This window comes from Acanthochromis polyacanthus, chromosome 1 (genome assembly GCF_021347895.1).
Source record: "Acanthochromis polyacanthus isolate Apoly-LR-REF ecotype Palm Island chromosome 1, KAUST_Apoly_ChrSc, whole genome shotgun sequence".
Classification (NCBI taxonomy): Eukaryota; Metazoa; Chordata; class Actinopteri; family Pomacentridae; genus Acanthochromis; species Acanthochromis polyacanthus.
The window spans coordinates 53,924,437-53,981,756 of NC_067113.1; the positions used below are offsets into that span (position 1 = coordinate 53,924,437).

The 57,320-nt window shown below is 39.2% G+C and overlaps 2 protein-coding genes and 1 long non-coding RNA gene across 3 annotated transcripts in view; 2 read left to right on the forward strand and 1 right to left on the reverse strand.

The window, feature by feature from the left end:
- Positions 1-30,619: 30,619 nt before the first annotated feature.
- LOC110948565 (uncharacterized) lies at positions 30,620-38,252 on the forward strand. The gene is made up of 2 exons (XR_002595542.2): positions 30,620-31,150; positions 36,535-38,252. It is a non-coding gene; the product is annotated as an uncharacterized LOC110948565 (long non-coding RNA).
- Positions 38,253-42,565: 4,313 nt separating this feature from the next.
- On the forward strand, positions 42,566-47,115 carry lepb (leptin b). Its single transcript, XM_022190120.2, has 2 exons — positions 42,566-45,852; positions 45,942-47,115. The coding sequence occupies exons 1-2, from the start codon at positions 45,565-45,567 to the stop codon at positions 46,263-46,265; spliced, it is 612 nt and encodes a 203-aa protein (XP_022045812.1). The 5' UTR covers positions 42,566-45,564; the 3' UTR covers positions 46,266-47,115.
- An 8,013-nt stretch (positions 47,116-55,128) lies between these two features.
- LOC110948564 (uncharacterized) overlaps positions 55,129-57,320 on the reverse strand; it is a 4,543-nt gene continuing 2,351 nt past the window's right edge. The window contains exon 3 of the mRNA XM_022190153.2: positions 55,129-56,229. Within this exon, the coding sequence (XP_022045845.1) occupies positions 55,874-56,229 (356 nt within the window). The 3' untranslated portion in view covers positions 55,129-55,873. The remainder of the gene's footprint in view (positions 56,230-57,320) is intronic.

A 57,320-nucleotide genomic window follows, 5' to 3' on the forward strand; every position in this document is an offset into this window, starting at 1 on the left:
AAAACTGTTCAGTATTTCACACTTAATCTCTAACAAAACATGAAAGCCAAATTTTTAAGCCTATAATGAACACTCTACATGCTGGATAGCCCTCAGTGCTTTACACATATGAGCTAGCACTTCATCAGTGTTGGATTTACACATATATTCTGACAGAACTACGCGTTCTCTTCACATATTGCTTCCTCCAGTCGATCACTCTCAGTACTGTCGGTGTATTCTTCCTGTTCTTCGATTAAATGGCATGTTTGAAAAGCGGGGCAAAATGTACCCTTTTCAAGTGCCGCACAGCAAACTGCAAACCTGTGAGAAGTGATAAAGTTCACAGAGTCTAACCCACGCTGTACTCTCTAGTGTGCTTTCAGCAGGAAGGGACAACACAGTCTGTTCTGTCAGTCTTCACACAACTGGCTTTACCACAGCCGGTGTGTATTGACTCCGTGGCCTTCATGTTCATTGTGCACACACTTTACTGACTCATCTCACCCACAGATGCATTCAAAGACATTGATTATTTCCACTCCAGCCCGCCCATTTTTCTCTTTCACTCTGTCATGTTCTCGCCTTTACCCTTTCTATCAAAATGTTTTAGCTGTTTACGTTCTTAGTCAAACTCGGCAGAAAGGTTGAAGGGAAGGGCAGCTATCCCTTCTGTAAGCTTATCTATTAACTCCTGCTCAGGTGGCCAATCCCCGAGGCCTGATTCCACCTGGGAGTGTGGATTCAGAGGCTGAGCAGGTTTCTGAATTTGTCTGAGGGGCAGGAAGGCTTTAGAGGGGTGAAGGATGGGGTTGGAGTGGATGGGGGGACTGGCTGCTCTGTTATATGAGTCCAAACACACTCTGTTCCTTTGCTTGCAGCTCATATTCCCCAGTGGAGCTCCCCTCACTGACAGTATCTTAAATTAACAGTCTGGAGCTGCAGACAGTGGCAGTGAAAAACAGATTCACTGCCCAAAGCCACTGAAAATTACACACAATCACACACTGAAGTCTAACTATACTTGTAGGGACACTTGCGCTGAAAAGCAAGCCCGATGAGATGCTTTTTCACACAGCTGCATGTGCAACTGACTAAACAGGTGTAAGAACTCATGAAGAAAACTAACACAAGCCTCCTAGAGTGTGATGATTCACTCTGCTACAAAGGGTACCACTATTATAAATGCTGGGCATGAAGCAGTCCTACTTCGTACTTTCTCAGGACAAAACTCTGCAGCGCACCTACATGGACACTCCTTTGAGGACAGTAATGTTCACATTCCGGACAGAAAAGACGGATAGTTTGAGAGAGCAGTGAAGCAAACCACCAGAGAAGGGGATCTCCAACATCACCTATCAAGTACTTACAATACAGTCTTGAGATTTTTCCCAGAAAACTTTCACCATCATTAAACACCCTGACTCACCCCTGACTTTGCAGTTTTACAACCATTCACACCTCAATTCATGCGAGTCTTGGGTCGTGAAGGGGCCATTAGCTATGTGATTTGGGGGTGACAGTATACAACTGGGACTCCACATTAGTCAGAACTGAACAAGCCTCTTAGGTGAGAAGGTGAAACATCTTCAAGAAGCAAAAAGAGAAATTCAGTTGTCCTCTACTGAAGCACTTAGCAGTACTTTTATAGACTTCATACATTAGTTGATTCCTAATGCCATATCTGCATTACTGGGCATGTACCAATCAAGTTTGTTTGAGGACCAAACAGGATCAGAGTCCTTTAATTGCAGGTAACCCTGATACCAAGTGTGACACTTACACTTACCTAAATAATGATTAAACATGCACCTGACATGTCGAAATGACAACAGCCCATTTTGGATACGATTGGACGAGCGTCTCCGCCGTGCATCATAACATACATTTGAGCCAGTAGGGCCCTCTCTTACTCCCAAGTAGATTTAATAATGTTGTTCCCTCATCAACACATTTTTGACGATTCAGCCATGATTTTGCACTTTCAATGAGAAACAGAAGTCTGGAGATTAGGAGACTGAAGAGGCTGGCATACATCGGCAAACATTCAGCCAGGAGACTTTTACTCCAACAGTTACAAGTCCCGCTTTGACTTTATCTATTTTAATTTCATTTTCAGTCACTGTTTGTTTGGTTAGGTTTCGGCACCAAAACAACTTGGTTAGGCTTAGAAAAGGACTTTATTTTGGGCTAAAATATACCCCTGTCACAATATTTACCACATGCTACAAAGTTCTATTTTGTACATTTGCAGTTTGACCACTCCAAAGATTTTACATACACTTATTCACACACCCATAAGAGGCTGCCTATGTTATTGGGATTGCTGCCGGTTTATAAATAACCTTAATTAATGATAACATGCCTTCTGGCCTACTAGAAGATGAAGAAAACCCATATGTATGACAATAATCTCTTATAAGACATTTAATGGGCTGTTTAGATCCAAATCATCTGACAACTTTTTCACAAAAGATCTGATCACATTACAAAGCTCCTGGATTCAAAACTACCTGCAAAGTCAGCGAATGTGGGTGTGGGTGTAGTTAAAGATGCTGCATTTCCACAACTTTCATCCTGCTTGTTAAACAAGTGTTCATTGCTCATACCACCTCCCATAATAGCAGATTTTGTTGCACTTACCATAACAAGCATTGCCTTCTTCCGCTTCAGTAAGACATAACCATAACTCTGTTCCTTTTCTCTGCTTTAAAGTCACACTCACCCACCCTCATGCAAACACTGTGATGCAGAGAGCAAAAAGGAGAGAAAAGAAGAGGCATAACACGCCACCCACAACCAGCTTTCAAGTGGCTTCCTTAGTTCACAGCATGCTCTCTATTATCAGATGTAATTGCTTTCTGAAATTCATTATCACAACAAAGGCAATTATTTCATTTTCCACCGATATGTTGTCGTGCATCTCTACTAAAAACTGATTCACAGACTTCAGGTTTTAATATTTTATCATGACGTGACTTGAAAAAAGACTCAAGTTAAAACAGGCTGTCAAGAGGCCAACAACAAAAGAAATCACACTCAGCGGACAGTACGGACATGTGCTTATCAAACAACAAACACACACCCATCTGCCGCCCGCATGTTCTCCGGTTCTATGTGGCATGGCAGAGAGGATCAATGTGTGAACACAACAAAGCCGGGGCAGCGGCCTTTTCGCGGCATGACAAGGTGGATGATATTGAGTGCCTGGCCCCTGATCCCAGTGGTGGAGACAGAACCTCTGGGGAGGGGGGGGAACGAAAGAAAGGAGATGGATAGATGTGAAAAAACTGATGGCAAAAAGTATAAAGCCGGAGAGTAATGATGGGAAAAGAATAAGACAAGGGAGACAAAGGTCTAAGAGGAAGAGGAGGGGAGGAGGGAGAGACAGCCGTGAGGAGAGGAAAGGTAGATACACAGCACTGTAAGACTGTGTGTGTGTGATAAAGCTGAAAGAATGAGAAACACACATTAGATGCATGTGCACGGTTCAAGCACGGCATTCCTAACCTTTATCCTGATTATTTATGTTCATGTGGGTGTAACGGTTGAGCGACGAGACGAATGCATCATTCCATCGCTGGTTAGTTTTTTTTAGGATGCTTTTTGGTGATTTTCATCATCATATTTTGCTAATTTAAAAGGCCTGCCTCTTGGATAATTCACCTTCTAAATAATTCATCTGTAAAGCGCAATCCAAAGTATACTCTAATAGAAACAGGCATTTGGAATTGCATGTATGTGAGAAGTAAGTTAGCACTGCTGTGAATGTCAACAGAGGGGATCAAGCGACTGTCATTGGTCATTAAATGTGTAAATAGGTCCAAATGACAGAACTTTTATTATCTGTTCATGAGCCTTGCAATGTTGCGACTGTGTCTCTCTGCTACCACAGTTAGAAGTGTAGATAACTTTACAAAAGAGTTTAGTCTCTTAGACTGACAGTGTTTTGTTAAGAAAAGACAGACAGGTTTGTGAACTTGGGATTGATTGTGTTCTAGGGGTAAAAGCCGACAATAATCGTTCCTGCTCCAGACTGCATAGACAGGAAGGGTTGTTCACAGCCAGCTTCGATGTCAATAGGCGGCTTTCCAGTGCAGAAACTCAGAGCTGGTACAAGGTGCTGTCATAAGGGGCTTTTACAACATTTTCATTTCCATTACAGTGTAGAATCCAACAGCTTTGAGCACTACGTGAACTCCAAGTGCTACAAAACAACAAGAAATTGCAGGTACTGGACATAAATTCAGTTCTATGAGCACGGAGGAAAGAGAACAATGGAGAGCTTGTTATGTAAGCCAATATGGTGAATTTCTACGTTGTTGGTGGCCACGTTAGAGAGGAGAAGAATGCCACTCAACAAGTACGATGAGAGCTTTTCTCGTCTCCAAGTTAAACCAATCAGCAGGAGACCCACACATCAGGTTATTTGGGCTGCTCAGAAGCACCTGAAAAGGGCTCTATGGGGGTCGATTCTTGAGGTTGGAACACACACAAAGATTAAGGCCATCTTAAAAAAGTCAGCAAGTTCCTGCAGCAGAAACAAAGCAGGCTGATGTGTTTGAGAGACACACAGACAGACAGAAGGAGTCAGCAAAGCACAAGTCTTCAGTGAAATATGATGTTCCATCCATCCATTCTCACTGCTTTATCCTCACTAGGGTCGCAGGGGGTGCTGGAGCCTATCTCAGCTGACTCGGGCGAAGGCAGGGGACACCCTGGACAGGTCACCAGTCTGTCGCAGGGCTACATATACAGACAAACAATCACACTAACATTCACACCTACGGACAATTTAGAGTAACCAATTAACCTCAGCATATTTTTGGACTGTGGGAGGAAGCCGGAGTGCCTGGAGAAAACCCACGCATGCACAGAAAGAACATGCAAACTCCATGCAGAAAGATCCCAGGCTGGAATTTGAACCGGGGATCTTCTTGCTGCAAGGCAAAAGTGGTAACCACAACTCCACTGTGCAGCCCGAAATATGATGTTACCCTTTCAAAACAGATATATATGTTGTTTTCATTTTTGTAAGTCATAATATGACATTCAATGTTGATATTGTTGCAGCCCCTCAAAAACCCACCAGTGTATGGGAAATATCTGTGGCCAATAGTCTCTTTTTTCAATTGGTGCCAGACACATTTTTCAGTTGTTGAGTGTGTGTGTCTATGCTCCAATTGATCCTTCAGGTGTCAACTGTACTTCATCATAAATCAGTATGTCACTATCATAATGACAAGACTTAATAAAAATGTTGCCAAAACCTATATATAGTTCTTGTGAAGCGAAACAAAGGAAAGGTTGGTATAGTCACACAGTTAAGCCCAAAATCATTACCACTCTAGCATTTCAGTACACATTAAATAAATGCATACAAACAGTGCTTTTACTTCTTTATACAATACTGCAGTCAGTCATCAGTCATGTCTGTGGCGTTTTTCCTTACTTTGCTGTTGCACATTATTCTCGGATTTAATAACTGAATGAGCACCAAAAGGAGTTGGCTGATATATAGTTTAAGAAACCATGATCAAGAACGTGTGTTTTTTTCTTTACTTTGATTGTGTGTGTGCAAGCGGCAAACTTTGATTAATGTACTGATAAGGTACTGAGGAGTGCTTATTAATACAATATGTAAAACAGTATGCACAACTATATATTATGCATACTGCTGAGCGAGAATCTAACAGTCTTTGTTTTTTAATCATGAATGGGAGTGTCTGTAATCACATTCTGAGTGGCTCACTCTCCTGTGCATGTGGCTTGTATCTCTGAGATACAAGTGCATTGCAGCTGCAGCAGGAATGCATAAACGCGTTATATATGAATATCTATACGAGCGTGCATCTGAGGGCTATGGGGGCTGACTCCCCACTACAATGCTGCATTGCGGAGGATTCCCCTGGAATCCCTCTACTCTGTACCAAGCACAGAGACATAAAAGATGTAACTGTTCTCTGTCAACACCCCTCTGCCTCTGCTTTTTCACATACACTCCCCCTTCTGCCTGGCTGCACAGACACACAAGACATTCAAGTGTTCACACAGAGCATCCTGTATGTCTCAATGAATCTTTCCATCGTTCTATATAACCTTGCACATCTGGAAATGTGTTTTTTTTTTAGCTGAAGAATAAGACTTAGCAATTGCAGTGAACATAAATAGAGATGGCATCCGCACAGATACAACAAAAAAAAACTACTTGTACTGAAAGCATGTATGACGGTGTGTAACTGCCTCCACAGATTGGATGTCAGTGTGTGTATATCTGCCCCGCAAATGTACATTAATGTTTGTTTGTGTGCATTGTTCTATGTTTAGATCTGAGCATGTATCAGTGTGTGCAGTACGAGCCACAGTTTTGTTGTACAATTTGGTTTTGTGTACGGTAATATGGTGCATTGTGTCAGCATACACTATTTGCATGTTTGCTCTGCAGAAAATAAATATGTTTGTGTGCCCACGTGCCAGTGTGTGTTTACTGAATGCGGCTGGCTTCAGATCCTGATGGCGCATCTCTGGGAAAAGACAGAGACAGAGTCAGGGAGGCAAGGATAAAAATGAGCGGGTCCAATCCTCTGAAGCTGATGACTGTGTGTTTGTCAGGGTGAATTTATTTATCACAGATGCCAGGGAAATTAGCATTGAAATGATTCTGGTGACACGCTCGCCCCGGATATCTCCGATGGCAGACACCCAAAATGTTTATGTTTACAGAACTCGAGGGGAGAGTAGAAAAGGGGACGGTCGGCGGTGTGAGAAAAAGCGAGGGAGAAAGAGAAGGAGGGGAGTGAGACTATGCGGTATGGGGAGATAATAAAAGAGGTAAGATTAGGTAGAATAAAAAGCCAGGGCAAGAAAATTGGAGGAAATGCCGAAAAGAGATAAAAAATGCAAGAAGACAGAGAAAAAGAGCAAGACTCTAGAGGACGCGCTCTACTGTAGAAATAGTTGAATTGTGAGTCACACTTGATAAGGACTTCAGCTGAAAAAGAGTGTGCTCCTCCTACACAGAGGGAGTGAGAAAAGAAGAGCATACAAAAAGAATAACAGAGAAAGATACTTCTCTTTGTATGGGGGAGATACTGCCCATAGACAAATGATGCTGAAGAAGAGGGGAAAAAAATGGGGGAGATAAAAAAAAGAAGAAAAAAGTTTGGAGAAGAGTAGCGAGGAGGCAGGGTCAATGCAGCGGAAGACATCAAGATGAAAGCGTCTATGGGGAAGTGGCAGAACAGAGAGAAAGGGAGAGAAAAGGGCACAAAGGAGGGGGTGAATTAGGTAGAAAAGGTGATTAAAAGAGGCAGCAGTGCAGTTGAAGGCAGAGGCATGTATATAAAATATACGCACCTTCTTCTTTTATGTGCATAATAATTTAATCCCAAGTATCAGCCTTTTTTATTATTAACCAGCGTATCAGCCTACCTCCTGAGCTACTGCTGCACCGCTGGCTACAGAAGAGGACTGAGAGACAGAGGAGAGAAATGCAAAGGAATAACAGTGTCACGGGAAGAAATGGATGAAGAGACGGGAGGGGAAAATAGAGAGGACATTTGCAAATCACTTCTGAAGAGCGCGGAGAGAAACAGTGTGTTGCCATGGTAATAGATACACTCGTGGTTAAGTGTGAAAGTGTGCATGTAAATTGAGGCGAATATCTGACATTCATTACAAATAAATATTATTATCAATTGAATTTTCTCATTTATTGCACCTAAGCTTTTAATGCCAGGGTCTGTCATCATAATCTCCACCTTTCAACTGCATTTCATGAAGCTTATTATGTGTGCAGGCGTCCCAGCCGGCATCAAGGAAATCTAATTGCTAAATGGAATGTGTGCTTTTATAGAAAATGAATCAAGTCAAAGTTTCTCTTCAGATTCATAAAGCTTAACAGAATCTTTGGGTGGGATTCATTAATAAGAGATGGAACATCACTCCGACGAAAACACTCGCATCGAACTGAATTGCTCTGATGTCTGACTGTGACTAAACAGGGAAAGATTGCAAAACATTATTTATTATAGAGCTCGACTGTAAGCAAATCCATAGGGGATCTATGAAAACCTTATTAAATCGTGCAATAAAGCTTCAAATTAACCACTTAGCCTCTTCATTTGTGTTGATTATTCAAGAAATCAAAAGCTTCCGCTAATGCTGTTTTGGGCCAGACAATCAGGCAAGTAATTGTTTGCTGTATACTGGCCAATAATATCATCCAAATTCATACTAATAACATAATCAGTGCACACTCTAATTCAGAATTACCCCAAACACAGACTATAAAGTGAAGCGAAGCCAACAAATTTAAATGCCCGCACAATACCGCATTAAGTATGACTTTACAAATCAAACTTAAGGTTGTGTTTGAACGAGATAAAGCTTAAGTAGCGAAGTAAACAATCCTGGCATATGATCTTCTGATGCTGAGATGCGACAACGTAAATCGCTCTCAGGCTCAGACTTACAATTTATCCCTCTGTTTACCTCTGATTTTGTAATTAAGCAGCATATTTAAAAGAAAAAAAATCCTCTTGCATTGTTTTTATATGAAAACGCTGGCATAAATAAAATACTACAATGGATAAACAACTCAAGGGGATAAACTCCACACGTGTCTAGACTGCACAGTCGACTAGTTTTTTTCTGGCTCACATGGTGTGTAATTTTGGGGATGCTGGAGCGGAGGCAAGAAGTTGCATAAGCACAGTGTAACTGTGTTGTTTGGCCACTTTTTCTGTTTGTTATCTGTTTCACTATGGTAATTAACCACTATCTTATGAGGCTGAGGCTGAACGTGTAGTGACTCTCTCCCTCTCACTGCAGTGATTGCAGCAATGCTGGGGTGCTGGGAAGAGGAGAGGATGTTTCTGGGTCACCAGCTGCCTACGTTTTCTGCAAACACAGCACTGCTAGACCTCACCAGCTGTTTTCTCTCACCATCTCTACCCCTTCGAACTTCCTCTCATTCTTTCTCTCTGTTTTTTTCCTCACTACATGTTTCTCTGTGCTGGTTCCAGATGCTTGCCTGCGGCTAGAGGAAAATTAACTGTCTCCTCACTTACTACGGCCCCACTACTGTGTGCAATTTTGTTTGCATATTAATAGAGAAGAGATAAGAAGAGACTTACGCAAGTCGGAGACATTAGGACATATTGATCATTAGTGAGCTGGAGGGAGAGATAGAGGAGGACACGCAGAGGAGATCGAAGCAGAGGACATTTTTTCCTTTGATTGTGACTGTGGTGTCATAGGGAAGGTATGCTGATCACACAGCTCCGAGAAACATGTGATTGAGTCTCTATCCTCCAATTCATTTAATTACCACTCCATAACCTTGCAAATGAGGTGGAGATGGGAAGAGGGACGGAGAAAAAAAAGAAAAATATAGAGAGGATAAAAGGAGGACAGAGAGAGCGGGAGAGAGCCAGAATGCAAATGGAAGTGGGAAAAGAGTAATTGGACAAGTGTGATAATTCTAATCCTACAGTAGTTAAATATGCATAAATGGGATTTAATCCATGGGGCGCTCAATGCGTGGAGCCACAGTGGTAATAATTGTGTGTTTAAATGTATGTCCCATATTATGCATGCACCATTTAGACGGCATGCTGCTGTTTGAAATGTTATCGCACATAGTGTGTGTGTTTGCGGAGGGGGTGTGTCATTCATTTTGTGTGTTTGTTTCATCGCCCTCTAACACCTGTTCATTTTTTGTCTCTACAAAGAACAGCCAAAGCATTACGAGTGCAACTCTGTCTTATGAATATGGATAACAGTGTGTAAACGTAGGACAGGAGGGAGCAGAGTTGAGTGGTGGAATAGGGGTTGACATTGTTGAGTAATTACAATTTAAATGCCTCCCTCACAACTGATGAATGGGCTTTGCCAGTTCTTGCAGGCCTGCACTCCAAATATAATCTTGATCAATATGTTCTGGGCTCTCAGCTAATCTCTTCATAGTCCACACGTACACCAGTATTCAATCTATGTGTTTTGGAGATAAAAGATCAAACACAGTCAAGTATGGGGATTTATTTAGAGGTCGCAGGCACCCCCCACACACACACATGCACCCAAGATGAGCCCACAGTGTTAAAGTTAGGCCTCAAACTAAAACTCTCACATTCAAGTAAAGGCTCATAAAAAAAGTCCAGCACACCCTGAGATTAATGGCTTCATTGACACATGCACAAATACACTAGATAAAGCCACACAAACCACACAAGTGAAGAATGCGCAAACTTTGCACTGTACACATACACAGATGTACATTTTTGAAAGAGCAAATAGAAGCACTAAAAGGCAACACTGGGGGCCAATTTGAATTTAAAAACAAGCGATCAATCACTTCAAGCAAAGATTATCATTTCACTCACACGCTTTGATGCGAGGCTGGCAGAAAATGTTAAGCACTCTGACAGCAGCCAGTATGCCCTTGAACACACTTCACACTATGTCACAGTTCAGTAAATCTACTGGGAACAGTTACAGCACGCTACAGCAGCAGCACCACGCCATCACATGCCTCCGCTCTTCAGTAAAGAAATGAAGAACTTTGGTCTTTAATAACTCGGTATCTCCTGAACTTCAACCACGTTAAACCTCTTTGATCTTGTGTGACCCTGAATAGATATTTTCTTATCACACTTTATACTTTCAGCTGAGCTAGCAAAGGCTTTGCACTATGGCTATACAATCATGTATTATTCAAACTTTCTTTCTTGCTTTTAGCCAAATCTCAGCCACAGATGACATTTATTGAACTCTGCATGTCTTAGAATTTCCACTTCTTTGCAATTCTATAGGGCTAAATTGAGCAAGTTACATGTACAGCAAAATTACCTTCTGACACCTGTTCATTAACCCTAAAACCTGCCGGTGACTTTGAAGGTCATGTAATCTTAAAATACAGAAAAATACATAATTTTTCATACCCAAAAACTGTAAAAAAACAAAAAACAAAAACAAAACAAAAACAAAAACAAAACAAAGCAAAACTCCACTTTACACCAGTCTTTGGACTAACCATGGGTGACTTCTGGTTCTGTCAGAAAAATGTATCACATTTAAGCTTAGAATCATGATAATTCATTAAATCCACTTTATTCTACATACAAATTTAAGTAGCAAAATATATATAATATGTACAGTCACCATTCTTCCTTTTTTTTAAAATGCAGAATCAAGGAAATTCAACTTCCATTTTTTTTCTTTTGTTATAATTCATGTCATTATCACCATGTCATCCTGCCCAGAAATCATTTTTCAGTTCTCTCTACTTCCAGGTGTTGTTCTGCTGTTTCTACAGAGGTGTAGGACTGTACATTGCAGTAAGAACTGAGCCCACAGTGAGAAGAAATTCTCACATTTTTTTTCCTCAGCATCAACTTTCTGTTAATGCCTCTCTTGACTTCATACTCCAAAGAAGAGTATCTCTAGTGGAAGCCAACCCCCCAAAAAGTGACAAGACAGAGCCTCCATCTGTCACCAATATCAATCATTCATGCTATAAACCAACGAACTGTGGACTTCTGTGAATATGCGCTCACTTCTTCTGTGCAAGCGTTGCATATTTAAAGTTGGGTTTATGTTTCACAAGTCTCTCCACCTGCCCATACTGTTTATGAGCCATATTTCTCTCTCTCTCTGACGCTGTCAGTGGTTTACACTCATTACAACAGGTGTTAAGTCACAAAAGTTGTGAGTCAGCTAGGCAAAAAAAAGGAGATTTGTAGGGCACATTCAGCCTGTTGCAGCTTGTTGTTTTCTCTTTTTTTCCCTAATTTTTAGCTTTCTATTTTTGTCATACTTGCTTAAATTATTATGTAGCTAGCAACTTTTGAGAGAGTTCTGGTCTGTTTTTTTTAATTGTGTGATGATTTTTTTTTTCATTCAATTGTGCCACTGTCATGCAGTAAGTTCACATTTGTTTATGCAGTGTAAGCAGATGAACAACAGACAGCCTTGCCGAAATGAAATAAGTTCAATGCTATTTTTTTCTTTTTTGTATGAGTTATTGCATTATTTTGTCTCATAGTGCAGAGATAATAATTTTGAGCTGTCTCTACTTCTAGCCATGGTTGTACTTTTTCCAAAAAGGTGCAGGACTGCATAATGCAGAGAAAAACAAACACACACTAAGTAAAGATCGGATAGGGGTAAAAATGCCCAGAAACTGCTTCGATTTTAGAGGGTCACAACAAGGATCTTCAGTGTAGACTCAGTCTGGTCTAACTCTCAACAACACCCACACCAGTTGTCCATAAGTCCATTCTGTTAGCTTGCCAGTGCTGAAAAAGATAAAAGAACCTTCAGGTACATTGTACTCTGTATTGTAGTGAACACAGAAAGTACTGCATGTCTCTGAATGTCATTGTCATGGTGCAGAGAAGCACATGGGGTACTGTAGCAAATCTATAATAACAGCGGCAATAATAATGAGAATTCAGCAAAGGAATGAAACCGTCACAGGAGTAAACCAGGACTTTGTGTAACAGTTATTGTAATGTTAACAGAAAAGACAGCAAAATGGATAGCACAAATCAGTGGATGAGATAACAGCGAGAGGACAGGCAGAAACGACACAGGAACAGAAATGAAGAATAGGAAATAACATGAAAGGCGTCTGGCATAACAGGGAAGATGAGGAAAGGTTGGAATTAGGGAGCGGCGTGGAGGATGAAATGTCAAAACCACATAAGCTCTGTCACCATGACATCCACACTTTCACCAGCTCACTTTACCGCTTAATCAAAGTCTAGCCTGAGTGATTACATGGCCCTTTTTTCATGAAAGTGCCACTATTTAAAAAAAGCCCCTAATACTGCGCTCTAGGAATCATTTCTAATTTATTCTCACCAGTCCTGATCTGCCAACCAAAGCTATTATAGGAAAGTCAGGATGATGTGCTGTCAGAAGCCAGAGAAATAGATGTCATCCACAGCAATAAGCCTGTAATAACTACCGTCAAATTATTTTCAGGGACTAAGTAACTTTTCCCTCATCTCCCCATTTGGCCCCTGGCGCCTCTTTTGCAGCTTCCAAAATGCTTATTATCATAATTGCATAACTACTCATATAGCATTTGAGATGTAGAATTGAGGCAATATGTGCCTCTTTTCATCATTAACATACAAGGAGATTACTGAACTCCACTCATGCACAAAAACGATCCTCTCAAGTGGGCATATTTTCAGTAACAGTTATGACTAATACATCTGTATATACGTGGCACTGCAGAGTTCGCATACAAAACACACATCCTGCATGTCCTGTAAAGCAAGCAGCTAATTACGGAACATGTTTGCCTGACATTTACCCTCTTTTCCTTGAGAGGATGATTCAGGTGTGCTCGTGAATGAGAAAGAGAAAGTGAGTGATAGAGGATGAGAGAGGGAGGAGACGACGACAGAAAGAGCACTTGCTTGTGTTTAGGGTGGCTCACTGTAGTTAAAGTGACATTTTGTTGAGATGTGCACTTTCCAAAAGCCCCGTGGGGGTGCAAGGGGCATGCCCAGCCATGCCAGCCTACTCTGTGCAGTCGCACTGTATCCTGACACTAAGCACAGCAGGCAGGCCGGGCCACGCGCCCAAACACATTATACTCTTCCCGATCTAGCACTCAAACAAAAACACGTTAATTTTATCATACCTGACACAAATACTGATTATCTAACATGAAAACGTGCACACAGACATATACCTTCATCCGCAGCACAAATATGGGCCTTTATGCCCTCTGGTTGTCCATCTGGATAGCTAGAATTTGAGCATATAGGATCCACATAATGAAGGCTTTCTGCTTTAGGCACAGCTAGTGTACTTCATATGACCCACAAGGTCTTGGACCTCGGTCTGGCACATGGATTTAGGTAGAAGCGAGGCTGGATGACAGAGCATGAATGGCTACAATGTGATGTGATTGAACAGAACAGTGGTTGTGCAAAGGGTTTGAGTCAGAATATTGTACGTTTTGAACCTTTGACACTCTTTTATAGAATCATCTTGGGTGGATTTAGAGGGTCTGAAAGGCTACAAGGTGTTTTCATTCCCCATGATACACAGCAGGCTGCAGTGCCGACTGAAAAACAACATCGCTTGGTGCAGAGAATTCACAAAACGCACATACCAATCAGACAGTCGGCTGTCCCGGGGTGCTGTGGGAGGGGGCAGTACAAGTTGATTCTTTCACACTCTGACAGAAGCACTAATGCTAAAATGTCAGCACACAGTCGGGGGAGCGACCAAAAAGAAGCTGGAAGGAGAGACACACAAAGAGAAAGAGGGGGGGTTAACATGACAAATAAAAGTCACAGCTCCTGTAAGCACAGATTGGGGTTAATTTTACACCTGCGCTTCGGTGCCCTGCCAACATTAGTAATAACCAAACAAGCTGCTGACCTTAAAATACCAGAAATGAATACTGAGAGGAAAAAAAATCTTTCACTACTCAACATATCCCACAGCGAATATTATATTTACTCCACTTCAACTCCGTTTACTTCGTGAACTGAGTAACTGCCTCGACTATTTAGCGCTACAAGATCTGTCTTAAAGTATGAAGCATGTTTAAGCTACTGTATGTCAGTGTCCAAAGCTAATCTAACCAATTAGCTATGGTGACATTAATGTTAGAAACTGTGGCATTAGCGTCAGTCAGCGGGTGCCAGTCAAAGCACATTAGCATTTCTGCTTCTCAAGCTGCACTTTTCAACGACGACGCTGAACTGGGACATACAATGAAGGCATCAGGTGATGTGTACGGCGTGAGAAGAAACAACAAGGCAGGTTCATCCATCACAGCAAAAATAACAGAAGCCACGGGACCTGGTCTGGAGCCAGATGGATGTGCTATGCTGTCAACAACGGCTTTTACCATCAACCGATGAGAAATAAAGCTAAGCTTATTGGAAGATGGATAATGTGCACGGTGATTTGATCTCAATGTGATAAATGGCAATAGCATGAAAACAAGCTATACATTAATGGAAAAATAAGGCTTTTTTTATGCTTGTGTAGTGAGGTAACTCGTCTCAGCAGGGCTCTACAGTGGAAGCACTTGCATATGCGAGTAAAAATTGATAGAGAAATGCTGACAAATATTTGTGCACATGAGTGCAATTAACTGAGTGATCTTGGAGTAATTGCTGAAATCCTGCTTCTCCGCTCAATCATTTTCTTCTCTGCTTTCTCTGTCAATGTAAGTCTGCAGGTTGAGAAGACAGATGCGGTTTTGAGCAGCCTTTGGGCAGAGTTTTAGTCATTTATAACTCAAAAACTTTGAAAAATGGAAAGGTAGAGATAAATAGGTTTACTAAGAGGTTTGAAGGGATTCTGAATAACTTTGACACCGCATTTAAAAATATACTAAAACCCAACTCTAAAAACAAGAAGTACTGGCACTTCCATTGTTGCACCCCTGTGCTTTCTTAGGTCCCAGTCACATTTTATGCTTCAAATCTTTAGTAACCTCCAAATACATGCTGTATTTGTTAACCCCTTAAGCTCTGCCCTATTTTTTTTAAACTTCCACCATGAAAAAACATCTCATAATTCAGTCAGCAAAAGCTGCAAAACTGAAAAACACTGGACTCGATGGATGAGAGACACTTTTAAAATACTCGTTATACTTATCACCAGGCTAGATTTCAAACATCCCAGCAAAACTGGCATTTTTACTTCCACCTCATGAAAACTGCAAATAAGAGAGTAAATAACAGCCTCATAATGATGAGTCAGTGGCGCTGATGTTACTAGACCTGTTCTAAAAATTCTCAACTGCAACTCGTGTTTGATGAAACAGAAATGAAGCACAACAAACGCCAAATTGATTTTAGTCATAGTAGTACCAGACGGCCTCGTCAGTGAATGTGCCACGCTTGGCAGCTTTCAAAAAATGGTGTCAGTTTTTTTCTTTCTTTTTTTTTTATAACAGATATGCTCTGGATCCGGCACAGGCGCTTTAAGGTGGATGGGCTTTATGATGATTTCTTTTTAAAGAGAAGCATTAGTGATACTTTAGTTGTCTGTGTAATTTGTCTTTTCAATTTAGGGACACCACTGTCCCCTAAAAATAAATAAGAACATAGAAATATCTATATGGGGTTCTGTGGTTCTTTCACCAGTGCAGTAAGACAACTGTGCTCTTTCTTTCCAGCAGGTGTAATCCTGGTAACTATGTTATGTTTCTGTAAATTAATACTTTGTCATCAAACTCAAGATTGGATTTAAAAAGCGCATTATTTTTTTAAGAAATTACCAAACTGACAACCGTTATCAGAACGGAAACAACTGTCACATGCTTCTGTCTTGCCTCCAACAAACCATGTGTGCCAAGCGTTGGAAGAATGAACCAAATCTAAGCTGACAGTCGGAATAGTTCTTCTAATTCACATTACTGAACATATCTCATTTAAAAAAATCCCCAAACATAAAAAACTTCCACCAGATTCTGTGAAGAAAACTAAAAATTCACAGCCATTAATGACTCAGCTGCAACAAACAATAACGTGACCAAAATCCAGGAACCCTTTGGCTGAACTGAGCTGAACTGCAGACAAGCGAGGAAATATATTGAAAATAAGTAGTGAATTATCTATAGTACGTAGAGATCCCATTTTTTTCAGTATTGGTTAAAGCTGTACACAAATGTTTTTCATGATGATGCCATAATTTTTGTAAAATGAATAGTCACAGAAATTCAACTTTATTTTTTTTTCTGATTTATGTCATAACTGTGACAAACTGCACAGAAGGCCTTTTTTCAGTTCTCTCTACTCCTAGACATGGTTGTACCCTTTCAATAGAGATGATGGACTTCCTATTGCAGTGAAAAATGAGCCCATAGTGAGCAAAACGCAGCCAGAAACTGCTTGGGGTTCTCTCTGAAATTCTTTGTAATTGCTTTCAAAAAGGGAAAAACCTCTGTAAAAATGATCTAACAGGGCAGCAGAACATTTCTTAATGAAATGTACTTGTGTAATCTAAAAGAACTTGTAGTTACAAGACCAAGAATTGGTTCTTTGAGAGAGAATCAGTTTGACATTTTGAGAAGAGCAAGACCAATACTACAACAGTGTTGATGCAATGAAGACTAAGTTTAGGACAAAATTGGGAAATATACCAGCACTGCTAAAAGCTTAACTATCTGTACAAAGAAAAAAAGTACTGGATTTTATCGCCTGGACTATTTCTTAGCCTGTCTGATTTGAACATTGAAAAGGCAGAATGTGGTCCTCTGGTCTGGAGCCAAACTATAGCCAAACTTCTCCTGTCCTCCAACATGTTGCATCATAGCTGGCAACACTGATCTGCCAGTGTCAGCACTGTGGTATGGAGAAATGATGCATTGGTAATGCATCTGCAGCACAGTAGAGGAAACATCCTTAATAGTAGTTGTCCCTGCTGCTGGCAAGCAGAGCTGCAGGCACACTGCCTAGTCTGGTCCAGCCTCTCAGCATTTAGCCCCTAAGAAGGACCGAGTGATGGGGCCAGGATGTAAGTGAATGTCGTGCAGATGATTAAAGATGCAAAGGTGCAATCTGTGATTTCACACTGCATTTTCATGAGTGGTTTGGAAAATCAGCCTTTGATCCATGACATTATTGACTTATTTCATCACCACAACCCACTGCTCACAGAGCATTAATACAGTGACACAGACTATCAAGATATGTGTCAGCAAACTGCTCTTATCCTGTGGTGTTTGTACAGAGAATCAGAAGCCTGATCCTGACACGCTGTTTTATAGGGAGCTGGGAGGAATTGTTTTCCAAAGAAGTCTCCACTGTTTGCTCTGATCTTGGCAACGAGGCTGTGATCTGTGTGCCATTTCAATCAGCTTTCTACTCATAAGTCCATCAAAATCTTCCAAAATGTCCGTCTTGCCCAAGAACATTAAGAACTCATTAGGCAGAGGATGATTCAGCTAAATACATTCTAGCCGTCTGTCCAAAATGGGAAGAGAAAGGAGAAGCTGTGCCCACTGATTCCTGTCTGCAACAAAAACAGTATAATACCAGTAGGAACTGCACCATTTTTAATCCATGGAGCTGCCAAATTTGCATGACTGCATGATACCAGTCATGATTTTCCTGTTTGTTTATTCTATCTTTGTGCCAAACCTTTCTTGCAAATGATATTGTTGTTCATCAAGAAACTTATATATCTGATATTTTGGAGACTTTGGAGAACAGACTTTTCACGCAATTCTCTATATTTAATTCCACCATCAATAAGGCTGCTTTGACCAAAATAAAAGAACACATATCTGCCATAGACTACCCACTTGCATCAATTTTAAAGTCTTTACAATGGTGAAAATGTCTTCCAAAATGTAAGAAAAACTTTTTTAAAAGTTAGCAGAATTATCCTTCTTTATCTGCAAACATCTCTATTCCTTCAACTCTTCATCTTATATTTTTAATTACTACTGAGATCTTGGGACAATGGGTCAGAGTTTAATGGAGACTATTGTCACAAATGGTCTTACAGTCAGATTTTGGATGTTTTCAAATTGTATAAATGTCAGCAACAATATGTATTTAACTCTGGATTCTATCAGAAACCAAGGTAGTCATTTTAACTCCACACAGTGTCACGACAGACCTGTGCACTTTTATCGGATGAAGAGGAGAAATCTTCGCTATGTGGCTTCAAAGCAAGTTAGAAGAGCCTAAGAGAAAAGGCAAGGAAAAGAAATCAAACGTAATGACCTTCAGTGTTATCCACTCTACAAGGACGCTGCTGGGCTATGACCACCTTTTTAAATTGAATGGAAATTGTTTGATGGTTCAACAAGCACAATCAACGACAGAGTGCTAACAACATTGCTGACCAAGAATGTCCAATTTGTGCTTCTTCCTCTTGTTCTGTTCTTTATATAAGGTCCAGGAGCGTATCTGTAGGCATAATAGGTGCACACCACGAGCACGCACACACACACTGGTCTAAGACTCCAGAGACCCACAGCGCCCTTTCTCTCTCCCTCTTTTTCTAATCCTGGCAATTAGCGAGAAATAATTAATGATAAAAAATGAAAAAGTTGAGGGCAGAGAGCCTTGAAGATAGAGTTCTGCACCGTAAGCATTCAATTCCCCCTCTCAAGGTCCTCAAGGTCCACTGCTCTCTGGCTCTGATCCTCATACAGCTACTGGGGGAGACCTGAACAAAGGCCTCTTTGATATCAGTCTGCCCTCCCTCTCTTAATTTTACACTCTCCCCACATCTCACACACTCATGTTTTCTTGACTGTCTTTGCATACAACTTACTTACCCTCGCCTTATTGCTCACGCTCTACCCCGCTAATTTCATCCTCCCAACACCAAGGTTGTGGCCTGCCTTCTAAGGGTCCATTTGGAAATATTTCGAAGGTTACACCAGACATCTGCTGCAACCCCCAGATAAGACTTTGTTTGATTGCCTCCCTGTGAAATTAATAAGAGCAGCCATTAACAGTCTGGTGTCAATAGGAAGTGAGCAATGTGTAGCTGTGAAGGGCTGTGTGCTGCAGCTGAACATTGATAATGCAGTGCAGCAGTGAAGCTCTGAGTGTGTGTGTGTGTGTGGGGGGGGGGGGGGGGTGAGGAGGTCGTGACCTTGTGAAGTCACTTCAGGCCTACATACAAGTGTAATGTGAAGTTGCGATCAGAGAGCAACTGCAGTGTCATCCCAGGCTTAGGAGCAACTGTAATGTGATGTTTGTACAGGCATTATTAAACATGTACATCTGCATCTAAACATCACAATTCTCCCAAAGGAAATCAATATTCATATTTAGTTCTGAGTGTGTGAGCAGCTGTGTGTGTATTTGCATGCAAGTGCAAATCCATAGTTGCCCTGAGCAGACAGACAAACCGCTGAAGACAAAGTGATTAGGGAAAGAGGGGTGGAAGAAAAAAAAAACATCCCTGAGCACTTCTGCCCCCTGGTGGAGGTTTGAAGTAGCAACCTGCTGCGCTGCGCGGAGATGACTGCAACAGAGTTACAGTAGAAGAGGGGCTGCTGTGTCTGGGGGTTTCTGCTTATTGCACCACCTCTGCCTCCTGAAGGGTGGCTTTGATCTTTGCATACATTTAAATTCCAAAGAGGCAAAAAAAAATAAATACCAAGGGGTGATAAGGCTCATTCATTCATAAATGCAGCAACTGGGATTAGATCTTGAATTACAGAGAGAGCAGACATCATTTCATAATACTCTCGGAGCAAATTGTGTTTCATTTGCTCGATATTTCAAACGCTTGATGTCAGACTTTGAATACCGCCTTCTCCGTGACAGCTCATTTGCCACTAGCAGTGATAATTTAGTACAAATTAACGAGACAGATACAGCAGTCCTATAAGGAGCATGGTGGATGCATCTGTTCGCATACTTTAAATTTGGTGCAAGAACACTGACGATTCTTGAAAGCCAAAAATGATGCAGAGATGGCAGGGAAAGGATTATCATGGTATTTGAAATGCTTGAACAGCCCGCAGAAAGGCATTGGATATGAAGACTGTGTCTGTAGTTGACATTTTTGGCCAGCAGATGGCATCAGCAGTTAGTGCAGAGTGCTGTGGTGCAGTGCAACCACCTGGCTGTTGCCTGTCCCCCAGGTCAGTGCCCATGGTGAGGCAACTGCAATTTGACAGTCTGCTTAAGGGCAAAAAGCATGTTCTCTTATTTTTCCCCAGATACCCTCGATTTGACATTCCTCGAACGCAACACATGGCTCAAGCCAGGCACTTTTGCACAACTGGATTAATTTCTCCTCAGTTTCCATCTGCACGACATTTCAGCCGCTCAGCTGCTAACCCTCAAACACACTTCCTCCCACATGGAGCCCTGTCAGAGCCTCTCTGACCGAGCAGAACAGCAGTTGCTTGCGTGTGAAACAAAGGCAGAGAAAGCGATAGATCATTAATACACATGCTAAGGAGCATGGCAAAACTTGTCTGGGGAATCAACAGAAACATCAGAAGGAGGAAGAGGAAGATTAGATATTGACTGAGGTAATGGGGTGAGGTGAGAGAAAAAATTGCATTTAGCTAACTGGTGTTTTCATCTAGCACTTCTAATATAGCCAGTCTAAATGTGAGTGAGTGAGAAGCGTACATTTATGCTTTGATCTCTAAAGTGTACAGATAGTGTCATCGCGGCAATGAGGACTGTAAGAAGTGTTAAAATAGTGTGACCAAACCACCGCTGCCAATTAAGATAGGAAGGTGAAAACGTTTTTTCTGTGGATGGCCTAATCATTTTTAACCCCTAGTACCATCTATCCCTTTCAGGTTATTTTGGTTAAGGGGCCAACAACTTAATTCTGCTCTACTTTAGGTCCTGACGTAAACACACTCAGTTCTATTTTCGTCAAATACATTACAAAGACTTACACCGCAGCATTTTTACTAAAGTTTTATCTCTACTCCTGACAGCAGTGACTCCAAAACAAAGAGAAGTCAAACAAACAGACGCAGCTAGTTACCTTGTTAGCAGCCATCATCATCCCTGTCAAGATGCTCAAGAAATCAGCATATATAAGATTTGTTTTTAATTTAAAAAGCAGTAGGAGTAAAACTAAATAAAAAACAAAAGGCACTTCTGCGTGGAACTATGATTTCCCTTGAAAGATCATGTTGATACAAATCTGTGTCATAGATTATTTTGCCAATTTTGTGTAAATGAACAAGATGAGCTCATTAAAGGCACTCCAAAGAGACCTGAGGGGGGCCTGTGATACAAACAGCATTTTATATCTCTTATTTTGGTCCTTTATGCAACAAAAGCATCAAATCTCAATCAATTCTGTGTTCTCATTTGAATATGTTATATTAAGGGCCAGTAAGGTTGCATAAAAGAGGTCGATCAATTATCTACCGAGCAGAAAAACAGATCTGATATTCAGTATTTTTTCAATTATCGGTGTCAGGGCTGTTTTTTTGGTTTGTTTGTTATTTACACTAATTCCCAAATAAAATAAATACATTTCAAAATGTATTGCTTGGGCTCACTTGTGTTAATCACTCACATAATAGCTTATATACACTAAATGTATAGTCTAAATGTTTCTTTATTTAAGAGAATCTCAGTAAAGTTTTGTTTCAGAGATGGGATTATACTACATTTTGACAGCAAGATTTTCTCTTTTCACTACTGATTATCAATCTCCTTCATTACTAGTAATGGGTATCAGGCATTAAAAAAACAATTCTATTACATAACGGTGAACTAATTGGGTTTGGGGTCATGGAAAGTTAAAGCAGCACAATAACCAACAAAGAAAATGCTTAAGAATGTAGTGAATTAAAAAAAAATACTACACCATCAAAATACAATGCAACTCTGCTTCCAGGATGCTGTTTCTTAGAACCTGACAGCCAAAACAGGCATTGTTCCAGTATGGTAGACTGACTCACATGACTGCTGGTATAATCATGCAAGTCTTCCACTGCAATAATTCCTCCATCATGTTTTAGGGGACACTGTTGCTGCATTTTTGCCTTAGCTCTGCCCAGTGTGATTGTTTTAAAGTAACACAAACAAGTCAGAGTTTTCTCCTCCAACAGCAGATTCACAATGAGATGCAGCCAGACCGTCATGCGCTATGCAATACTTTTGAAACATGACTCTGTAAATCTACATTCTTTAAAACTACAACAGGTATGACACTATATACAATATCATTCTGTTCCACTTCATATTAATCTGGGCTGATTAGAAAGTTGTATTCATGCACATATATATTAAAACATGTCAATTCATAAGACATCTTCACAAATTTCAACCACAAAAATCATTAAAATCACTCCCTGACAATCTCACCAACAACTGAATTTCATAATATCACACAGGCATGATTTATCATTGCCAGAATTAGTGGTTATTTTATCAAACTTTGTCATTGCTGCCCCAGTACTGCCAAAATTTGACATGCATGGATTCTCAACATACCTGAAATGTCCACAACCTAACAAGGCAGGTCCTCCAGGAACATTCAGCACAGGAGCAGAGACCTCTGAGGGGTAATCCAAGATGCAGGTTGCAATCAAATATGGTACATGAAATCACCTATAATGAACAAACGCCCACTGTCATTTTAGTTGTACCAAAAAAATGAACTTTACTACTTCAAAATGTGACCTTTACAAAGTAGAAATGCAGATGTGTCCTCTGGCCAACTGAACAGCTGTGCTTCATTACACAATTAAACAGCATCCAATCTGGTTTTGAATAATCTTTATTTACAGCTGATGATTATCTATGCAGCTCCTTGACATTTGACTGTTTAAAGGAGGCTCAAAATTTGATTACTAATACCAGGTGAAGTGAAAAATGTTTTAGAACCAAATAAGGTTACAACATTCTTACTTTGGCGCTTTTATCTAGGATTTTACTCCAAATTACTCCTATATTAATTTAGTGTTTAATGCGGATAGGAATACCTGTAGGGTATTGTAATTGTCATGACCATACTGGTATTTGGAATCATATTAAAACCAAAAGGGGGCCTAAGTGGAACAGTTCTGCCCCATTATATGATTTACGGAGAAAATTAATTTTATGCTTTGACAGAAATGATAAAGACTTTACTCTTTGATAGTGTTTTTTTAACCTTGGGTTACAAGTTGATTTACAATGTGTTTCTCATTCTCCCATTAACACACCAATGGTGGCAGAGCTGCTATGCAAGGCGACACTGGGAGCAATCAAGGGTTCAATGTTAAGTCAAAGGACACTTTGGCCTCAGAGGGGTCAGGGATCAATCTGCTAACCTTGTGATTAGTGGACTACCCCTCTAACACCTGTGCGGCCCCCAGTTAGATTCAACTGTATCCGCAGTAGGGTTGTAGTTGCAGCATGCTACACAGGTCATTCCAGATGTCCCTTTCCCCAGAAACATTTTCCAGGTCCCCAGGTCACATGAGATATATAATCCCTCCTGGGTCTACCACAGGGTCTCCTCCCAGTTGGAACTGTCTGAAACACTCCAAAGAAAGCCACCCAGGAGACATCCTAATCACATATCCAAACCACCTTAGCTGGTTCCTTTTAAAGTAAAAGAGCAACAGTGCTACTCTACGCTCACTTTGGTTGTTCAAGCTCCTAAAAGGCTGAGCCTAGCCATTTGTTTTGGTTGCTTATATCTGCCATCTCATTCTTTTGGTGTCTAACCAGACCTCATGATCGTAGGTAAGGGTTGGAACAAAGATCTTCTGGTAAATCAACCACAATCTCTTCATCATGACAGTCCAGTAGAACACCCACATTACTGCTGACACTGCACTAATCTGTCTGTCCATTTTACACTCCATTTTCCTGTCACTTGTGAACAAGATCCCAAGATATTTAAACTCCTTCGCTTGAAGCAGCAATTTACCCCCAATTTAGCAACCCATCGGTTTCTGGCAGAGACCTATTGCCTCAGATTTGAAGATGCTTTTCAAAAGCAGCTTCTAGTGCTGAAAGGCATACATCGTTGAGTTGGTCTCCTTTAAGTTAGTGTGGCACACCTTTTAGTTAAGTTGCTCTATCCCTGTTCAGTATTAAATTAATCAAAAACATCAAACAAGAGAACACAAATATGTGTCAAGGACATTAGAGTCTTTCCAATAGTGAGTTTGAGATACAGTCAGGAAAAAACTACAATGGCTCATGAGGAGTTCTTTGGCTCATGTGAATCCTAATAAGGGAAGGTGTACTAATATGGTTATCTTGTTAAATAAGGTCTTTGCAGGAGGAAAACAGACCCAAAGACTGTTACACTAACATATCTGGAGACTGTGTGAGTGGAGAAGTAGTCAAAAGACAGTTCATAGAATGTCTATAGATTCTCAGTCACCTGGGTCATGGTAATCCGAAGATCTCTATGAGAAGGTAACCACACTTCTCTTTTTGGTTCTTGAAGATGTATCACCTCTGATCCACGAGGCAGCATCAGCTCTGAAATGAAGAAGGCAGCGGCCCAAAAGGTGAAATGTCTTCAAGAAACAAAGGAGAAGTTCAGTTGAAAGCCAAGAGTGGAAAAGCTACCTCTGAAACCGGCCACGGCATGATTGCTCAATCTTGAGTGGAGTTTTACTTGTGGGCATCAAAATAGTCAAAGGATTTAGACAAAAAACGATATGGTGGTGTAATTCAAGACTTAACCATTTCTGATCAGAAATATGTATTTTCTCTCAGTCCTGAGTCCAATATCCTGGGCACTGATTGCACATATTGTCCATGGGGATGACAGAGGTGTTGCATTTGCACCCGCCATAACAGGGAAGCATTTGCTGCTGCTTTGAACATGGTGGCTAGCTAGGAGCGCAGCACAAAGCAGAACTCAAAGGATATAGGAAAGCCTACGGGTCCAGGTGCGAAGGTAAGCGGGAATGTCAGGATCAGGCAACAAGTTATGGCAATGAAACTATTAAGCAATCTGTTCCATTTAGGTAGAATAATCCAAGAGAAAACAGTGACAACTCTGGGATTGGACACTCTCTAGTTCAAAACAGCAGGTAATCTGAAAGTGGCAACAACTGTTGACTGCAAAAATCCCCCTCATTAGTTGCCTTACAAGTAGACAAACAGACCAGTGGGTTGTTCTTTTCATTGTTCACTCTTCCTTTTGGAGTGGGAAGAAATCTTATCTGAAAAAATAAAAGCAAATCTATAATGAAAATACGCAAAGTGTCATTAAAGTCCCTCTCCTGTTATTGATTTAACCCCTAAAACTCCTCTTTGTGACTCAAAAGTTACACATTTAGAATCCCTTCCTTCCTTAAAATGGCTTTGATGCAACTCTACACTGTGTTTTCCTCTAGAATATTCAGATTTATAAAGCCCAGTCACTGCAGCATCAAGTTCTATGAAACTACTCGATACAACACAATGGCAAGATACAATGCTGGAGTAATTCAGCCGTACACATTCGAACTGGTATCCAATTCTGAAGAAGAATAATGACACAGAAAGTCCCACCCTAAAAGCTAGCAGGGTCGATATCTTATGCTTTTCAGTATGTAACCCAGGAAGTCTGAAGTTGTGTTTTTGAGACAGTCACCGGTGCAATTCTGTGGCAGAAATACGCAGTCATGGTGTTGACTGCTTATTAGGCTCATTATATAGCTTCTATCACATGAAAACACCATAAGGACATGCTAACGAGGTAAAAAAAAAAAGAAAAAAGGCTTGATCTTGACTGGAGGGGGTCTTTAAAGACACAACACAGAAACTGTTGAACTCTATTTATAATGTTGTCTTCATTTAATATAATATTTTGCACTAAAACAAGAACAATGAATCAATGATGATTTATTTTCATAAATATAACTGGATTTGGTTTAAGTCATGATGATAAAAATAACCTCCCTTTCAACAAATCTCAAGAGGTGTTTGCTTTTTGGATTCTAATTTGGCATAACTATTTTTAATAATTATTATTATTTGGCAGTACCACCTGCTGCACTGCGAATTTTGGCTACAACTGAAGCGGATGCTAATTAAAATAGTGAAAATGAGCAGTCGCACACTCGCACTGATTGTGGGCGACAGAATTACGGGAAGCTTTTTTTTTTTTTTTTTTTTTGCCATTGCAGTGCACCATCATCTCGCGATGTCTGGTGCTGTTTGTCTTCCTTCCTTCCCTTTCTCTTTCTTTCTTTCCTTCTTCTTTAGGCTTTAAGGCCACAGCAGCATGAATGCAGCACCACCGCTCATGTGCCGGTGCGCGTGCCTCCAGCTGGGCGTCACGAGGCGGGAGCGTGTGCACGTGCCTGAATGTGAGCGGGGGAGCGCGTACTAAAGGAGTGGAGGGAGAGGGGAGGGGGAGGAGAGCGGGTGCACGCCGCGCCGCATGTCACTTGATCTCGAACATCAGAGCAGATAGATGGAGCTAAAGCGATTAAATGGGAGGAGGGCCGTGCGTCACTGGAAAGGTGGCTGCCCTGGATATGTGAATGGATTAAGAAAAGAACTACATGAATGAGTGCATGAATGAGAGAACAATGTGAATGGATGCCACACGACTGCTTCCCACGTTTACTTTGCCCTCCTTTTCACAGCCACGTGAAATCTCCTTCCTCTGAAGTTAATGAAAAGTTGAATAAGTGGCAGAAAGTGGCCTCAAACTTTAAACAAGCGTTGTTTTCCATATTGCGCAGATATGTTTGTGTGCTTTGTTGTAATCAGAAGGTTGACGTAGGAGCTGCACTGAGGTGTACTGTAACAAAATGATAAAGTAATATTCTGGCAGCTGGGGCTCGAAAAAATGCTGTGAAATAACAGAAAACCATCTCATAAAATATAGTAATTTTCCATGAATAAAATCAGTCATTTTCCAGCTTTAATTTTGCTGCGATTTTGGTGTGAAAATCTCATAATATCCCTCCCTCTACAAATACATCGATATAAAAATGACCAAACCAATCTCTCCTTTTCTGTTAATTGTCATTAATAGTATCTAGTTTTAAAAAAAATATTCAAAAATATTTTTGAACAATATTTTGAAAAATTTTATATGAATTCAACAGATTCATATTTTAAATTATCAGGAAAATTTTGTAAAATCAAAATGGAAATTTTATGCTATTCTCAGTTACAGGTTCTTAATGTTATTTTCCATTAGACAGTCTGTTTTTAATGAGATATCTGTACATTTCAAAATACAGGAAAAAATCTTTAGGATTTAGCAAAATTAAGAGTTTTTTTTTTTACAGTAATGACTTCTTCACACATTGTTTTTCCAATAGCCTAGTTGTGCAATGCAAGGTAAAAAATAAATGTGCACACATATTGAAACGCTTATAACTAATAACATGAACTTGGTAGCAGACATAGTTGTTTTTAAATTGTGATATTGCTTTTTAGCGATCCTCTTAGGGCGTAGACTGTGTAAAACAGATGGACAGAGCCACTATGATTTCACCCACTGGTATGTGAACTGTCCAACTCCAGATTGGCATTTGGTCTTAAGCATCCTGGTCTTTTAAAACCAGGTGCAAACAAAAAGTGAGCTATGGATTTGATTGAGAACTTAAGGATGCTACACATGCCCTTACATGTCAATCATAAGATAGCCCCGCCCTAAAACATACCCTGCTTTATCACATATTTGACCCTAAATGAGAACATAATGCATCAAATGAACATCTTGCTATACTGAAGGAGACTTGAAATTAGCAACTGAGATCATAGATTCATCAGAATACCGAGTGAGAAGTGAGTGTAGGATAATTTCGTCAAAGACTTCACTATCATCTGACTTCTTTTTGTAACTAAAAGAGTAGCCCCCTGCTGACCATTAGAGAGAATGCAGGTTTGAGATGCTTTGATGTTGGCTTTGCTTTTCACACCCATCTTTAAATACAGTCTACATACCAGGGGCTAATGCTACATCCACAATACGTTTAAATTGACTTTTTAATTTATGTATAACTTACACTACTGTTCAAAAGTTTGGTGTCACTTGGAAATGTCCTTATTTTGAAAGAAAAACTTTTTTTTTCAATGAAGATAACATTAAATTAATCAGAAATACAGTCTAGACATTGTTAATGTGGTAAATGACTATTCTAGCTGGAAATGGCTGATTTTTAATGGAATATCTCCATAGAGGTACAGAGGAACATTTCCAGCAACCATCACTCCTGTGCTCTAATGCTACGTTGTGTTAGCTAATTGTGTTGAAAAGCTAATTGATGATTAGAAAATCTTTGTGCAATTATGTTAGTACATGAATAAAAGTGTGACTTTTCACAGAAGACATGAAATTGTCTGCGGGACCCCAAACTTTTGAACGATAGTGTATGTTAGATTTTAACATCTCAACATCAACAGTCCTGACCTTGGAAATGCTGCTAACTCTGTTTCAGTTTAAAACTGTCGTGATTTCATTTTAAATTTCTGGAAACGGCATATAGGTTGATCCCTGATTCAACATGCTACTATCACATGACTGTTTTGCAGATAGAAACAAAGATATCAGCCATGACTATCAGTGGGTGCATGTAATACAACATACATACTGAACTGCAGGCTTTGCTGTCTATGCCAGCAGCTGTTGTGAAATTAATGAACTCTTTGGTGTTATTTTTCATCAGTTTATTTTCATCTGTTGTATTTTCTACAGAGCAACCAACCCCCTGATCTTTATGTCCACGCCTGCATGCCCAGTAAATTAAAATGTTCAGGTGATATATATGTAGCAGTGGTTAGTACAGAGGTTGTTTCTGAAATTACACTTGTGTGCATGAAGGTGGTTTTCACTTTTAAAAAAACATTTTTAAAGGACAAATAATTAGCCTGGATGGAGTCTTAGCCCTCAAAATCTATGTTACTGATTTAACCTGCATCAAGTGTCCAAGTTATCACAAACAAAGCAAATAAATGGCAAAAATAAAGCTCGAGTGCATACATTTTACATGTAAATAAACATCTGTTAAATTCAAGCATTTGCCAAAGAGGTTCACTCAAAGCTGATTAGGCCTGTCACTGCCAGGTAAATCTTTCTGTAGTTCAAAGTAAACCTGAGCTTTAAATCTGGTTTCTGTGGTGACATTCACTCTGTGGTGATGCATTTTACATCAACCAGCAATGATTTCATTGCTAGAGCTAAAGAAGTGAGCAACTGCAGGAATGGAAATGGAGTAGGCTACTCTAATGCTTTACATGAAAAAGAAACTGAGGTGTAAAGATTAGAATCTAAAAAAGAAAGTGATCATCAGCGAGGCGTGTGTCATCAGCATGCATGTTTGTAAAATTACTCTCACTGCCAGATGGGGGAGACAAAAGGTACACATTACACTTCTAAAATTCACATTCTCTGGGCTTGAGACTGTTCATATTTGAGGGTTTTTTTGCTTGCATATTTAAACTAATCACTTTTTGTGGCGGGAATATTGGTCTGACGAGATAATTTTCCCTTTTTTTAATTCCTGAAGTCACTCTTTTGATAAGCCGCACTTCAAAGATCAACAAATGCTATCCTAAAAGCAGAAATGACAATGTATTTTTAAGATGAAGAATACATTAATAATATGACAATGCAAAGAAATGAAAATAATCAAAAATATGATCAAGAAAAACTCATGAGTCAGACACACTTAAAGTCTAGACAGACAGACAGACAGACAAATAAACAGATAGACGCAGTTACATTATATCTCCAACATTATTATTAGAATGTTTTGCTCCACAAAAAATATTACAAAAATATTGCATTTTAGTGTTAAATATATCATATCACAACAGTCCTCAAACATTATATGATGTTAATCTACAGATGTCTTGTACTGTTAGGGCTTCATGAAGTCTAATATACATTTTCACCAGGAGAAATTACATATTATGTGAAAATATGGAGTAAAATAACCTTCCAGATGCAATAATGTTCTTAAAATATCACTTAAAATGATGCTAGATAGAAAAAAACATAATAACTTACTATCATATTTTAAAGGGGCTAGAGTGTGTTGAGGTGGAAATCAGTGAGCGGTGAAGGGAAACCAATGAGGAAGGTGTGTGTTTGGGTGGGGGGGGGGGGGGGGGGTGGTTAGAGTATGGATTGATAGAAAGAAATCGTCCCCGCGAAACAGCCCCCGCCTCAACTACCCCTTTTACCCCCAGCACCCCTCCTCCTCCTCTTCAAGCCCTGGGTTTGAATTAATGCGTTTCTATTTTTGGCTCTCCCGTGTTTCCAGGGGAAACCTAATGACGCAATGACGTCAATGCAGGTCACCAGCAAGAAGCAGACTGGAGGAATTGAGTGGCTTCCATTAGAGGTTTTGCAGCATTTTCCGGCAGAGGAGGGGAGGAGGACGAAATGGATTAAGATTAGGGGAGATGGGGGGCGGAGAAGGTGGGGGATGCACAGGAAAAACAAAAAAAAGAAAAGAGGAAAGAGGAAAGAAAAGGAAAAAGAGAAGAAATACAGAGGCGAGATGAATGGGAGGCAATGCGACTGACGTCTGGTGAAGAGAGGAATGATGGAAAAGGGGGAGGAGGAGGAGGAGAATGGGTGGAGGTGGAGGGGTGGTGGTGATGGTGGATGGAGGTGAGGTGGGGGGGACCCTTACTGCTGCATATCAATGGGTGCCGTTCAAATTCCCAGGGATTATTGGAGGGAAAAAAAAGAAGTGGGGGGGAAAGAGGAAGAAGAAAAAAAACAGGATGCACGCTTCCCTCGGATCGGTGACGACTGGGTGAGCCCGTTTCTATTTTTATTGTTATCCTCTTTGCTTTTATTGTTGAAGTGTGTGGAAACAACAAAGCTGTCGTTGTGTTTTTTATAGAGACAGTGCATGTGCGTGTGTGTGCATATATATATAAATATATAGGGAGCCATTGAGAAATTTATCCTCTCCATCCGAGTTGGACGGTGAAGCGTGAGTGGCCGGTGAGACGTGCTGATGTGTGATGATGAGAGAGACAGAACGAGAAGAGAGGAAGGAGGAAAAAAGAATAAACTAAAAAGAAAAAAAGTGTCTTCGCGTTCACTTCCAACGAGTTGATTGCAAATTCTTTCCCGTTACAACCGCAGTCGGTGGACGTGCTCCGTCTAACGATGCAACACCGATTCTGCATCCATCCATCCAGCTATATTCAGAGTGTGTGCAGCGACGGGCGATGCATTTTTTTACTATCTGTAATTGCAATTCTCAGAGACTGCCTGTAAAAAATCTTGGAAACACCATGAGGGGAAAAAAGGAGGATACTTGCGAGCAGCAGCAGCAGCGACTAAACTGTGCAAATCAACCCCATCATAAGCAGCATCTCGCATAATTTCGGGTAAAATAAGCCGATGGATTTCATTGGAGCTATGTATAGAAACGGAGCTGGCTGATCATCATGGTTTGCCAAGAGGCTACTTTTCATAGTGTGTGTGTGTGTGTGTGTGTGGTGGGGGGGCAGTCGTGCGCGTGGAAACAAGAATAAGTAACGTTACTTCTTTGGATTTCACGCACACACGGGCTTTTTTTCCTGTTTTTTTTTTTTTTTGCCCACTCGCAACAAGTGCCAATTTACGCACGATCAATTCATCCGTATCCCATCGTGATGCCCCCTTTCCCTCCCCTCATAAAGACATGGATGGGTTAGCTGGTTTTTTTTTTTTCTTATTTTTTGTCTTCTAATCTGTGCTTAATTTGTTCTTTCTGTCTGTCATCCACAATTTAACTCCACTTTCCCCTCCCCTCAACCTCCTCTGTTTCCTCCAAATTTGGGCTCCAGTGCAGGGCGTTCACCGGCGCACGGATCAGCTTCACATCCAGCACCACGGACAGCTCTCGGTGTATTTCAGTACCATGGAGAGCGCCTCTCCTCGCAGCTTTTCTTTCTTTTTTTTTTCTATTTGTTTTTTTAAAGCGAGCCTCTCTGAACAATGACTGGACCTCATCGTTCCCTACTGGAAAAAGTGGACCCACCTCTGTAACTTCTCTAAAAAAAAAAAAAAAAAAAAAAATTAAAAAACGAGAGCTTTAGGCGCGCAAAGGGGCCTTGCACAGCTGCGATAATTGGAGCAACACACCACTTTCTTTGACTCGCCACAAAGAATCCAAAGCCTCTATCAGTTTCTAACAAGGTTAGCTGAATATGGGACAAAGTAGGACACATTTAGAGAAGAGCAGGAATTGTGACACTTTTTTTTCCTCCCCCCCACCCTCTACATATGACGCATGTGGTGAGGTAAGTGTGGCAGATGCCTACGTGTGCAGATGGTCCAGTCTGCTGGTCCCTATCCGCCCTGGGCTTGACGTAACACCCATGTACATGCAAAAAGGCCCCAGATGTGGTCCTGTGCTGTGCACGCCTGCTCCATGCGCACGCCACTAAAGACAAAAAAAGCTCTCCATTTTTTAAAACCCTTTTTCATGAACTTGTTCTTTACTGGAGCATGAAATTGTATGATGTAGGCCTGCGCACTGGATGGATTTACACTTGTAGTTTGGCTCCTTTGGTTGCAGGATCTTTGTCTTTTCGAGACTGGAGTTGAGCCGGATCTTTGTTTCTGATGCAGGATTTCTTTCTAAAGGGGTTTATAAGCAAGACCCGATGTGAACAATTCACATTTGCAAGTGTTATGAACGGATAAAAGGTCAAATGTAGGGGCCAGGTGAATTTCTTAGATTAATTTAAAGATCAAAAGGAGCTTTTAGACTACATTACATCACTAGCTTGACATTAACACTATTTCCATTCATGAAAACTGTGAAAGTGTGGAACAAAGTAGGAGGTGTGGCAATTCCTTCCCTGTAATGTGAATGTTTATATTCACCATAGTATCATCTTTTAAAGTATACAGCTTTACCTCTCCCAGAAATGACAGTGATATGTCTTTTGTTTAGTCTGTTTGTTACAAAAGATGTATTTTATGAACAAGAGCAGTAATTTGAAACAAATGTCCCTCACTCAAAGTTAGAACAGCAATGTAAACCTTACAAAAATGTGCACAGAAAAAACTCCACTGATCAAAACCTCACACATTTAAACATCAACTGTGAAGTAAGGTAAAGAATGACAGACAGAAAATTGTGTTAAGCAGGATTTTGTCATAATGTGTCATTAATAAATGTAAAAAAATATGATATGCATGTAAAGCTGCTGTTATCACCTCGTGTGATTTGCAGCCTTTAGCAGTTTAGCGCTTCAGCAGGTGATGGCTTTGCAGGTGATTATTTTGTTCTGATAAGGGCGTGGCAAGGAAGGCTGTTTAGAGGAACTACCTGTATGTCTGAATTCACACTGTAAAAAAATGCAGCTGCACATTTCATGTTTCCTACTATCTTCTTTGTGCTGACACAAATGGAGGCTGTTTACTGATTGAGGCGGATTAATGTTTCATATTTCCTGATTATCCTGTGGAGCCTTTCGAACACACATCTCGAGTCATATCACGCTTCACCACACCGTGTTTGGATCCAAATCTGGCATAGGAATCATGTGATTTGATGGAGTGTACTTAGGGATGTTATTTTTGTATGTCTGTGGTTCAATTGCCTTACACAACCTTTTAGAGCTTTTATGTAGGTTAGTGGTTTTAGCATGGTCTCACAACTCAGACATGTTTGAAGTCGATGAAGTGGAGTTTTGAATTATCTTGAATGTCAGAGATTTATTGCTGCTGCTCACAGTGGTGCTGATTCCTGTGACTGAAGGTGGATAAATGATGGAAACAATCATTTACGGCTTATTTTTACATATGTGATGAAGAGCGAATAGCTGGGTTTGTAAAAACAGTTCATCTAGATCTCACACCACACTGGTGTGCATCACGTCTGTGATGATTTCAGATAGTTTGGGTGGGATTTGGTGCAGTATTTTATCTAAACTAGTGCTTTTCAAGTAGATGTATTTATTAGCACTCCACCAGGACAGTTAGATAAGTTGAAGAAGCTCACGTAACTGGAGTGTAGTATTTAATATCAGGAAACAAGCAACATTACAATGTTCAATTCAGACATCCTGTCAGTGGGTGGATACATGAGCACTGAACTTCCTTCTGAGAAACTGAACTGAAAGGAAAATGTTTTTGAAACCGATTGCTCTCAATCTAAGGAAAACGCATGGCAGCGCTCTTCTGAGTGAGATTGTCTCGTGCCACAGTCGCTGCAGAGTTAACAGAAGCTGAATATCTTGGACGTGGTGATGGTTTGGTGAGTCTGAAGCAGATTATGGGGTTTTATCACCCAAAGAAGTCAAAAACTGGACTAGATCAGCTCACTGAAGTGTAAAGAGGTCAATGTGACTCCAACACAGATGTTTCCTCAGATGAAAGGACCAAGTGAAGATGCCAAGTTTGTATCACTGCAGCCTGATGGACCAAAGTGGAGAACAAGATGGTTGCACACCTCTTTCATCATCACAAAGCTGCGACAATGTTGCTCTTTGAAAATGCACCGAAGACATCAAAGACCAAACCAGGTTCGCAGTGACTGGTGCTGTCACCGTCTGTGTGTGGAGGACATCTTCTTTCTCAATAACATGGGCTCCATGTGGCTCAGACTGAACATCACAAGCTTGTTCAACCTTTTATTGTTGCAACATCAGGAGCTCTAAAAACTTCAGGAAAGAGACGTCAAGGTGTTGAACCTACAGCGTTCACCAGGTCTCTCTGAAGGAAAATGGAAGCTTCTTCTTTTTGTTCTTTCGGAGATGGAACAAGGGAAATGGAATCTGTGCTTCATTAGAGGAGATTCTCAAAGTCCTGCGCTGCTTAAGAATGTTATCAAGCATGTTTCCGTCCTTAAGGCAGATCTTCTGGTTGCAGATGGAGGCACAATTTATTCCACGTATGACAAAGCTTGGAAAAGCCAAGTGTGCGATACTTCGTAATGTTAAAAAGTGACCTAAAAAAGCCAGAAAATAAAGTCTGACTCCAGGAGATGGTGCGTCTCATTCACAAGATGCATATGTGTGCATGTTTGTAGGTCTAGATGAGTTTTTAAAACCGAAATCTCTTGGTGTAAAGTCAAGTTTGACGTAGAAAGTTTCTATGCATGTCAACTGAAGTATTCACTGATCTTATTTGAACAAATAATAAGAAAAATGTGTTTTAATTAAGCTCTAAACCTAGTGGCAGTGTCAAATTTACTTAATGTAATTCACCAGAAATTAGAAACATTTGCATTATATTCTGCATGAGGAAAGGAAACTATATTTACCTCTCTAAAATGTGCAGTTATTCAGTCTGAACCTCTGAAATGCAGAGTCATGTCGGCACTGGACACTCACCATACTGCTGGTGTAAACTGGAAGAATAGATCAAAAACAGGTGGAGGTTGGTGAAGTCCAAACTAATGATGAGTTGGAGGACTTTAAGACACTCACACTGTTTAACTACTATATGAGGCGATTACTCTGCTGCAGACAACAGCGTATGTATGCTGGAAATCACATGGGTGTGATTAGACATCAAAATCAATACTGTGTTCATTAAAAACTAAAAATCCCAGTTAGTTTAACATCCAGTTAAAGTGATGTGTAAATTCAACTCTGCTGAAGTCTTATTAACAGTGAAAATTACAATCAAATTATAGCATTTATGTCTATTTTTGATTGTTTCTAACATGTCTGGTTGCGGTTTCGTCCTGTGTGTGTTTCAATTTTAGACCTAAATCTTCAAAGATTGAGGTCTCAAATTACTGACATGCACTTGGATGTGTAAAACAAAACTTAATTAAATCTGAGGTGTGTGAACAAGTAACCATAAAGCAGGGAAGCATAAGGTTGCTAGTTTACTGACCATAACCTGGCGATAGACCGAACTGCTATTTGTTTATCCAGACTTTATTTGGTTAAAAATTATTATTTAGCACGTAATGTGAAGTCCTTTGCTCTTAAAGGGTACAAATTGCAAATGTGTCTTTTTCAGGGATTTTTGCACAGTATACTAACATATATATAGGTATATTTCAGGAGGGCTGATAAGCAAATGGAGAAAGATTGTTATTAAAAGAAACATACGTATTTTTTCGGACATTATGCAGAACTTCTTGAGGAGTGTGTATCTCTTATATCTGAAACTACCCGCTTTAGAAAGTCACTGAAGGCACCAGATGAGCTAAAGGTTCTTTTTCGTTCTCTACAGGTGCTGATAATGTTGACACAAGATCCCAGGATCCACCTTTTTGTCCTTTGTGGGTCTTTTTGCGGTCTGGGCTTGCTGTTCCTAAGGCAGTAGCCAGGAAGCCCTTACCCCAAAAAGTATCTGCACTGGATTCTGGCAGCTGAAAGCAGAAATCTCACTTTCTGTCTCCCTGATGGAGCATCTCTCATTTCTGGTGCTGATTCAGAGTGAGGACACTGTTCATTTGCAAGTTTCTTTAAGGTTCAACGTAGTCCGAGCTGGTCAAAGGCTGGTGTAATGTAAGAATATGATTCTTTTTTTTTTTTTTTAACTGGAAGCCTTTGAGAAGCATAATACAAGATGTGGAAGACTAGATCAGAGCGGGTAACCTGAGAACAATCCAATTGGAAAGAATCTTATTATAGTAAGAAGCAGACAGCAGTTTTACTCAGCTCCACTCCGGATTGAGAAGTGTAAAGCAACACTTCCTGAAGTTACTTAATATCAGAATTTCTATTTCGGAAAACACAGACAGGATGAACCTTTGACAATTTTAACACACCAGGCAGTGTGGATACATTTTGAACAGACAAAATATGCAAATTCTGTCTATAGGGGAACTGAGTTAAAAGTAGATGTTATTTCCATAGATTTCAGACAGTCCATGTGTAGATGAAAAGGAATCACACTCTCAAAATGAGTATCTTGAAGTCTCTTTATTCAGGGAGTGCAAAGTAGCTCACACAACACCTGGTTAGGGTGGAGAATCTCCTGGAAAAAGAGGAAAAAGACAGTATTTATACACTGTGTGTCACGTTGTTTAGCTAGGTGTAGGTTCTCTCTGTTCTGGATAATTGGGAGGACAAACTGGATTAAAAAAAAACACAATGTGATTTCTAGTATTTTGCACCTGCATTCCTTGCTTTCTTTGCTTTATGAATGAATGCACTTGAAGATTACTCTAAATCTGCCATTAATACACCGTCTTCATGCATTTTTAAGTACATTCTGTTGTCTGTTTTCAGTGTTTTTGCATCATCTTTGATCCATTTTTTTTTAAAAGAGTGCTGTGTTGTAATGAGTGTGAACGTTAAGCATACCGACTACTACTAACAGTACGTTATGTCACAGGGGCAACTGTGTGTGAAATCAAGCAGCAAAAATATGAATGGAATGTCATCAGCAGGCCAGACATTTATAGAAGTGCCCCTAGAAACTCCATCAACAGGATGTCGACAGCCAACAAACACGCTGAGTGAAGTGGACGTGTAGCTCCAAGCCTTTGACGTACTCCGTGTTACATAAATGTGATTATTTATCCAAACCCATGAGCCTTCACAATGTGGTTTTTGTACGTCAAAACCCGAGGCACTTCTTTGTGCGCTGACAAAGCCACTTTGCTTAACTTTCATCACTCAGGGATGTCTGTACTGTACATGAAGTACACAACGAGCACATGTGACGTCCTCTCCGGAGCACATGTTGGGCGATATTATGCAGAAGAGTTTGTCCCTCATTGATCATCTCTTTCCATCTCAGCATCTTTTTTACACTTTCGTATCTCTGTGATTTCACATTATTGCCGCTTCTACCCGGCAGCTTCTGTGCTTGTGTGGTTATACATGTTCAATTTTTATTCATCTTATTTGAATTCACTTCCTCGCTTCACTCTAAAGCAGCTGCTACTGTTTCCATTAATGTCTTGTCGCATAAAACTGAAATAAAATTATTATAAAGCACTGCTTTGTCTTATGGTCTGTCTACTATATCAAAGAAATCCTAACATATTTTGTCTCTACACTGTTTAATGTGTGTTTTTGCAGGATTCATAAACAAATATTACTAATTACTACTATAACTATATCGCTCATAACTCAGCAAAAAAATGAACAAATGATGAGATTCTGATTTATAATGTGCAACTATTGATCATTTATTTATATATTAAGCACAAATACACCTTTTATGTCTATGTTTAAGCCAACGGCTGCTAATCCCACACTAAATCGTCGGCTCTTGCTGCCTTGTGGGTGGCTACAGTATCAAACGGACTAATGTGGGTGACACGTTTTCGCTAGACTGGGCCCCTGCGTCCATTAATTGACCTAACAAATCTCTGACTGACCTTCAGATCAGAGCTAGAGATTCCCGGTTAAATCACGACCTGCAATTTGTGTGTCACACATCGCCCTGGGAAATAGGGCAGTGCCTCATCCATGTCATCAGCGAGGGATGTGGGTTGGTGGATGCACTTTTGCTCCTCTTCCACTTGTAATGGAGTAAATTAAATCTGTGACCACAGGCTAAAGACAGTGGAAAATGGATTTATTTTTGTCTCGTATTACCGCACAATATCTGTTTTCAGTGTCAGAGCCTTCCTGTAATTCACTATGGAGTAAAATGTCTGCATTATTTGCTTTATTTTAAATAAAGCAGTCATTTTTCTCTTAGCGTATACATATTCATCAACAAAGACAAAAATTTTCAATCTTGGATCAGCCAACAGATTTGTTAAAGGATATTACTAGAATAATGACAGGAGGATGCAATTAAAAAACACAGAAGTTTATAGAAAGAAAAAGAGGGATTTGTTTGAAAGGTTAAAAGGTGAATATATTCAAACAACCCATGAGCAACCTCCGGGAAATATCAACTGCTTGCTTAAAATTAAATTGCAATTCAAAGTAGAAGAGATAAATAATTCAAGATGGTAAATGTACGAGATGTTACATTGCACGGGAGGTCCTTGAAGGCGAAAAAGAATAAGAAAGGAAGAATGTCATGCTGTGCTGAGACGTACTCTAAACAAACTGCTCCTCTGTTTAATCTATGGGTGAGTATAGCCCTCCAGAGGATGTATGGAGAACTGCAACACACTCTGCAGCTCCACCACACAAACCAACAAAAGCTGAATCAAAATTTTTAAAAAATGCTCCTGCAAAGTTTTCACAAGCCCCAACGGGAAACAGAATGACTTTACAGGCGGTTTATTCCGTTAAATGATCAAATTCATACTGGTAGTCTCCTCCCCGTGACGTATTGGGCTCTAAGTTACAGTAAAAAGCGGTGAACATGAGAGGCTCAGTGTCTGGTTTGGTATAAAATATGCTCTTTGAGGACCAGTTTGTTATTCTTGGTTTTTGGCCTTTTAAAAGATCTGCTCTGTCTTTATATTCTCAGCGTTTTTGCCAAGCGCTGACACGGATTTTGTTTCAACTCAGTGATGTGATTAAATTTAATTGCCGACTCATGAAAGAGATTTGACGTGATTTGAGTTCAGTCAGCAGAAAACAAATCCTGTTCCAGTCATTTGCGCTGCTGGTAGGACTGGCAATAATATAGTTTGTTTTGGGTTTTTTTTTTTCCATTCAGGCTACTGGACATGACGCGGGGAGGAAAAAAAGTCAAGAGCAACTATTACATCTGGGAGAGTTATTCATTAATTCCAAGAGATTCTGTGTGTTTTTGCCAAAAAATATGGTTCATCCGCAGCTTTTTGTCTCCAACTCCCTCCAAAGGAGTCAAATTCAACAAATGAAATAGCACATAATCTACAAAGAGAACACATACTGAAATGTGCAGATGCAGTATAGTACATCAGAAAAATAAATAACATACTTTTCAGGGATTAGAACTTCGTAACTTTACTTCAACACTGCATCTGCAAAACAAACACTTTATGATTCAGATCAGCTGAGAAGTCTAGATTTGGATTTCATAACATCTTTTCTTTCACTTGTGATGATAACCTATTTTAAATATAAAAGTATGAAAATATAAAGAGATCATAAATTAGATGACTTTATATATATAAATCTTCTAATTTAACTGTAAAAGTCTCTAAATTATATTATATTGCTATCCTTTAATGTATATACAAAATCCTCTAATTGCAAAAGTCTCTAATTTATATTAAATTGGTATCCTTCAATGTATATATAAAATCCTCTAATTTCTATCACTTGATAGACAGATAAATAAATAGCTAGATAAATACAGTGGGTTTCAACTGATAAATGGCTCATACAGACATTATTAATCAATCACTTGAAACTGATTTACATTAGCAGTAAAACTGAACACCAACAGTACAAACCCCAACAAAAAACTCTTTCGAAATACCTTTTTTTCATCTCAAAGTTGAACATCAGACGTAATAATTGACCAATAATCAAACAAACTCCTTCTTTCGACCTGCTGGAGGTGGTGGAGAAGCAGCAAAGTGATCAACTGAAACTATTAATATTTATCCTCTGACAATCATTCATGTATGTGCAGAATTTAAAAGCAGTTCACCCAGTTAGTTTTGGATTAAAGTTGTGGACTGACCGACAGTCTGAGAATGCCATTTTTGGAGCCATTCGTCTCTGTGTGACTAAAAAGAAATGAGGTGTTGTTGCTTGTATCGGTGTGAACAAATGAGCGGTTTTCTCAGAAATCAAAACTGGGTTATTTTAAGTGATGTCACGGAAGATATCAAGCAGACATCATGGCTAAAACTTTTTTAGCTTATTGATTCATTGTTTGATTCTAAGAAAAATGCTCTCTGTGATGTTGGATCCTTTAGGGGGGTTAAAATACAGTACAATCATTCTCATTCTTGAGTCATCTGTTCTAAAACCGCAGCTATTTCCTGAGCAGACAAGACATTGGGTCGAAAAACTTGGACGGGGGGGTCGAAGTGAGTCGGCCCTGTGCCATGGCAACTTACTGGAATTGACCAAAGCAGACTTCCCACAACTCGCTCCTCCCAGATTCCCATTCTTGACGGCCCATATCATCTACTTCAGGAGCAAAGTATGTTCCATCTGCGTCAGGTCGGTCCTGCAACATAAAGAGGCCGAGCGTTTGTGCACTGGAGGCCCGACTAGACGGCCGAACCACTTTGTTTTGATAATCTGCGTTATGATTCACACTCTCTCAGTAAAAACCCTCAGAGTGTCGTGCCAAATACAGAACTGGGTCCCAATTATCACTGAGTGCACAACAGCAGAGACAGATATAATTACTTCCACACTGTGTCTGCACCGGGACAATCATACTTTGCATAGTTTTTGATAGTTATGAGAAAAGAGCTGGGAGAATTGATAAAATCCCTTTTTCAGTTAAATATTTAAATTCAACTAGTAAGTTGTTTATCAGTGTGTGAAAAATTGACATTGGCATTAAAAATAGCCAGTAGGTTCACCTCTTTAGTAAATTTATCAACTAAAGACACAGGCTATTCTATTCAGTATAATTCTCTTCATAAATTCACCGCTGACTGAAAGAACCTGCAAAGCACAAAATGTCTGCAAGTTAAAACTTAAAATCAAACTAAGAATGAGTTCTGTCACACCTTCTACACAAAAACCACAAGCGACTATCACAGGGATTCCACTCCAACCGTTAACAGGGGGATTCCACAGATAAGAGTAAGTTTGGGAATTTCTGACAAGCAAGTAAGTTTATTTCTACATCTTCTCGTATACAGAGGTTATTTAAAATTATATAGATAGAAGATAAACAAATACAGCAGAGAAAAATTGACTAAAACAGCAGAAAAGACAAAAACATGCCCATTTATTTCATTATATTGGTAGGTCATCAATTAGTGTCTGTTTTTGTGCTTTGAAAATTAATTCAGAATTGTCCAGGCTCATTTTAATTCAACATAATCAAATTTTGTGTAATTATATTCCCCTCAAAAAACAATCGTTCCCTTGTTCTCACTGTTTCTGTTTCTGTTTGGTGACCATGAAAAAGTATTTAACCCTCCTGTTCTCTTCATTTACAGCCACCAAAAAATATGGTTTCCTTGTCTAAAAAAAATTCAGCAAAAAATTTCCCAAAATTTTAGAAAATTTGCAAAACCTTTCCAAAGAAAATTCCAATAATTCCTTAAAAGTTTCCCTTAAAAAGTTTTACTTAAAAAAAATTCCCCAAATTTGGCATGAAAATTCTTATAAATACTTTCAAAAAATGAGTAAAAATCTTCCAAAAAATCCTAAAAATATTGGAAGTGATTACATATATATCAGTAAAACTTTGAATATTGTCTTTAAGAACATTCACTTGTGAATGTTCTTAAAGAAACATTATTTTTAGCATTTTTTTCTCCACCAAAAAATATTAAAAAATTTCCCAAAAATGTTGCAAATGTGGACATCAGAAGTTTCACTGTGAAAATATATTTTTTCCCACATTTTCAAACTTTAAAATTTGACCCACAGGACGACACGAGGGTTAATAACTTCCCTGTGGAACTTCAGGTTGTTCCCTGATGTTCACCAGGACAGGACCTAATAAAACCTTGATGGCATCTATAATCTCCCAAAACCTGACAGGTTCAGCAGCAGGACTCATCACCAGAAATATTTAAGCCATAGGAAAAAGGAAATGCCTCCAGAGGTTTGGATGTCTGACACACTCTTACCCTCCTTTCTCGGACATTTTCTGACATCAATGCACAAAACTGCAGGTCAGCCGGAGAAGTCTGAGTGCATTAAGAGCGAGTTAAACTCACAGAGTCTCCAACATAGAAGCTGTGTATGCCACATGACATGAGCATGAGGCAGCCCTTTTAACTTTCAGGTTATTTGAACCAGCAATACGGGGTCTTTAAAAAGCACACGCACTATAAAATAGAATGAGCACATCAGACAGGTCACGACAATTATTCGACCACATCAGGTTGAGTTGTCGTATTAAAGCAGGGAAAGCACAAGTGAAATTAATTTCTTTAATGATGGCTCAATTCCATCAAGTAAACCAGCATGAAAACCTTCAGGAGCTTGGAACTGACTCACCACAATGGAATACAGTCAGTTAGAAAACAAACCATTTATTCAGCTCAGCTAACATGCTAACGGGGTGTTAGCTTAGAGCTCAGCTAGCAGGCTAATGCTAATCAAAAATAATTCCCGAAAGAGCAAAATAAAATAAAACAAAGCAACATCTTAAAGTGCTATTCTAATATTTTTTAGAATGATCACTATTGTAATTGTAACTATAGTAATAATAACAACAACAACAACAACAATAATAATGCAACCCAAGCTTCATTAGTAAAATATATGTGTAGCCCAAATATCAGCTCACTTGAATGTAGTCAGGTTCAGCAGCTCCTCTATGAGTATTACATTTACATATGCTATCGATCAAAAGTTTGGAGTCACCCAGGAAATTTCTCAAACTCACACTTTTATTCATGTGCTAACATAATTGCACAAGGGTTTTCTAATCATCAATTAGCCTTTCAACACCATTAGCTAACACAATGTAGCATTAGAACACAGGAGTGATGATTGCTGGAAACGGGCCTGTGCACTCCTATGTAGATATTCCATGAAAAATCTGCCGTTTTCAGCTGAATAGTCATTTACCACATTAACAATGTCTAGACTGTGTTTCTAAATAACTTACTGTGATCTTCTGACTGATTATATAGCTCATGATACAGCACCACGTGGACATTTTAACAAGGTAAAAAAATGAGGTTTTTACTGCAAGGGGCCTTTAGTTGAGTTGATAGTTAAACAGTTATTAATAAAAGAGTTTCCCAAATCTAAACCAAACTGTAAGAAGACTTCTTTATTTGACAGTTCTTTGCAAAGAAGTGACTCAGATGTGAAACTAAAGACCACTTTCAGTGTATTCCCATAACAGGTTTTTCCAAAGTAGAAGAACTTTTGTTCCCTTACTTAGTGTGACAATGGCCGGTGGTGATATAAAGGCTGATGGTTTCCACATGACTGACTTTGAAAGTGCACGTGCACGAGGTCCTATTCATCCTACAATGGGCCACCTATGCATCAGCATGCTATGTAGACAGTTACATCGCCCCTCATGTCCAACCCGGAAAAATAAATGGGGCCCCTATGGATATTCCAGAGAGGCTGACTGTGACTAACTACAGATCACGCTGAACTTCATGCAGTGTGAGAATTCTAACTGTGTCACTGATAACTACATACAAATCAGAGCATCTTTAAAGTCTGGTAGCAACCCCAATTCTTTTAGTGATGAATTCTAATGATGTGAAACTACTCATACAGTTCCTCCTCATAAGAATTTCTTTTAAGCATCATTTGTTTTGTGAATGGATAAATAAAATTTATCCTGCAGACACGTTGAAGCATTGAACTGGCCTTTAAGGTGAGAGTGCTCCCAAAAGGTTCAGCTCGACTGTCACTGGATATCCTTCTGTCACAACACAGAACACTGACTTAAGAGGGACGAAGAGGGGAATTCCTGCTGTACGAAACTCTCTTCCACACAACAGTAGTAACACGCAGTGACACATGCAGAGCTTAGTGGAAATTACTTGCTTAGACAAATATCAAAAAACACCTACAGAAAGCGCCACAGTTTATGAAGTGTGTTTGACGTTATGTTTCCATTTTTAGTGCTCTTGTTGCTCCATTTGCCTTCAAAACAGGTTTAGAACATCATAAGCACCTTGTTCCAGCAAAGACAAGATTCTATCAGTCTTAACTGCATGCATGTTTCAAAAAGAAAAAAAAAAACATGACTCACTTATGTTGTTTTGAATTTCAAGACGATGAATTCTACTTTCTCATGAAATACTACAGTGATCATACAGCAATGCACTATATTCACCATTCGGTTCTTCTCTGCTTTATCATGGTTTTATTTGATTGGTATTAGAGGGTTTTCACTTCATGGTGCCAGCTCAGTCTATAGTCTACTCATATGTTTTCCTCTACTTAAAAGATTGAAATATCAACATCCAGCTTACATCAGTATCATCTATAATCATCTTACAAGAAAACAAAACTAAAACCAAAATATGTGCACAAGTTCCAAATATCTGAGTCCTTTCAAGGCATTTTATGTGAATCTCCTGCTTAATCGGACCCTGTTGAGAAGTTGACCTTTGAGGGTCCGACTCAGGTTTGATCTGGGGGCGGAGAGAGGAGGGGAATGGATCCAGTCTCAAGTTTAGACCAGAGTATTTAAATGAAGGAAACCTGCAAAGAGGGATGTGTCATCTCTCTGTCATCCAGAGTTTCAGGGGCACAGCGACAAGTCGACATAAACAGGTAAGGGATGTCAAACTTCACAGTCAAGGAGTATGGATTTACATGTATATATTTGACAACTGCAAAAGAAAGCTGTAATATGTTTGTGATTGTGCAGATTTTTGTTATAATCAAATTCTTTTTTTTTTTCCTGTTCTTTAGGATGCACATCATTCTGGCTCTACTTTTTCTGTCTCTTACGGGGCCTCCTGAGTGCTCCACTCTTCTCATGAAGGGAAACTCCAAGAGGGACGTGAACAGCATAATAAACATTGCCCAGATAACACTCATCCATATTAAGAAACTAAGGGCAAAGGTATGCATTGCTTAAGTTGCTGATCTGTTCAAGCTTCTGGTATAATTTTCCTCCCTGTCAGACACACTATTAACATGTTTTCCCGTCAGCTGCCGGAGGCTCCACATATAGAAGTCGCCACTCCTTCCATTGATGGACTGACTGGTATCAGCCGTGACCTCGGCCTCTTGGATAATGACCTGCAGAGCCCCGTCTTAGAGCTCCTCATCCAGATCCAGACTGATGTGTCCAGCTTGGAGGGACGGGTGCGCTCCTTCGCCTCAACTATGAACTGTACCATTCAGGCCAGACCAGGACTAGAGACCAATCCCGCCAGTTTGTACCCGGACAGTTACGTTTACCTGATGCTGGCAAAGGTAGAGCGCTACCTGGAGAAACTTGTTCTCAACAAGGACAAGCTCAAGGTATGCTGACAAACCCACACTCATCACTTAGATGCTAAGGCTCACAAATATGCAAATATCTGGAGATGTATTTGCACAAATAGCTCAGTGTGTGTAATTTGCTTTTGCACGTATCATTTTCCAATATTTTTCAACTTGTATATACTTTTCTGTGAATGTGCTCATGTCCCAGTAATGAAAAGCATGCAAACTATTTTTTAATTAATTCTAAATATTTAAGCATTTTTGCATGTGATGCAAGCAGCTATTCAGGCACATATTTTAATGTTTGACAGAGCATTTGTAGTTTGTATGCGGACAGTAGAGTTAGGTATGAGTGGAATTATATTTCAATAACTAATATTAATTTAAAAAATTCATAGCTGTAAAAGCAGATTAAATGACTGAAAGGTCATGGTGGGAAAACTGATGAGCTTCATTTGAGATGATAGAGATGTTAGGGTGCAACAAATTATTATTTTCATTGTTGATTAATCTCTCTATTATTTAATTGTCTAAGATGCCGTCCTCAAATGTTTTGCTTTGTCCACTATTATCAAATTAGTTGGCAATTAATGCAATAGTAGAACACTCTTGCAGCTCTTGTAAAACTACCTATTTACAGGATGGTTGTGAAGGCTGTTTGCAGTAAATAAAAGTGACAAGAATGGAAGGTTTTGAAATTCTGTTACGAGGGAATGAATGGGAAAGTGTGCAAAATATTTTCAGCACGGAATACTATTTGATGAATGTGTAATGTGAACTCTTTATTGTAATATTATATGGAGCAGAAATATTAAGCTTTCGGTCTCAAGGATGCGAGACATTTCAGCTAAAATGGTTTGATAATAAGCTTTGCAATAAAGATGTAATGTCAATATTTGCTGTGTTTTTCCATTTATTTCTATGAGAACATCTCACATTATAAAGGGAAGATATTGTTTTTTATTGGATTTTATCACTTTTGCCATATAAAAGCAATCCTAATAAACATAATAGTAACTTTATTTGAATAGCGCCCTTAAAATAATGAGATTAACAAATAAATAAGATCATAAACATGCAAAATAACTGAATTAAATTAAGTCAGTTGTGACAAAATATTAATAGCAAATCAAAAAATAATAATATTGAATTACTAAATTGATCCAAATTCAATTTCAATTTTAGTCTTTGAGTTTTGTAAGTCAAGAGATTAAACCAAAAATGAAACAGAAATATAATCTGTAGTAATTACACTTCATTAATGCTGTACTGCATATAATGTGCATGTTACAGAAATACAAAGCATCGTGTTGAACAGCAAACTGACAGAGATGAACTTTAATGTTTATAATTTAAGGCTTCAATAATCTTCATGGCAGTCAAGAATTTTACAATGTTGATTACTATTTTTACTGTAATTCAATATGATAAAGGGTTTTCTGTGAAAAACGTAATTTGCAGACTATTTTTTGTACTTGAAGTTACAATATATTTTTGTAAATTAGAATGGTGAGCTTTCCTCCAAAACAGAAGAACGTAAAAGAACTGATTTTATTATTATTATTATTATTATAGTTTATAAGTGAATTGTATTTGTCACATTTTTAATTTTATTATCTTTATTTTTAAATTTGAAAATGCTTAAATATCTTGTTTTTAGAGTTTATTGCACTTAAAAATAAAAATCTGGAATTTCTCCAAGGTTTTGCTACCTAAATAATTTTCTCAACTCTTTTGAAGAATTTGCAATAGAAACTTAAAATTGGATACATCATGGACAAAGAAAGTGAATCACAAGGAAGCAGGGAAGAGATTTTTCTCCGTACATTATTCCAGATGACAACACTTTGGGAAACATTACATGTCGGAGTCTGCACAAAAACGTTCGGATGACGGTTAAACTTTGACTCGCATACAAATACCTAAACACTAACATCATCATGATCCCGTGAGCTGCTAAGTATCGCTGAACACCGACCACCTCAGTCTGTGAGTCGCTGAGGAGCCCAGAGATTTGATTTAAGAAGGATCGTCTGTACCAAAGAGGGTGAGTCGCTCCACACACGTTCTCTCCTTAAACACAACAGCAGCTACACAGTAACACTCTGCAATCAATCTACAACATCCATGTAGCCATGACTAATATCATTAATGCTTTGCAACTTTTGCTTAGTGTTTTTTTCAGGCAAATGTATAACAGGAAAAACTATTGTAAAAAATGGTCATGAGACTGTTTGATACTCTTCTATCTTTTAGTGCACACAAAGAAAAATAAGTGCACTTTCTACTTTTTGTCCTACTTCAGAAAGCATTTTTATTTATTTCTTATTTGAGCAAAGGGTCTGATGATAAAACTCTCTGAGAAAACTGCTTGATCTGTGAATAAACCGCATAAAAACAATAATGAACAGTGAATCATGGCTTTAAAAAAATCTGTTATTGAAACTTTCAAATTTGGACATCTGGAGCAAAAAACACAAAAAGGGATCACTTACAACTTTGATTGAATGTAAATATAATCCAGAATCAGAACTTCTGCCTAAAAAAAGAGGAGAAATTGTTAAAAATAAGTAAAATATCAAGTATGTTGCTTAACCCATAGATGCACGACTGATTGGACCCTACACTCTTCCATAAGTGGATCAAAAATGACCCATATAAGAATCGATGTGTTTTTATGCCATTTTTGCCATTTTGGTGAAGAAAAATAAGTTCTATTATTACTCGTTTTATATTTTTGTTAACTTCACAGCAGATTTTGAACATTTTGATAGCTGAAAAAGAAGACTATTACACAGAACAGCTGTAGAAGAATGCCAGCATCTATTTTGTAGACATTTTTCCACTCTCTTCCTCCAGCTGCTGTTGCTCTCTGTCCCTCCAAGTTTGTGCATCACCTCTTGTATGTTATTATTAGTGATAAAGAGCTTTGGGTAGTAACATAAATGTTACAATTTCTTTAAAAGTGTATAAAGCAACTTAAATATTTAAATGGAATGACATCAAAAACATGTTTTTTGAGGAATAGCTGGAAAATGAAATGATAAAAACTTTTCATTATAAAGATACTGTAAGAAAACAACCCCCTGAGCCATTTTTGACCCACTGATGCATCTAAGGGTCAAGACGTGATCTCACTTTTAGTTTGTTTCAACTTACTTTAATTATGACTAACAGAAAAAAACAAGATGGTGCTACTGCCTCAAAAAAAAAAAGCATCACAACTTTGAGAGTTAAAATTTAAATATACATATTAAATTGATGATGAATCTAGACAAAGGAAAGCACATTTATTTCTTTAGAATCTATATACAGCAATACTCCATTTTTCTCCAGATTGTATGAGAAGTTTGGCTTTCTTCATTCTGATCTTGTACAACAGTAAATGCAACTTGGACAGAGATTATAAAAGGAAGATGCTAACTGTAAAATATAAACTCATGTATCTTTGTGGAGAGCTGAGAGTGTATTCTTCTTGTTTGTAGGGGACTTATTTCAAATCATGAACACTCAACATCACACATAAAAAACACTCTTTGAAGATGGAAGAAAAAACATCAAATGACAGTTTAATGTTTATAACGTGTGTGAGTGTATTTCTATTTTATGGCAGTCAAAGTTGCACAGAGAAGACTTAAAAATGGTTTCCTCTAAACCTAAAATTACCACAGATTTTTTTTAAAGATAATATTTATATGTTTATATGCATTTATGTTTCTATATGCACGTGAAGGACATTAGATGAAGACATTTCTTTAGCGCTGAGATTCAGAAGGTCTAAATGTCATTTCTGGACTGAGATGATTTGTAAAATGTGTCATTATATCTGTCTTACAGCTGACAGACCTGACCAAGTACAATTCAAAAAATTGCTTTTTAAGCTGGAATTTTAAATTTTCCTTTTTTCACAGGTGACAAAACACAGAAAAATGTGGCAAAAGTTGTGAGAACAAGCCTATGGGAGCTCATGGTATCTGTTACTGCTGTCCATAATTAGGTCCTGTAGCAGGTAACAGGCCGTGCTTTCGTTAATCCTCCGTGACCTCTGACAAGTAACTATTCTCCAGCTCTAACCTAACACACCTTTAAATCCCACATTCACTCAAGCAAAGAGCCGAGATCTAGACTATCCCTGCTTAAGCTAAATTACTGTGACTGGTCCTAACACCTAACTACTTGGACACGTAGTTTCCTCTGAATGCGATGATCCACTCATTAGTTCATCTGACATTCTTCTTTATACAGGCTGCTCTACTTGTCCACTTTTTTATATTGACTGGCTTTAACATTATTTGAATAATCTAAACAAGAATCACTACCACCGAATATATAAACAGAAATTATATACAGTAGATACACACGTGGACAAAATTGTTGGTACCCCTCAGTTAAAGAAGGAAAAACCCACAATTCTCACTGAAATCACTTGAAACTCACAAAAGTAACAATAAATAAAAATTTATTGAAAATTAAATAATCAAAATCAGCCATCACTTTTGAATTGTTGATTAACATAATTATTTAAAAAAACAAACTAATGAAATAGGGCTGGACAAAAATGATGGTACCCATAACTTAATATTTTGTTGCACAACCTTTTGAGGCAATCACTGCAATTAAACGATTTCTGTATTTGTCAATGAGCGTTCTGCAGCTGTCAACAGGTATTTTGGCCCACTCCTCATGAGCAAACAGCTCCAGTTGTCTCAGGTTTGATGGGTGTCTTCTCCAAATGGCATGTTTCAGCTCCTTCCACATATGTTCAATGGGATTCAGATCTGGGCTCATAGAAGGCCACTTTAGAATAGTCCAACGCTTTTCTCTCAGCCATTCTTGGGTGTTTTTGGCTGTGTGTTTTGGATCGTTGTCCTGTTGGAAGACCCATGACCTGCGACTGAGACCAAGCTTTCTGACACTAGGCAGCACATTTCTCTCCAGAATGCCTTGATAGTCTTCAGATTTCATCGTACCTTGCACACTTTCAAGACACCCTGTGCCAGATGCAGCAAAGCAGCCCCAAAACATTACTGAGCCTCCTCCATGTTTCACCGTAGGGACAGTGTTCTTTTCTTCGTATGCTTGGTTTTTGAGTCTATGAACATAGAGTTGATGTGCCTTACCAAAAAGCTCCAGTTTGGTCTCATCTGTCCAAAGGACATTCTCCCAGAAGCTTTGTGGCTTGTCAACATGCATTTTTGCAAATTCCAGTCTGGCTTTTTTATGAGTTTTTTTCAGCAGTGGTGTCCTCCTTGGTCGTCTCCCATGAAGTCCACTTTGGCTCAAACAACGACGAATGGTGCGATCTGACACTGATGTACCTTGGCCTTGGAGTTCACCTTTAATTTCTTTGGAGGTTGCTCAGGGCTCTTTGGATACAATTCGAACGATCCGTCTCTTCAATTTGTCATCAATTTTCCTCTTGCGGCCACGTCCAGGGAGGTTGGCTACTGTCCCGTGGGTCTTGAACTTCTGAATAATATGAGCCACTGTTGTCACAGGAACTTCGAGCTGTTTAGAGATGGTCTTATAGCCTTTACCTTTAAGATGTTTGTCTATAATTTTTTTCGGATGTCCTGGGACAATTCTCTCCTTCGCTTTCTGTTGTCCATGTTCAGTGTGGTACACACCTTTTCACCAAACAGCAGGGTGACTACTTGTCTCCCTTTAAATAGGCAGACTGACTGATTATGAGTTTGGAAACACCTGTGATGTCAATTAAATGACACACCTGAGTTAATCATGTCACTCTGGTCAAATAGTTTTCAATCTTTTATAGAGGTACCATCATTTTTGTCCAGGCCTGTTTCATTAGTTTGTTTTTTTAAATAATTATGTTAATCAACAATTCAAAAGTAATGGCTGTTTTTGATTATTTAATTTTCAATAAATTTTTATTTATTGTTACTTTTGTGAGTTTCAAGTGATTTCAGTGAGAATTGTGGGTTTTTCCTTCTTTAACTGAGGGGTACCAACAATTTTGTCCACGTGTGTACCATACTAACAAAACAAAAGCATAGGTCATACACATATGTACACTACCACTTAAAAGTTTCGGATCACTTAGAAATGTCCTGATTTTTTTCCAATGAAGATCACATTAAATTAGTCAGAAATACAGCCTAGACATTGGATGCAGCTGGAAATGGCTGATTTTTGATGGAGTATCTCCATAGGGGTACAGAGGAACATTTCCAGCAACCATCACTCCTGTGTTCTAATGCTACATTGTGTTAGCTAATGGTGTTGAAAGGCTCATTGATGATTAGAAAACCCTTGTGCAATTAGGATTCATGTAAGAGGCTTTCAAATGATTTCAGTCCAGTTTTGACCATAAAGAGGCCTCTTTTCAAAACCTGTTTGTGCTCTGCTCCAAGAGAATTCAAAAAGGTTTCCCAGGTTTATGGCCATTTCTAATGAAATTTGAAAGCACTGTGACAGCTTGGGAGTTTGCCAGATAAACCAGGGAAGTAAAATACACTTTCCACACGCAAAATAACAGAACAGGAAGCAGTTTTAACTTCTGGGGTTGAAGATTCGGGGCAGAATGCAATGTTAGAATATATGACAGAGATTTAAGATTTACATTTTTACTGAATATTCAATATTTTCTAACAAATCCTTTTTTTTAGAAGTTCTTAATAAACGTTCACCTCCTCTATAAAAACATTTCATGCATTCTTTAGCTGATTAAAATCTGGAATAGCCGCAAAAGTTCAGCTTTTTAAATAACTATAAAGCTTTAAAGAAAATTTAAATTTAGATTGCAAAGGATAAGTACATAAAAGACTCTTTTGTTGAAAGCGTTTTTGTTCTGCTCAGAACACCCACATAGTCGAGACATCACACACTGACTTTTTGTTTCTTTTTTGGCTGCAGGTTCTGGGTTGGTCTTAGTATCATTTAACAGTTTGGTTGCAGAGCTCTTCAAAGCAGGTTTCATCACTACAGTCATCAAGAGCCCACAGCAAATAAAACATGTACTTTTATCATGTTTATATACTTTTCTGTGGCAAAAGGGGCAAATTTTTCCATTACTAAAAAATCCGGCCAAATATTATCTGGTTGTCAGAACAATTTAACTGTCTGTGGTTGCATGGTGGCTAAAATTGGCAACTTTAAGGTAACAACAGTCACAAAAAAATATTCTGAAATTAAATTCTGCCAGAAAAATAGCAGTTACTGGATCTAACTCCAGCTCTATGAGTACAGTAGTAGGCTGCTGCTCAGTCCACTAACTTGACCTAGGGGTGCTGCTGCAGTGTGTGAAATGCAAAATGTGTGTGTTTTGAGGCACCAGTTCCTTAGCTAATTAGGTACACTAGTTACTAGTTTGTATTAGTTTCTGATGCTTGTGGCGGGTGTTGCTATTATGTTTAAGTTTGGCTAAGGAGTTTTGTTTCTTTGTGTGTTTTTAGCTGGTTTAAAAACCTTGTTAGCCTTTGCTTGGTTTTATTTTGTTCTTTGATTTAGCAACATCCACCAGTCTTGTATTTCTTTGTTTGACTATTTTTATGTTAAATTTGTCACTGAGCAAGAAAACACTTTACCTAAACCAACAACAACTGGTGGTTTTTGTTACACCCAGCTGACCCTAGCAGTTGGGTCATAACAGCTACTAACTTCAATATTCTAGTTACTCTCACCTTCCTCCTGATCCACTGCTATACTCTACATCTGTTTGTACCCGATGTGCTCTTTGCTGCTTATTTCAGGCTCCACCCTTCTATGCAAAGTTCGGTAAACTGTAACAAAACTGGTTGGTCAACAAATTCAAACATCCGACCCCCACAGGGCAGACCTTTGGCTTCCAGCCAGTCTTCTGTCTCTACCATCTACTCTGTATACTGTAGCCTTTTCCCCTTTGGGCAGTTAGCCCTGTATCCTCTAACTGACTGTTAGCTTCACAAAGTACACACAACACACTTTGTTTCTAACCATAACATGCAACCCAGTATTAGATAAGTGATAGGAGAACAAAAGGGTTCCCTTAAAGACCCTCCTTGGTCATTGATTAAACCTGAAAAAAACTCATCTTTGTGTGTCCCAATTTCTTTCCATGGAACTCTATGCCTTGAAATGGCTTAGATATAACTCCATATTGTTCTTCCTCTAGAATCCACTAATCACGGTAAAACTACTCTACATCACTCAATGGCAAGTTGTAACATTAAAGTAATTGAGCCATAGAAGAAGCATAATGACACAGAAACCAAAGCAAATGCAGATAAACCGTCTCTGGTGTCAAGAGCAAAAAGCAAACAAAAAACAACAACAAAAAATACTTTTCGTTGTTCCTTCCTTCCAAACACAGATGTCTGTTGGTCTTTTCTGCGGTTTAATTTTATTCTAAAAATAATAAACACATGATCTATTTGTGTTTGTTTGAAAACAAAAAAACTATCTGAATGGTATCTGAAACTGTTTTCTGTTTTGCTTTTGAAAGAAAGAACAAAAACATAAGTATTTGTTCGTTAAATTACAAATGTATTATGGATTGTCTGATAATATCCAGATCCCCGCACTGTAAGAACTAGCTCCTGATGTTTCTGCATGAAACCCCAGATGTCTGAATCTGTGTTTTTGAGACAGTCATCAGCAGGTTTCAAGGTGTACATGCTCCACCATGATCTTTATTGCCTAATTTTGCTCTTGATATGTCTTCTAGCAGATAAAATAATACCATACGGGCATGCTAACAAGGTTAAAAAGCAGAGAGGGTCTTTTATCTGCTGTTATTTACAAATCCTTCTCTGCCTTTGGCTGCCAGTTCAAAAACACGCTCCCTGAACTGTTCAACCTCATAAAGCAGACGCCACTAAGCACTATGTAAATCTGTTGTACACAGTTTACATACCTCAGTGGTTTTCTTTTGAAACAGAGACAAAAACAGAAATGTTGTTTGGAGCAATTCAATTCACAACTGAGCTTTATTTCATGTAGTCTGCTGAACTTACACATCCGATAAGAGTTACAACAGTTTATTAGGCAACATTTGCTGTTAGTTAATGTGCAAAACAAGCGTCACATGACATAAACACCCTCAGTAATATAATAAATAACTTTGTAACAGTGGTTAAAATCAAATTAAGAATGTTTAATCAGAGAGAAAAGCACATTCATCCCATTATTTACACTCCTAAAAAGAAAAGCACTCAGAAAGCGCAGTACTCTGCCAAGGCTGCTCAGTCCTATGATTTCCGACGGATGAAATGCTGAAAAATTTGTGGTTCGCAGCGGTCAATTTGTAGTAGAATCGCAATCGTGATCGTCAGCCGGCAGCTGACGTAGTGTTCACTTGTTGTCATAGTTACAGTGACACCATGCTGCTATCTTGCAATGATACTGAATTTTTTTAAAAAAAATTGTGGATCCAGACTATAAGCTGCATTGCTGCTGGAATCTAATCACTTGGTCCTTTTGTCATTTCTGACTTTTCCTGAAAATTTCATCCAAATCCGCTGGTCCGTTTTTTGGGTAATGTTGTGCACTGACAGACAAACAAAGCAACGCCAATCATCACATAACTCCACCGCATTCCTTGGTGGAGTAAAACATGACAGCTGGAGGATAAATTAACCAAAGTGTGCTCGCTTTCAAATCATAAAACATGAAGAAGTTTGGAAATGTAGTCAAGCCACACTTTTACTTCTCATTTAGGATTTAATGGGGGGAACGGGTAATGAATCCAAAAAGTGTTGCAGAGTGGAGAGGTAGTCTTCTGGGTGGCATCGCATGTGGGCTGCGTGTATCGACTCCTTCCACTTCCTGCTCTCCACAGTCACTCCCCTCTTCCTCCACAAGTCTATCACCCTTTCCAGGACAATAAAGTTGCACATTGCATCATTTTCACTGAAGAAGAAGAGTGCCGGTGCAGTAACTGGGCTGTTGTGGAAAACTTGGATGCTGTTTTCATAGAAGTTTGCTGTGTGGGTTTTGAAAAGCCAGAAGTAAAGCATGGCGGTGTTTCTGATGAAGCCCTCTATTCGGGGCATTAGAGTCTTTCCAAGGCCTGAATAACAAGAGACAGTACAGAGTTAAGAGGAGTACAATCACATAAACACACAACACGGTATGGTATAGGCCTGGCTTTAGCAAATACAGTAGTCTTATAGAAAAACCCCAGAACTGAGCTATATCAGTCATCAGTGAAAAAGACATTTGCCCTTTATTCCCAGGTCTGAAGGCTTGTCTGAGGGGCCCTGTATCAAAATCTAGATTTAAGGCTTTCATTATTTTTTATCCTGCATATGAGGAGTGATCTGTAACTTTTGCTACTGTTTATAGTATGTGAGCATGTTGGGAACCATCACTAGTGAAATAAGGTGTGTCTGTGGCTACCAACAAGAGAAGAAACAGCAGTTTTTACAGTGGAGGTTTCACTGCAGTTTCCAACACCAGACAAGGTGCTTTAGGTTGGTCGGACAGCGAACTGATCCCTGAGGTTCAGACTAACCAACCCTTGGGGAATGGAAAAACTGAGAAGTTTAGAACCATTATTGTCCTAAGCAAGCTTTACTTTCCTCTGTCTGATTCTCATTATCTGATTCCACCAAAACTTCATCACACTCGCTGAGCGCTACCAGGAACATGACCGTTTCCGATCTCTGATCTCCAACATGAATCCTGAAAATGACACTAGTTGGGACTTGATTTTTCAACACATCCTGCTGGGTAGGAAGATAGGATGGGTCTGTGATCCGGTTCAACACATTCAGGTAACATGTAGTGCAGTCTGACAGCTACTACTCCCTCCTTTGATCATAATCCTCCTGGATGCCAGGGTCTGTTCATAAGCTCTTGATTGCATTTAATTAAGGGTTCTTGAACCTGGGTTAGTGAGTTGTAATGTAACATCCTGAGGTGTCTGAGGAAGAATATTCAAGGCAAACAACCTCTAATGCGCTGTGCATCTGGTCATAGCATAACATTTTTCTGTCTCTCCCCACCTTCCTACGCACTAGATTTGGTTCCCTGTGCCATTTTTCCTTTCCTCAAAACTAAACTGAAGTAGAAAGGTCACCATTTTACAGTTTGGTAGATTCCGCATGTATTGGCTATTGACATGTTCTACATAACTGACAAAAAGAACAAAGAGCAATT

Excerpts from the sequence above, each read along its gene's own strand:
- lepb (XM_022190120.2), top strand. The coding sequence starts at position 45,565 with ATGTCAAACTTCACAGTCAAGGAGTATGGATTTACATGTATATATTTG. Across the intron at positions 45,853-45,941 it reads TTAAGAAACTAAGGGCAAAG|CTGCCGGAGGCTCCACATAT; the intron begins GTATGCATTGCT and ends TTTTCCCGTCAG.